This window comes from Eurytemora carolleeae, unplaced genomic scaffold, assembly GCF_000591075.1.
Source record: "Eurytemora carolleeae unplaced genomic scaffold, Eaff_2.0 scaffold1240, whole genome shotgun sequence".
Taxonomy (NCBI): domain Eukaryota; kingdom Metazoa; phylum Arthropoda; class Copepoda; order Calanoida; family Temoridae; genus Eurytemora; species Eurytemora carolleeae.
In genome coordinates, this window is record NW_019397182.1 from 33,219 (window position 1) to 102,767 (window position 69,549).

General features: G+C 32.3%; 4 protein-coding genes across 5 annotated transcripts in view; 1 reads left to right on the forward strand and 3 right to left on the reverse strand.

The window, feature by feature from the left end:
* Positions 1-3,295, reverse strand: part of LOC111712578 (uncharacterized) — a 26,521-nt gene extending 23,226 nt beyond the window's left edge. For both annotated transcript variants that reach the window (XM_023487233.1, XM_023487232.1), the window contains exons 1-3: positions 3,205-3,295; positions 2,510-2,546; positions 459-568 (exon numbers count right to left, since the gene is read on the reverse strand). In XM_023487233.1, the coding sequence (XP_023343001.1) occupies positions 459-568; positions 2,510-2,546; positions 3,205-3,292 (235 nt within the window). In that variant the 5' untranslated portion in view covers positions 3,293-3,295. The remainder of the gene's footprint in view (positions 1-458; positions 569-2,509; positions 2,547-3,204) is intronic.
* A 16,058-nt stretch (positions 3,296-19,353) lies between these two features.
* Positions 19,354-39,160, reverse strand: LOC111712576 (uncharacterized). Its single transcript, XM_023487230.1, has 16 exons — positions 38,914-39,160; positions 36,246-36,305; positions 35,123-35,216; positions 34,049-34,100; positions 33,865-33,933; positions 32,750-32,833; positions 31,251-31,286; positions 29,670-29,738; positions 26,286-26,370; positions 23,965-24,038; positions 23,576-23,629; positions 22,889-22,977; positions 21,459-21,540; positions 20,370-20,402; positions 19,775-19,840; positions 19,354-19,460 (listed from the first exon to the last, which is right to left on the reverse strand). The coding sequence occupies exons 1-16, from the start codon at positions 39,158-39,160 to the stop codon at positions 19,419-19,421; spliced, it is 1,236 nt and encodes a 411-aa protein (XP_023342998.1). The 3' UTR covers positions 19,354-19,418.
* A 1,294-nt stretch (positions 39,161-40,454) lies between these two features.
* LOC111712577 (uncharacterized) lies at positions 40,455-60,120 on the reverse strand. The gene is made up of 15 exons (XM_023487231.1): positions 60,046-60,120; positions 55,482-55,606; positions 52,969-53,020; positions 52,448-52,549; positions 49,374-49,463; positions 48,275-48,395; positions 47,101-47,180; positions 46,892-46,967; positions 45,579-46,185; positions 44,857-44,905; positions 44,261-44,318; positions 42,934-43,010; positions 42,416-42,526; positions 41,047-41,120; positions 40,455-40,658 (listed from the first exon to the last, which is right to left on the reverse strand). The coding sequence occupies exons 1-15, from the start codon at positions 60,118-60,120 to the stop codon at positions 40,523-40,525; spliced, it is 1,833 nt and encodes a 610-aa protein (XP_023342999.1). The 3' UTR covers positions 40,455-40,522.
* A 7,218-nt stretch (positions 60,121-67,338) lies between these two features.
* LOC111712574 (aurora kinase) lies at positions 67,339-68,709 on the forward strand (the record flags this gene model as incomplete). Its single annotated transcript, XM_023487227.1, is given in 1 exon segment — positions 67,339-68,709. A coding segment is annotated over 1 exon segment (215 nt), but the record flags the coding sequence as incomplete, so codon positions are not given.
* Positions 68,710-69,549: the final 840 nt, after the last annotated feature.

Genomic DNA, 69,549 nt, shown 5'->3' on the forward strand with positions numbered 1-69,549 from the left:
TTACCCGCAAAGGATGAGACTGTTTCCTTTTATTCCTGATGCCCTGACAATATAAACTTGTTTCTTTCTTTTCAAAATAATTATATACACCATTTAAAGCTTCCATTCCAGGAAGAAGATTTAATGAATTTGAGATCGTCATATTTCAAGATTAAAGTCGTCTTTAGTGTATCAACCCTTGTGGGCAACCCTATGCATAATTTTATTCCATAATAATTTAGTTTTCTATATTTGTTTAACCCATTTTAATGAAGAGCTATTGAGAAGAAAAAAGAATAACCGGAAAAATATTGGTAACGAAACCAACCAAAAGTTGCAGACATTACAACTTTTTAACTGCATTATTGTATTATAAAGTCTAAACTATATTTTCTTTTATTAACAACTAATGAAAACTGAAACTGAAAATTTAAAGCCTTCAAATTCCAGTAATATTTTACATCTTCACTAGACGGTACCTTGGCTACATCTAGTTCTTAGGTTAATGGGGAACTGAGTTGAGCATTCACATTCTGATATATTTAAGTTGCATTCTCCTCCAGGAATTATAGTACAAGGTCTCTCTTCGCTAGATAAATATATTATTAAAGTTGCATTTTCCTTCAGGAATTTTAGAACAAGGTCTTTCAACACTAGATCGACTAATATAATATTATAATTGCATTTTCCATTCTCCTTGAAACCATCCTGTTCAGTGTACTGTACACAGTACAAACCACAACTGATATGTATAAAAAAATTAACAATATACTGTTCAAGTTTTCAAATATGTTTATTATTGTCCATCTGTAAACAATAAACTGTTCAAGGTTTCAAATATGTTTATTATTGTCCATCTATAAACAATAAACTGTTCAAGTTTTAAGGTTTCAAATCATAGCACTTCACTTTTCAACGAAACCCGTTTTTTGCGATTTCAAATAACTCACGCATTTAAAAACTACGAAAATTTAGTTTGAAATTATAAACAAAATGTCAAGGATGACTTGCAAATTAATAAGGCTTACACAATCAGGTTGCGAAGATATATCGATGCGGATGAAATTGTGGCAAAGACTCAATTCCTTTGAACATTCTTTCTTACAATGTACAAAATGTTCGTAATTAAGAGATATTTTTTTTAAGTTTGTATTTTTACAGTGTCATCTGGTATACTATAAATAGAGAATAAAATTGGAATTCTTTACTTAAAACAAAATAAGTTTGTTTTAAAACTTGTTGACTTGAAACAAGAATGAATGGTTTGTATCAAATATGCAACATCTTATGTCCTGTAGATTTAAGGTGTAGGTTTTAAATGATAAAATTATTTTTTTAAATTGATTTTTTAAAGATAAAACTTTTCTTTGAAAAGTTGCGAAAGTGCATTCCATCTTTTATTTTAGAAAACATTTATTCTTGAGACAAAAACATAACAAATATATCTTCTAGAATCTCATAAAACCAAATATCTCGGAGAGTTATAAACAATAAATACCAAAAATAAACTTTGAATCTTAGAAATGATAATGGAAAATTTTATAAATAACAAACAATCTATTCAGAAATGCTATACAATTTACATAAAGCTGGGACAAATAAAAATTGGTATTAGATCATTCTTTGCTCTGTCTTTAAACTACAAATTGTTTTTATTTCACTTATGTTAGCATTAAAAGTATCATTTAAATAAGGAGAGAAAAGGGAGAGAGAAAAATGTGAATCTACAGACAGGTGGAACAGGGAGAGAGAAAAATGAGAACCTAAAGACAGGTGGAAAAGGGAGAGTAAAAAATGAGAATCTACAAGACAGGTGGAAAAGGGAGAGTAAAAAATGAGAATCTACAGACAGGTGGAAAAGGGAGAGTAAAAAATGAGAATCTACAGACAGGTGGAAAAGAGAGAGAAAAATGAGAACCTACAGACAGGTGGAAAAGGAAGAGAGACAAATGAGAATCTACAAACAGGTGGAAAAGGGAGAGAGAGAAATGAGAATCTACAGACAGGTGGAAAAGGGAGAGAAAAATGAGAATCTACAGACAGGTGGAAAAGGAAGAGAGAAAAATGAGAATCTACAGACAGGTGGAAAAGGGAGAGAGAGAAATGAGAATCTATAGACAGGTGGAAAAGGGAGAGAGAAATGAGAATCTACAGACAGGTGGAAAAGGGAGAGAGAAATGAGAATCTACAGACAGGTGGAAAAGGGAGAGAGAAAAATGAGAATCTACAGACAGGTGGAAAAGGGAGAGACAAAAATGAGAATCTAAAGACAGGTGGAAAAGGAAGAGAGAGAAATGAGAATCTACAGACAGGAGGAAAAGGAAAGTGAAAAATGAGAACCTACAGACAGGTGGAAAAGGGAGAGACAAAAATGAGAATCTAAAGACAGGTGGAAAAGGAAGAGAGAAAAATGAGAATCTACAGACAGGAGGAAAAGGAAAGTGAAAAATGAGAACCTACAGACAGGTGGAAAAGGGAGAGCAAAATGAGAACCTACAAACAAATGGAAATGGGAGAGAGAAAAATGTACCTGCAGGAGGAACCGATTGTTAATTCTGATATGTTTTCTAAATAAAAAAAGTTTTGATTTAATAGAATTTAGAAAATGCCGGGAAATATTTTGCATTATTATATTTTCTGTAAAAAGAGCAGACCTTTAATATTCAAAACTATTATAAATTCTGCAATAGTAAAAAGTAAAAGTTTAAAATATCAAAGTTTTTCACCATTAGTTTGCAAAGATATAGGGATTAGGAAATTAAAGTTTGTGGCAATGACTCAATTTCCATGATTTTATATTTAGAAAAATTTTGGAAATACTTTAGAATTTAATTGTCTTTAAAAACTATCACATGAGTTTGCGTAAAACGAATACTAAGAAATTGTGTATTTGTCACCAACCCTTATATTCTAGTATTTGCAACCCTTGGACCTTTCATCCGTAATCCATATGTTTTAAGTTATTATTCAAATAATTGAAAGCAATTAAATCTTATGAACATTTTGTAAACATTTGAGAACAAAATGTTAGATTTATCTAAAAATGTTATTTGGAATAACTTTGTGAGTTTTTGCCACAAACTCTGATTTTCTAATTCTTAAAACTTTAAAAAACCAATTGGCACAGACTCAATTCAAGTTTGTTATGGGTTCAATTGTGCGTGCATATATGCCAACAATGTCAATAAAATGAAAGCCTGCAAAAAAAAAATGAAAAAAAATTACCGTTTTTAGTGTCCTGAAGTAAGGAACCAGCACTGTTTAAAACTAAAGATACTATCACTGTATGTTTGAGCATTTTTTCTAAAAACATTTGAATAAAGTATGTTTTTAAAAGTCAGCTGTCCGCCTGCAAAGCATATTAATATGTTATTTTGCTGCTTCAGCAGTGCAGTAGGACGAATTATATTTTTCTTTAGAAGGTTTTCATGCAAAGACTTTATTTGACATTTTTATTTTCATATTAATTTTTATTCTCAAAATGATATGAGAATGCAAATGCAAATAAAATGCAATTTCACTTTTCATTTCCCAATCTAAAAAAAACCGGAATTAGTACCTCCATGATCATATTTTCTAATATCCATATTTTTGCAACCTGATGGTGCAAAAATTTTATATGTTTTTTGTTTGAAACTTTGTCTGTTTAATGTAGCAGAATTCATATTTGGAACTATCAAAGGTCTACAATATCATGTTGTAAAGATATAAGAATTTGCAAATTAGATTTTGTGAATATGAAAAATAATACTTCAAGGGGGTTATGTGTACTTGTCTTATTTCATTTTGAAATTTGAAACAAAGAAGAAGATAAAATATAAAATTAATTTCAATTTCATTTTCATTTCAATTAAAAAAATTAATTGGAAATAGCCTAAATTTTTTAGAGAAAATCCGGGAACCTGCAATCGAAATTTTATAGCACACCACTCCTTTATGCCGAGTCCATTAGCGCCTGATCCAATCAGGGTTTCAGTCATGTGTTTGGTGTCTATTCTGAACCAATAGAAATTGTATGGCGGTAACATCTATCTTTCTATCTATCTCATTATCCAATTAGAGATATGAATCCTTCAATCGGCACTATCAGTAAATGGAAATATTTACTTCTAATGAAACTGTGGTGACGAACTATAATGTACAGCTAATTTAACTTTATAGCACAATGATTACTTTTAGCACGTTCATTATGAAATTCACGATGAAGTGAGGAAGAATGATAAAGTAACTACCTCATGCACCTAAGTACTATATCTTTTATAATTGTAAAATTTTACTAAACAATTAAATTTACTTCATTATTGAAGAAAAGTTGGATTGTTCTTTAAACTTGAAAATTTAAAGAATACAGAATATGTATTGAATTTTAAATAATAAATATCTTCTTTCTAAAGAATTGAGTCTTTGCCACAAACTCAAACAGTAGAATTCCTATATTTTTGCAACGTGATGCCTTTGATATTTTACAATTAAAAGATTTACCTTCACAGAATTTATATGTTTGAAATATCTAAGGTCTACGAAAATGAATGGGTTGCAGAGATATAGAGAATAGAACATAAAATTTTGTCCCTGTTGACATTGATAGCTGGTCCTTGTTGAAACATACGAGCTGAGATCGTGCCTATATTGGTTTGGTATTGATAGTTACGAGCTTCAGATTAATATCAATAGCGTAAGAAATCGTGCCCATTGGATTGGCATTGATCGATTGTGAGCTTGTGTCCCTGTTGACATTGACAGCTGGTTCTTGTACGAGCTGAGATTGTGCCTATATTGATTTCGCATTGATAATTACGAGCTTCCGATTGATATTGATTGCTTACGAGATCGTGCCTATTGGTTTGGGATTGATCGATTATGAGCTTGTGTCCGTTTGACATTGATAGCCGAGCTTGTGTCCGTGTTGACATTGATAGTTGAGCTTGTGTCCGTGTGGACATTGATAGCCGAGCTTGTGTTCTTGTTGACATTGATAGCGGAGCTTGTGTCCGTGTTGGCATTGAGAGCTGAGCTTGTGTCCGTGTTGACATTGATAGCTGACGGGTTGTACCTGGGTTTGAGATCCCCTTATGGAATAGGGCATTTACTACAGCGGTTTCCAGTAGTTTTCTTTTAATTTTTATTGTAATTACTTCAACCCTTGTTTAAACCCCCTAGAGAGAGATATCTGCACCAATTCATATCTAACAATTGAGATGAGAGAATTAATTATTCATATTCCCTAGTCATGGATTCAAGAAGTTTTTTTTCTAATTCGTGGGCTTCCTTAAAATTTTCTTAATGTAGATCCAATGCTATTTTGGCCGTAAAATCCAATGGGCCCGATGAAATATTTTGATAAAAACAGATTTGTATTCCCATGCATTTCATTCAACTTATAAAATAAATTTTAGAGGTGGTCGTAACAACGAGGTCAAAATCGCTTCCGGGGAGGTGTGTGCAAATCAAAACTGAAAAGTCTGTGTTTGAAAGTTTCCACCTGATTAAAACTGACAAAGTTGAATGTACCTTTTCACCCTTTTCACAAAAACGTGTAATCATTGGGGGTAAAAAGAAGCTTTAAAAATTTGTTTAAATATGATAAACGTTCTGAGGAAAAGGCTGTAGAAAATATTTACTTGAAATATATTAAGTTGGAACTGTTTTTTACAGAATAAAAGACTGTGGATTTCCAATACTATAAACAAATATCTATTGAAAATATCTGAAAATACTTTTTTTAACAATTTTAGGAAAACATAAATAAAAATATTCTGGTAATTTAGAGACCATAAATCTTTTAACCTTTTAGTGAAACCTGAAACTGTTGTATCATTGTATGTAATGCTTTTTTTCTGGACAAAGGGACTGACCGGCTATGTCAGGTAGTTAAACTGAGTATGCAGTGTTGTGGACAAATTCTTTAGGATTTATTTGGGACATATAAAACGTTTCCACGATGTATAATTACTGCAAACCAATATAAAAGATGAGTTCAATTTTTACAAGATTAATGTTACGACTTTGTGACCTCGTAGCGCCTCTATATCTATTTTATTTATACACAAGTGTGAGATAATCAATTGTAAGATTTCAGTCTTACTTGCAATTTACTTTGGTTTCAGGTGCTAACCTTTTTGTAGCCTTGGCTGTAAAGATTTTAAAGGTGGAAAGCTTGCATGTTTAGCTTTATGTTAATTTACAATCCAAAATGTGCAAAATAATGCATGTTTAGTTTTGTTTCTTTTATAGGAGAAAGGGGGTACAACGGAGTAGGACATTTAGTTGACTATGAGAATAGGGAGGGTGTGGGGGGGGGTCAAATACAGCTGATTTAAGCAAGACTTGGCATTCATTCTTCAGGGAATGGAAGAATAGACAGTTATGTTGTGTGAAGATAGACAGATAGATAGATAGATAGAGAGATAGATAGATAGATAGATACTAGATGGACGAAGGGATAGATTGATGATTTGACAGATTAATGCATAGATATCTAGATATATATGTATATATGCTTTGCTTGTCTGCTGGTTTGTCAGTTTACTCAAGTATCCAATAAACGACAAAACGGCTTAACTGATCTAACACAATTTTTTGTGGCAACTCATATAACCCCGGGGATGGTTGCCTAAAAACGTCGACTTTCACGGTAAAATCTTAAAGGCTAAGATGTTGCGACACTTTAAAGTTGACGCAGTCTGGATAGATTGTATACAAAAAAACTATAATCGCACTAAGGTTAAGCTATACATACCAGAGATGGGTGACAATTTTGAAATTCCACGGGCAACGCAACTGTGCAACCTCGTAACGCCTTTAGTTTCGATTTTACGCATACGTGCAAGAAAAGCCTATTAATCCATGGTTAAATATGATAGAATTCAAAACAGTTCTGTTCTTCTCAATAACTCTTCAACGAGGGAAGGAAGCCCAACCACAACAGTTTCTCATCCGACCCACATTCTCCTCATTTTCTCGTACGAGACACCTCGATATCCTCGTTTTTTCAATACTCTTTTTTAAGAATCTAATCCTCCCAGATAAAACTATTTTTTTTAAGAATCGGGCCACGTTAGGACGTAAATGAAATATCGGATTTTTGTAAATCGAAAAAAAAATTCAAATGAATTAAAGTTGTTAAGTTTAATGTCTTTAAGAATGTTCACCTTTTGTACGCGCATTTTCAGATATTCCTGGTATAGAATGCGCAAATAATTCCGAATTTATAGAACTTCAATCTTTTTTGTTAACTATACTGAAAATCAAAGGAATGCCAAATATTTTGCTATTTATTTTGCATCGCTAAGGTTAGCCATTACAGAGGCGGAAGAGATTTTTACCCAAAAAAGTTTGACATCATTCTCATGGGTTTAAAGATTCCAACATGATGTATTAATCATTGCAATACTTTAGTCTATTCATATTTTGTGCCCTAACGTGGCCAGATTTGTAAAAAAAAAATAGTTTTATCTTCGAGAAATGAAAACTTTTAAACACTTAATAATCGAAGGACGAGGATTCCGAGGTGGCTCGGACGAGAAAATGAGGAGAATATGGCTCGGACAAAAAATGGTTGTGGCTGACCTTCCTCGCCTCCTTCAACTATAGGATTTGATTGTAAAGGAGTTATGATTTAGAAAATATTTTAATCTTACTTGACATTTAGTTTAGTTTAACGTGATGTACATGTAAAACATTAATATTATTATGTAAACCTCTGTTCATGTATGGCTCTTATCCAATTTTTGGAGAACTAGATATTTCTAAAGAATTTGGTTGGGAGAAGAGGGGAAAGAATAGAGGGAAACTATAAGTAAGAGCCAAGAAGGGATTATTTATCTAACTTTCTTCTGTCTGTGTAATATTTAATATTCATTTTATATATAAAGTCTTCCCCCCCCCGCACCCTCTATATTAGACCAAACTTTAGATTTGAAACGAGTTCCTGATTTAGAACGTGTTCCTGATTCCAGATTCCAGACCGTTATTGTCGTTCATTCCACGCTTGTTTATTTTTTATTTATGTTTTATTAATCGTTCCAATATTCGTACTTTTTTCGGAACGATGGCATTTTTCTTGATAATTCTGTTTGTTCCTGTGGAAGAATGATTGTTCCTCAGGAATGACGTCCAGCCCTAGTGCTAGTCTTATGTTGTTCGTGAAATTGAAAGCTTAAAAAATTGTAAGATTGTAAAATTGTAAGAATTTGAAATTGTAAGATTTTAGGATTATAAGATTTTAAGATTATAAGATTTTAAGATTGTAAGATTTTAAATTATGAATCGTTCCAATATTCGTTCTTTTTTAGGAACGATGGCCGGCATTGTTCTTGATAATTCTATTTGTTCCTGTGGAAGAATGAGTGTTCCTCAGGAATGACGTCCAACCCTAGTGCTAGTCTTATGTTGTTCGTGAATGTTGTTTAATGGAATTCTTAATTTTCGTTTTGAAAATAAAATATCATCACAAAGACAAGAACATTTGCGCGCATGTTTTCTCATCCTTCTGATGTTTGAAAATAATTGCAAGATTGTAAGATTGTGAAATTGTAAGATTGTAAGATTTTTAGATTGTAAGATTGTAAAATTGTGAAATTGTAAGATTGTAAGATTGTAAGATTGTAAGATTGTGAAATTGCAAGATTGTAAGATTGTAAGATTGTAAGATTGTAAGATTGTAAGATTNAAAACATGGTATAAGGTGAGGGGAGAAAACATGGTATAAGGTGAGGGGAGAAAACATGGTATAAGGTGAGGGGAGAAAACATGGTATAAGGTGAGGGGAGAAAACATGGTATAAGGTGAGGGGAGAAAACATGGTATAAGGTGAGGGGAGAAAACATGGTATAAGGTGAGGGGAGAAAACATGGTATAAGGTGAGGGGAGAAAACATGGTATAAGGTGAGGGGAGAAAACATGGTATAAGGTGAGGGGAGAAAACATGGTATAAGGTGAGGGGAGAAAACATGGTATAAGGTGAGGGGAGAAAACATGGTATTGTTTATTTCATATCACATAATAACCCGTTTTGGCTGATAAAATAGTAATAAAACTTTCTTTTGTGTAATACAAACGCTAAAATTGTTTTGAACTATAATGTTAGGAACGTGATTGCTGCTTATTTGAAAGCTCACCAACTGAAATGTATGTATGCATGTTTTTAACAGGTAAAATTAGTTTTGAACATTCTTAGTTTTATTCAAACAAATATCAATTAGGTATCAAATAAAAATAAAAATAAACGTTATTTAGAGAACTGTGTGTTATTCAATTGGGTTTTGCTAAATGTACTTTGTTTAGTTCTAGCATGCATACTGCATAGCCTGTGTAGCTAGAAAATGTAATGTGCAGTGTTTTTTTAGTATTTCATATCGGTTGTGTAATATTGCATGATCGTTTATAATAAAATAGTTTTAGGGTTTTTTGATCTCCTAACTTTGGACAAATGTATGTTTGTTCATTCGGACATTAGTTCAATCAATAGAGCATCCTTTAGAAAGAAATAATGTGGATACTTAAATGTGATATTTTCTTCTGTCACATCTCTATCAATGTACACGTCTGAAATATCTCTAATAAACTCTATACATGACATGAGTGTACAGTGTACACTATATGCCCCCCATGCTCCTTTTGAAATGCATGATATAATTGATTTGAACTGAATAATCAATTTTGCTATGAAAAAATGCTAAGTGGTTTTATAATTATTCAGAATTAGAGGTTTTTAAGATTAGAGGACTGGAGGATTTGAGAATTTGAGGAAAAGAGGATTGGAGGATTAGAGGACTGGAGGATTAGAGGATTTGAGGATTAGAGGATTAGAGAATTGGAGGATTTGAGAATTTGAGGAGATGAATATGTTCTTCCTCTTGCCGACGTTTATTCATTCACTATTCATCCATTTCATCTCTCTACACATATTGGGAAAACACATATATCTACAAGAATTATTTTGTAAACTTTCTTATCAACGGATTCTTTTTATCCGAAAGTTATAATATTTGTGGAAAGATGGGGGAAATTACTCTAGAATACGACATTTTCATATTACTCAAACTACTTGGCAAAAAAGTTTGATTTAAAAAAAAATCCAAGTTAAAAAATTAAGATTTCATTGATCGAACTCCGCACTTTAAAAAATGTCTCAACCAACAGTTTCATTTAACAGAATTTGACAAATATTGCTGCTGAGTTGAATTTTTTTTTGGTGCTACTGCTCCAACATATTTTGTTACATTAAAATTTGACATTTCTTAGAGTGCGAGGCCATTTCATATAATTATTAAATCTGTACAAAGCGCGCTTAGCCAGGTCTCCTCGTACTTTGGTGACGTTTAGTTCCTATATGATAGAAAACGGACTCAACCGTCCATCCCGTTGAATATTTCTTAATATTCCTCACGAATTACAATCATAAATGTTCATCGGAACTAAACTTAAATCCGTTAATTTAAAGTTTCTTGAAATGAAGTTTTTTAAAAGAAATACTACAAAATAATTGTTAAAATGATTAAAAGTTTGCATTCTGTTATTTAACCATTGGAATCACTGGAAAAAACTAATTAATGTGTAAAGTTGTTGGGTAATAAATAATTGTTCAATGTTAGTAAAGAAATTAAGAATTTTGGTACAAGATAAGTTTGTCACATTGTTACAAACTTGTCAAAGATGTGAATTTCCCTCTCTATATATACTCTTGTAGTTTCTAATTTGTTTGGGCAAGTATGAAGTTAAGACATGTAGAGATGGACAGCGTGTTTGTAAACGAACAAAATATTTCAAAACGAACGCAATTGGTCGTGAAATATTGTTTAAAACGTTCGTTCAAAAGAAAATTGAAAAAACTATCGTTTTCGTAGTGAACGAACGGTTTTACTGAACTACCGATCTCACTGAAGGAACAAATTTATTGAATAATCATTCAATAAGAAAACGAACTGAATAGATGGAAAATGATGAAAACGAACTACTGAAAAAAACGAACGAAATGGATCGTAAACAAACAATTAATGAAAAACAAAAATAAAGCCGAAAACGCCCATCTCTAGACCTGGGTCATGTCTTCAGCTACTAGAATTAGATCAGGGAATTACAGTTGTCAATTTTGACAAGAACACGCCAATCTAATTATTGAATACAAGTCAAAAGAATGTAAACGACACACTCCATTATATAGAGTGGCATTTCCGATTCACAACTGTACTCGTAAAAGCGTTTTCTGAATTATATATCAATGATTTTTTTTAAAACGGATTATTTTCATTTCTGGTTTCTCTTGTTTCAGAAATAATGGAGAAAATATTAGAATTAAACGGTTTTCAAGTTAGAAAAAACGATATTATCTTCCACACATAGATACATGCGGCCAGGAAAAGTGACCTTTTATTCACTCCTCACTTTATTTTTTTTTGTAGCCATAGTCAGTACATTTTGAAACTATGGAACGCTTGTTTTTCCTTTTAGTTTAAGACGTAATTGGAAAAATTCTCATCGATGTGTGCGTGAGAGCTAAGTCTGGGAAGAATTATTAGCATTGGAGTATTATTTGAGACCCCCATGAACGTCTCGTTGGAGACCCCCAGATTCTCGTTGGAGACCCCCATATTTTCGTTGGAGACCCCCATATTTTCGTTGGAGACCCCCAAATTTTCGTTGACACTACCAGATTTTCATTGGAGACCCCCATATTTTCATCGGTGACCCTTAGATTACATTGAAGACCCCCATATTTTTGTTGGAGGACCCCATAATTTCGTTAGAGACCCCCAGATTCTCGTCGAAGACCCCCGATTCTCGTCGAAGACCCCCTTATTTTAATTGGAGACCCCAGATTTTCGTTGGAGACCCCAATTCCATTTTTCATCAGAGACCCCCTATTTTCATTAGAGACCCCATATTTTCATTAGAGACCCCATATTTTTATTAGAAACCCCATATTTTCATTAGAGACCCCATATTTTCATTAGAGACCCCATATTTTCACTAGAGACCCCATATTTTCATTAGAGACCCCCTATTTTCATTAGAGACCCCATATTTTCATTAGAGACCCCATATTTTATTTAGAGACCCCTATTTTCATTAGAGACCCCATATTTCATTAGAGACCCCATATTTTCATTAGAGACCCCATATTTTATTTAGAGTCCCCATATTTTCATTAGAAACCCCCTATTTTCATTAGAGACCCCATATTTTCATCAGAGACCCCATATTTTCATTAGAGACCCCCTATTTTCATTAGAGACCCCATATTTTATTTAGAGTCCCCATATTTTCATCAGAGACCCCATATTTTCATTAGAGACCCCATATTTTCATCAGAGACCCCATATTTTCATTAGAGACCCCATATTTTCGTTAGAGACCCCAATATTAGATGAAAATCTGGGGGGTTTCAATAAAGTTGTAGGGATCTCCAGCGAAAATATGGGGTCTCCAATAAAATCTGGGAATCTCCAATGAAAATTTGGGGGTCTCCAACGAAAATTTGGGGGTCTCCAGTGAAAATATGGGGGTCTCCAGCGAGGCATCCATGGGGGTCTCCAATATTACGCCAATTACGAAGATTTTTTCCCGGACTCGTTTGAGCTCGCAGTATTTAAATTTCTTTGTCCACATCATTGATCAGATTAAGGTTTCAAGGCTACCATTGTGAATCGCTCATAATCAATGCTTACTCTCTCATGTGGATAACTTTGTAACTGACTGTTTATATAAAACTGAAGGTTTAGTCCAAGTTAAATGAACAACGTAAGTTTTCTTAAGTTTTCGAAGAAAATGAAGATGGAATATGAAGAAGTATAGAAGTATCGACATTGTATCAAACTTTATCCAAAATATTGATAGATGTATCAAACACGATAAACAAAAGATGGAATATGAAGAAGTATAGAAGTATCGATATTGTATCAAACTTTATCCAAATTATTGATAGATGTATCAAACACGTTAAACAAAAGTAAATTGCAAGTCAGATTGAAATCTGATACTTGTTCTGCGCCTTAATAAAACTAGATTTATTATGAAGAGATCTGATAGAAAAGGAGCTTACGATCAGGCCCAACGAAACACTTCACGGTAATAGTTGGTTTATCTCAAGCGCTACGCCATAGTTGCGTAACATCCAAATTTCGTAAAACTATTGAGAAGAACAAAAGTGTTTTGAATATTTGGTTTGGAAGCGGAAAATTTGCTTTTCTCATACTTGTGCGCGGCAGAAAATTTGACCGGTTTGGCCCAAACCCTGGACTATTTAACGTCATAACTTGAGTCTAACATTCGTATTCCTATTCCAAAGCTTTATGGGTCTCTCTGTATAACAATATTTCTGAACTAAGGAACGAAAACTGAGTCTTTTGTAATCGTAATCCCATACTTGAGGGCTTAAAGATCTTTAGGGTGTCCCACGAAACATGACAGCTGTTGAATAGTTTTGGAAGTCTTCTTCCATAAACTGTATTAAGCATTGAAGACACTCTGCAGCATATTTTGTTAAAAAAAAATATTTTACTTAAATATGTTTTAATTTGATATCAATTTTACTATATATTGCATTTGCATTTTGGTATCAAGCCACTTAACAAATTATGGAAGAAGACATTTTAATTTATTCATCAACTGACATGTTTCTTGGGACACCCTGTAGCTAAAAACTCTGTACGAAACAATCTTTTATTAATAAAAAAACATTTAATTGAATAAACCATTAATGTTTAATCTCCCCATAGTATAGTATAGTATTTATAGTATTAAGTTGGAAAATGATTAAAGTAATTTTTCAAAATAAATTATAAACGATCTTTTTTGAATTTTATGAACAATAAATTAGAAATTATAGATCGCCTTTCCTGTGAAGTAAGCAGTCCCTTGAATAAATCTATTATTAGAAACCAGAATGTATATTTAGACCTAACAATGTTATTAAATATTTACGACTAGTTGGGCCTGGGAAACTTGACTCCTCTCTACTATAAGAGAATAGAATAGAATAGAATAGAATAACTATTAGAAGAGAAAATAAAGTTACGTTTCTTTCTAATGCATCATTCTACTACTTTAACATTCTACTATTTTACCACTCTACTACTTTACCACTCTACTACTTTACCATTTTACTACTTTAACATTCTACTACTTTAACATTCTACTACTTTACCACTCTACTACTTTACCACTCTACTACTTTACCACTCTACTACTTTACCACTTTATTACTTTACCAATCTACTACTTTACCACTCTACTACTTTACCACTTTATTACTTTACCACTCTACTACTTTACCACTCTCCTACTTTACCACTCTACAACTTTACCACTCTACTACTTTACCATTCTACTAATTTACCACTCTACTACTTTACCACTTTATTACTTTACCACTCTCCTACTTACCACTCTACTACTTTACCATTCTACTATTTTACCACTCTATACTACTTTATAAATGTCGTCTTAACAATTTTTCAATGGGTTTTATACTATTTTACGTGAATCTCAGTATTTGCGAAAATAAATTAATAGCCCAGAGTCTAAAACCAAAGAATGCGCGAATTTTAAGTTCGAGGTTAAAAGTTCTGTAAAATAATGAGAAGCTATTTAATATATTTAACTTTCTCAATTTTAAATTTGAATTTCCCGGGAAAATCTGAACCAATCAGAGAAAAGAATTTTTACGTAATTATTGGTAATCAGCTGATTTTTAAATTTTAGATTATTTACGTGCAAACATTAATTAATCTAAAACGTGAAATTTATTAAATCAAGGTTTTTACTTTTTAATATATTGTAATTAGTTGAATGCCGCTTACCGCTAAATGATGATAGGCAAATAGGGATTGCGGGATTTCAAGATTTAACCCTGTGTTTAAATTTTAACTCGTCGGTTTCGGCGAGTTAAATATTTAACCACAAGGTTAAATATTTGACCTCACGGTTAAAGTTCATGTTTAAATTAAGTCAGAAGTCGCATTTAACAATGAACTTAAAATTTAAGTCAAAAATTTTTGTTCTTTAGTTTTAGACTCAGAATATGCGGGAACAGTTTTAAAGAGCTCTACATAATCATTTTATTATAAAACTAAATATCGCCTACCACCGCACTTTAACTTTATACTACTTTAACAATCTACTACAGAGCGTCCTATATCATAATAGATTTTCTCCAATATTTAACGCCAAAATACGCACAAAATACTCGAAAAATCTAGCATTTTATGCAAAAAAAAAATTTCTATTAGCCTTATTAAATTTTTCAAAATGATTCATTCTTCTTAAATTTTCTGTTTTGTCCCCCAAATCGTAATTTAAAGACCCATTGACGTGGTCTAATTTGATGTGGAACACCCTGTACTTTAACATTCTATCACTTTAACATTCTATCACTTTAACATTCTATCACTGTAACATTCTTTTACTTACACATTCTACTGCTTTAACATTCTACTACTTTAACAATCTACTGCTTTAACATTCTTCTACTTTAACAATCTACTTCTTTAACATTCTTCTACTTTAACAATCTGCTACTTTAAAATTCGACTACTTAACCATTCTACTACTCTAACAATCTACTGCGGTAGTAGACGATTATATCATTATGATGAAGACGACTTTCTATTTCAATTTTGATTTATATAAAGCTTTTAAACAGCATGGATAAACAAAAACATGAAACAGAGGGAAGCTGTCAATCAAAAAAACTGCTTTTTTATTACTATTGAACTTTTAAATCGAAGGAAAGCTTGTTAACAATGAAAATTAAAAGTCGTCTTTATTATATTGATATAATCGCCTACCACCATACTTTAACGTTCTACTACTTTAACATTCTACTCGTATAACATTCTACTACTTTAACATTCTATTCCTTTAACATTCTACTACTTTAACATTCTACTCCTTTAACATTCTACTCCTCTACCACTCTACTTCTTTAATCTGCTTTCACACGACTCATCTACTTCTACACTGCTCGACTTGGCCACACTATGAATCTTCTACTCCTTTTATCTTCATACCACACGACTCCTCTACTCAGCTACTACTACAGTGTTCTGTAACCACACCAATCCTCTACTCATCTACTATTACACTTCTCCTTTCTTATCTTCTACACTACTTATCTACTCCTCTACTACTACACTTCTCCTTTCTACTCTTCTACACTACTTATCTACTCCTCTACAACAATGCACTTCTCCTTTCTCCTCTTCTACACGAATTATCTGCTTCTCTACTACTAGACATCTCCTTTCTCTTCTTCTACATGAATTATCTGCTTCTCTACTACTAGACTTCTCCTTTATCTTCTTCTACACGAATTATCTGCTTCTCTTCTACTAGACTTCTCCTTTCTCTTCTTCTACATGAATTATCTACTTCTCTACTACTAGACTTCTCCTTTCTCTTCTTCTACATGAATTATCTACTTCTCTACTACTACACTTCTCCTTTCTTCTCTTCTACACTACTTAGCTATGCTAGTATACTACTCTACACCCTCCTTTTCTTTTCTACCAAGCTACTCCTTTATTTTTCTACCAAGCTACTCCTTTACTCCTCTACCACGCTGATTCATTACTGCTAGATAGAGATACTCCTTTAATTACTACTATACTAATACTTTACTACTACTCTTCTTCTCTTTACCATTACTCTACATTTGACTAACCAGTGCGAGATAAATTTGATTTCCTCTATTTGAATTGAATCCCGATTTTTCTATAATTCAACAATCAACATTTTCTGCTTTCAGAGTTGTGAAATTTTTTACCTTTTATTTAGAACGCCTACTACAAAGTATAAGAAAAAGAAAGAAGCAAAAAATGTATTTTTATTGTTTAATGGGACAAATTGTGATCAAAAGTCACGATTTGCTGATAACTGGACCGAACAGTTAAATCCACGTGACTTGTCCTCTCATCAACATTTTAAATCAAATTCTTTCCAAAAGTTAAAGTTGAAAGATGAGAACAGAATCCTTACTCAGCAGTCGTTTCCTGCATATCTAGATATTTCCAGATATTTTTAAATATAGACTATTTATATTTTTTCACAATCCCCCCCCCGCAGCTTATCATGTTTCATTTTACAAATTTTGAACAAATTGAAAATTTAAAAAACATGTTTTTTTTCTTGCAACTTAAAAGTAAAATACTTCTAACGGCCAAAAAAAAAACTCAAAATTCTTAAATTATTTATGTTTTTACTACACATAGGGTTTCTTTATTCCAGAAATCCATTTATGAGGAAAATTGTTCAGTTTGTATAGAAGAAGGCCTTAGAGAATAGGAGTATTAATGAATGTTCATAACCCAATTTTTCAAGGCCAGCTCATTGAAAATTAAGACCTATATAGTTTCGGTTCTAAAGAGGGTTAAAAAAATGCCAAAAAAGGGGGTCAAAAATTATAAAGATTATTTTTTTTGTTTTAAACAAATATCAAGATGTCACCAACCTGTACCCTACCCTATGCAAAAAAAACTTTTTTTACAAAAAAAAAATTTTAAGAGCCATGTTATACTTAGGGTGCCCACGGCCCGGTTCCCTAAAAAATGTTATCCAATTTTATTCAGCAGTTTGGCCAGCTATAGCTTACAAATAAATATGAAAGAAGATTTTTATTATATAGATGTTACCAAAATATTTGTATTGAGAAATTTTTTATTGCAATATTTGCTCAAAATTAATCACAATATATTTCTTGCATACATGTTATACAATACATACACAAATTATACAGTGTTCATAACTAAAAATGACGTTTTCTACGGTTACTAAACAAAATATTAGAAGTGTAGGAGGACTAAACTAAAACTATTGTGAACCAATGAGGATTTATAATGCAGTACAGTTTATTGTTCCCAAGTAAGAATATGTTTGTAGCCTGACAATCTAACCCAAGCCTAGCACTAATGGTTTTTGAACTCTTGGTATGTTTGCAGCCTGATGATCCAACTGGCTAGGCCCCAAAGGACATTGAATCTTTCTAGTTTATCTGCATACGGTACAGTTAGCAAGGGCAGAGCTAAGGGGGAATCGATGTCGGTGAAAGGAGTTTTTACACCATCTTGTGCCCCAGACCAAGCCAGTTCTCATCAAGTATCGAAACAGAAGTGTATGGTAGAAATATATTCGACGCAGGCGAATGTCATGTTATTTAGATCCAATTTTTAATCGATCCAACACTAACCGTTTGTATCGTTAAAACGTAGATATAGTTTTGTGTGCAAATATGTTTTGTTCTTTCACTCAATCTTGACCTTTTACTTTCAGTCCTTTTTCAAGTTTTTACTATACAATAAATGGATTTGAATTGGTTCTACTAGAAGCCTGGAACTTTAGCTTAGATTGACATGCTACATTGAGATTTAAAAACTAGAATCTCATTGGTCTAATCCAAATCCTCAATCCTGATTTGTTAGATTTTAAAATGTCCAAACCTCTCATTTAAAGAGCTCTCAAATAACGATGAATAAGACACTAACAATGTAAACGATTCGAGGGACTGTAAGCGTAATTTTAAGTGACCTTCCATTTAAAGGGGGACATCCCCGATTCACATTGGTACCCTTGAAATATTTAACTGATCAGAGGACAGAGAACTTAATGTATATGTCTCTTAAATGTTTTGTAAAAAGCCCTAAATTGGAGTGTAAGCTAGCGTACTGTGTGAACTCAACTTCAGAATTATTCTTGGAAAATCTAGAATATATTGATATGTCCAACGTCGTTTTCTGAAATTTAAATGTAAAAATTTATATTCTGTCAATTCAATTAATATTCTTTTGCAAGCACAGTGTTCAACAATTGTAAAATCGTTTCTTTACAGTCTGTTGTCCTTGATGATCAGTCAAACGTTAAAGGGTGCCGTTGTGAATTGTATGGAGGGTCACTTGAAATTATTCTTAAAGGTCCTTTAAATGGAGTTTTCGCGAAAAATGAAAGGGGATAGGCTAACGTCGAATCGAATTCGATGGTGTTCGCTACTAATCTTACTTCTATCTGTGGTATCTATGATGAAAAAAGTGTTAAATCGAAGTACGTACACGACACATACAATTTCACAAGTTGCAATATTTCACTCTGATCGGAAATAATTAAATTGAATTTAAAATTAATTATTCAACCTTTATATTTCAATTCTAAATGATCAGTTTTAATTTTAATTGAATTATTTACGATTTGAGTGAAATATTGCAACTTCGTGAATTTGTATGGGTCCTACGTTTTTCGGTCTGAGTCGTGTTTAACCCTTTTCTCCTTATAGACGGAACATATATGATTAAGATTAGTAGCGATTACCATAGAATTCGATTCGACTCTAGCCTATACCCCCTTTCCTTTTTCTCTAACACTCCATTTAAGGTTCAAGCTATTGGAAAGAATGATGTTGGTTCTTTATTTCAAACCAAAAATCCCAACTTTTTAGACTGGATTTCTGCATTTTATACTTTCTTAGGCAAAGGCCTTCCCAGCACTCTCCAACCCTATCGTCATTTTCTTACTTCGAATAGTGTAATTAACTTGAAAAAGTTTTCTTTATTTGGATTTATTTCTACACTAAGATATGTATTTTTTTCAAATCACTGCAAGCTTTACAGAAGCAAAAGATCAAATCAAGGGGACATTACTGGCGCGTAAATTCAAATTTAAATTTATCCAGTTACATATTAGAAATTAAAACCTTTTTTCATTCTCATTCGCTCTTTATTAAGAGAAGTTATGATTGTAAACATATAAGATTTTAATCTTTGATACAATTTACTTTATTTTGAGGTGAAATTAAGTAAGATAAAATTTCCTTGTCTTGAGGATGGAAGAGAGCCGCGAGTTGACCCAGGTAGGAGGGTGCTGCTCTAGCTAGAACCTATTCAGGGGGCGTATACAGGAATGTGCCCAGGGGGTGCTGGCTCTGCATCTAATAAACCCTGACCCCCCCCCATTCTTCATAAACTTCACTAATCCAGAAGGGGGGGGGCTGAGCCCCCATTAGCCCCCTGAATTCGCCTCCGAACCTCTTGTTTTTAACTTCACCAGTCATAAACATTAGTATCCTTAAATGTCCGAAAAATACCACTTAATATAATGAAAAATGTAAAATCGACAATTATATATCTTAAATATTATAACCCATAGATCTGAAATGTTATATGTAAGAAAATTATGTAATTAAGTAAAACTTTCATAAAGAAGTAAGTTAAGCATGTAAAAATTTAAGAATTTTGGGGAAAAAATAGTTTGAGGAAGGCTGAAATCATGTACACGTGTTCTGAAAAGTTTACTCCACAGTATTTTTGTGAATATAATGGCGTTTAAAAATATAATTAATTATTTCTTCTACAAATGATTTGCGTCACAAAAACATATTAAAAATCTGAATTATAAAATGACTTTACCTCACCAGCTAATCCACATCGTTCTACAATACCCTAAATATAAATAATGAATTCAGGGGGGGGGGAGAGAAGTGAATCCGGGAAGGGGGGAATAAATTTTTTTTAAATGGTTTAAATTTGAAGGGGTATAAATGGGTAGGAAGTCGTCTAAAAATTAGAAATGAACAACGGAAAATAATAGAATAATAAAATACCGTGCAGTTCAGTCAATAGCAGGAGAAGCTGAAAAGCCTCTCTTATAATATAATTAAGGCAATGCAAATTTTATAAGTAAAAATAATTAAAAAATGAATTCTTGTGATAAAAAAAAAATAACGCAAAACATGTTACTCGTCAAAAGCATAAATTTGCTAATCGTTACATCTAGTATGTTTGAACCATTATAGATTATTTAAATTCATAGTTTGAAATATCGAAATTCCACGCCATTGGGTTGCAAAGATGCAATTATTAGAAAATCAGAGTTTGTGGCAAAGACTCAAGTACTTTATAGTTTGAGGAGAGAAATCAGTTTCTTTAATTCAAATTGTTCGCCATTATATTTGAGATACAATTATGCTGAATATTTTTATAAAAAAACTATTATTAGAGAAACATTATGTGTATAACTCTGAGGCAGAGTATCTGTGATGTTAATGTATTATTCTTAATCTCAATCCCAATAATTTATGCATGGCCTCACCCCATTAACCAATTTCAAGGGTCGGGATATTACGGTTTATAGTTTATTCTATTTTTTAGTTCTTATTTTCACATTATGATGTGGGCCTTCATGCTCACATTAACGGAACTACTTGAAATCTAAGTTAAGCTCAGCAGGGTCCGTGCCAGAACTGCAGGGGTTGGATCAAGGGAACTACTTGAAATCCAAGCTAATGTGTTTCTAAAACCATGCTGGTTTACACTAAATAATTGTCCAACAGGAAGATTGAACTGGGCTGTCGATGTAATTTCACGTGACCCCCCATGGTTAAAAAGTGTCAACCCCGCATTACAAAGGTACCTTTATACAAGCCACAATGACAGGCCATATTGATAATTGAGGGTTCCTTGAAAATACGTTGACATTTTCTTTAAGTTTACACTGACCTGAAGAATAGAAAGAGAAAGAAGAGCAGGAGTATACAATATATCTGGAGCTCTATCTACTAGTTCAGCTCTATGTATTGTTCTAAAATAAAAATTAAATCATAGCTAAAAACTTTAGAATTGCGGATAACAATGCTTTATTTCCCCTTTTGTTAATCTGCAGATAAATATAATCTTTAATTTGATATCCATGAAATTCAACCAATCAGAGTGTCGCTTGAAGAAACTGTACAGCAAATCAGAGAAACAATCAATGAGAGAACTCCAAGGAGTAGGAAAAAGAAGGGAGATACAACTGACGCGGCCCGCCCTACAATATAATTATACATGCTTTGCAGACGGTTCTTGTATATGCGGTAATTGTACATCAGACAAATATTTCTTATACAAATGGAGTACTTGTAATTACGCTGTTAATACCTAACTCTAATCTAACATGAAGAAATATATTAAGCTGATATAGAAACTCTGATTTGATTGGAGCAAGAGATCTTTCTATGAAATGTCCATAGATAAATAAATAAACATAGATAGCTTATGTACGCAAAATCACCAAGAATTGTACAGTTCGTGAACTCATGCTTCTAGGGGTCAAAATATACTTCAATGATAAGCAGGGTGGTTTGGTGTTTTAATGGATTTAATAATAGAGTGTAAGATAACTCCGGGAATGGAACTATTTTAACAACAATATTTCACTGAGCAATATATCATATTGACGAGAACTGAAGAAGGACATGAGAAGGACTAAACTAACTTAATTTCTTTTCTACAGAATTCATGTACACCACAAGTACTCAATGACATAACAACAGCCAATGTTCACAACCGACCTAGTTAATCTATATAATAGGAATATCTTTAAAANTGCTCAATAGTATCATCAAATGCTTCCTTTACCTGACCCAGTGCTCAATAGTATCATCAAATGCTTCCTGTACCTGACCCAGTCTCAATAGCATCATCAAATGCTTCATGTACCTGACCCAGTCTCAATAGCATCATCAAATGCTTCCTGTACCTGACCCAGTGCTCAATAGTATAATCAAATGCTTCCTATACCTGACCCAGTGCTCAATAGTATCATCAAATACTTCCTTTACCTGACCCAGTCTCAATAGCATCATCAAATGCTTCATGTACCTGACCCAGTGCTCAATAGTATCATCAAATGCTTCCTATACCTGACCCAGTGCTCAATAGTATCATCAAATACTTCCTTTACCTGACCCAGTGCTCAATAGTATAATCAAATGCTTCCTGTACCTGACCCAGTGCTCAATAGTATCATCAAATGCTTCCTGTACCTGACCCAGTGCTCAATAGTATCATCAAATGCTTCCTGTACCTGACCCAGTGCTCAATAGTATCATCAAATGCTTCATGTACCTGATCCAGTGCTCAATAGTATCATTAAATGCTTCCTGTACCTGACCCAGTGCTCAATAGTATCATCAAATGCTTCCGCCTTCCTGAAGTTTGGTTTTCTCAACTCCTTGTCTACTCTTGATATATCGTGCTGAAACAAACATTAAACATGAAAAACTCGAGTAAGAAGTGCTTTTATCTGTCATAGTTATATGCAAAGTGAGCTTTAAAAAATTCAGTACGGTTCTAGGGGCGTACTAAGGCTTAGCCTATAGGGGGGGGGGTGAACTTTTGGCGTGTGTAAGCGTTCCTAAATTTTCGGGGTTTTTGGGTTCATCGCCATAGCGGTCGTTGTGCAGTGCAGTGCACCCCCCTAAAGGAGCAGTATCAAAAAAAATCTATTTTTATATTATAATTAATAAGTAAATTAAAATCTAAACGAAATTCTATATATCCCTGATAACACAAAAAGGCTGACCACATTTTTGAAATGTCAGAAAAGGAATATTAATGATTACTTGCAAAATAAGGTTTACAAATGGAAGACAAAAATGATTTCAAATGTCAAAGTCCTTAAATCGTAACTCCACATTAGACTAAGCTAGTGGTAGGTCAAATAGGTGAACGATAGGCCAGGTACAAGTCTTGCCGCGCCATCAAATTTGCTACTTGTTAAAATAAAGAAAGTTGCGGCATGGAAAAATGCTTTTGGGAAAGCACCTAACAATAACATCGTTAAAAACACTTACTTTAATATTTCCTGGAGGTTTGAATTCAGGAAAGTCTCCATGAGGCAAATGCTCCTATTTATTAATACAATTAATGAAGGGATTTCTAAAGGAATTGAGCATTTGCCACAAATGCAAATTTTCTAAAACCTACATCATTGTAACCTGATCGTGTAAACCAGTGATATTTGATCAAACAGAATTCATAGGTTGAAATATCAAAATGATGGATATAGGGATTAGACAATCAGAACTTGTTTCAACTCCTTTGTCTCAAAGATTTAGATTTTGGAAATTTGGAAAATTTGGAATATCTATTTGGAAATTCACAAAGAAATCGGAAGGTCTCCGATTTGTTTTCAGTTTAATGATGTATAAAGGAAAATATTATGGAATGGGACAAAATAAACCTGACTAAGATCTCCAGGAACTATAATTACAATCTTCTCTGTCATATCATCAAGAATATCAGCTATATCTTCACCTAAATAAAGTATGTTAAAAAAAACGTCATGCTATGATTATCTACTAACCATGATCTTAATGTCTCTTCAATTGAAGCTACACTTTCATACAGTGATAACAAGAAAACAATGGAAAAGAAAGACGCTATTACAGCTTTACTTAAGTGTATTTTATGTGGTTACAAAGCAAATAGTTTTACATAGACATTTTTTAAATCACTAATTTACTGAAATAAGTCAATCTACAATTGCTGTGTCTCATGCTCAATTCACTTTGTAAAGTTATAACCTTATTCTTAAAGTCGTCTTCTTATTTAAGAGTTTTCTGGTTATCTCTGTATAGTGTAGTGTATACTGACCAGAGGTGTTGCAACAAGTCTGTTTTCTGGTTATCTCTGTATAGTGTAGTGTATACTGACCAGAGGTGTTGCAACAAGTCTGTTTTCTGGTTATCTCTGTATAGTGTAGTGTATACTGACCAGAGGTGTTGCAACAAGTCTGTTTTCTGGTTATCTCTGTATAGTGAAGTGTATACTGACCAGAGGTGTTGCAACAAGTCTGGGACATTTTTAATGTAAAGCAAAAATGGCGGTAAGGTTTTCTGATCTTATTCATTTGCAATTAATCTGATTAGTGATTGATCGAAGACCTATTAATTCTGCTGAATAAAGTGGGCAAAGTTAAAAAAAAGGTTGGCAGTTAGACAATCAGAGATGGAATTTAAAGAATTTGAGCCGCGGTTTAAATCCGCCAAAACCCGGTTTAAATTAAGCGCCGGCTTAAATCTTGAAACATTTGATACAATTTTAAGTGGAACTAACCATATTTAAACCGCGGCTTAAATTTAAACCGCCGCTCAAATTCTTTAAATTCGGCCACAGGTTGCTCAGATAAAGGGATCAAAGGCACGTGGATAGTTTCCTTAGGAAATTCTTTTCAAACCCAGGGAAATTAGTTCTAAAACTAACACTTGGCCCATTTTAACACTGAGTGTTAAAAATGGGCCAGAACTGCAGATCTGCAAATTGTTATCTTTTCAAAAGTATATATCTTAAAATCCAAGTCGATTAGAACAAAATTACATCATTTATAAAAAATGGCTAAAACTATGTATTGAAACAATAAATGTCAATTTTAAACTAATAATAAGTTGAGAGAATTAGTTTTTGATGATTCTTGATTTCATTTTACGAACATATCCCTATTTTGAAACAATTACCGGATTTCAGCTCATGTCGCGTTTTCGGAACATATCCTGGTTTTGGGACATATACTCGAATTCGTATCAATGTCAATTTTCAAGCATTTACGCACTTACGTAACAAAACAAGATTTTTTGAAATGGTAAAATAGAAACAAAATAGAAAACCAAAAATATTGTTATTTAATAATTTAGAAATCATCGAGAAATCAAATTTTGATATTATTTTGTTCTTACAATATATAGACTTAACTAGAAATCCGGGAAATGGTTTATTTAAATGGGGGAAATTAAATCAACTTTATTCTCTCATTTTACAAATGAAATAGGAAAATTAAGATTTTAGAAATAATTTTTACTTTCAGTGATTTATTTTTGTTATGAAAGTGAGTTTTGTTCTGAATTGAGGATTATACTCAAAAACGGGGAAATGGGTTTTGTCTGTCGCGTTTTCGAGACATGATTCAAATTCAGGATATGTTCGAACTGACATTGTCTTGAAAGCGGTCAAGGGTTTTCATACAAAAGAACTCCTTTTATAATTTTGATTCCGGGAATTAATGTTAAATTGGGAATTGTTGTCCTTATGCTTAATAAAATGTGGGTTATAGTTTTAATTATCGACTTTTACTCTAGATACAGGCCGGGATCCTAAAAACCCAGTCTTTCAATTTGTGCCCATTTCTAACATTCAGTGTTAGATATGGACCAAGTGTTTAAGTTCTTTTCTAACTGCAGTTACGTGAATACTGTAGACTGTTTAAGTTCTTTTCTAACTGTAGTTACGTGAATACTGTAGACTGTTTAAGTTCTTTTCTAACTGTAGTTACGTGAATACTGTACACTGTTTAAGTTCTTTTCTAATTGTAGTTACGTGAATACTGTACACTGTTTAAGTTCTTTTCTAACTGCAGTTACGTGAATACCGTAGACTGTTTAAGGAATAATTTGTTGGAATTTCTTATTTGGTCAAATTTACCAACTTTCAAATATTTTGAAATGTTTTTCTTGAAAATATTGCAAATTTTGTTGTTCTAATCTTCTTGGAACTGTTATTTTATTTTACCGATGGAAACACAATAGTCAAGAAAGTCAGGCGTCTCTTCATTAGGAGCTTCTCTTGGGCCGGGGGGACTGATTATCAGCATATCCTGAATTGATATATATTTATATTTATTAAGATTGTTCCCGATTTTGAGGAGGGTTGTAGCAAATATATCGTCTTCCACAGAAAGAGGAAATGCGGGAACAAGAAAATTTAAATCTGCAATCCAGAATAATTAACCATGTATATATGTGCTCCATATGTACACAAATATATATATATATCAATATAATCTCGACCTAGAAGGGTCTAATTTATTTGGTGAATTGTTACTTTTTGAGTTTAATAGTCAAAAAGACTTTAATGTGGACTGTACAGCTTGCTCTAAAGTCGGCCCGGTATTTGAAATGATCCAGAGTTTATAGTACAATATGTCTAACCCTATATTCTGAGCTGCTAAAGGTTTTATATTTTTATTACTTTCTTTTCCAGCTCTATGTCGGAATTTGAAGAAAAAAATGTAAAGGGTAACCAACCCTATACCTTCTTCATTGTATCGAGAGTAAAAAATAAACGTTTTTACAATTTTTATTCCGCTTCTATTTTTATTTTCATTCTTTGCATGTTGCTTTTTAATATATTTATTTATTTTGTTCAAGAAATCGAAAATGTTTTGTCATTCATTTCTCTGTGAATATTTTTCCTAAATTACTTTGCTCTTGAAATTTGAATAATTCAGATCATATTCAAAAGTCAGCGAACACTCATAAATTTCTAAAAATTTAATTATTTCATCATACGAGCAACTTATAGAAATACCACCGTTCTCCTTACTTTTGATCATAAACCTTTATTCATTTTAACAAAAAAGAAATTGGGACTTCAACAAAATTGTACCCAGCCTAGTATTATCAAATGCTTCATGTACCTGACCCAGTGCTCAATAGTATCATCAAATGCAAAAGATCAAATCAAGGGGACATTACTGGCGCGTAAATTCAAATTTAAATTTATCCAGTTACATATTAGAAATTAAAACCTTTTTTCATTCTTATTAGCTCTTTATTAAGAGAAGTTATGATTGTAAGCATATAAGATTTTAATCTTCGGTACAATAAAAAAACCTGGAAAAACAAATTTTGGAAAAATGTCACTGGAAATAAAGTCCTGTGTATTGGATTCCTGGGACTTTTTTGGCGGTTACCTTTGCAGTACACTAACCAAAATATAGTAGAATTTAGCGGGACACAAGGTTATAATTCAAGGAAAGTTATTTCAGAGGTGAACGCAAGGTTATAATACAAGGAAAGTTATTTCAGAGGTGTACGCATCTTTTGTACTGCAGTGTACTGTCTCTGGGCGGTAATGTAAACACTAGACGGATGTCAGAGCCTGACATGGGATCCATCTTTCACATGAAAAAAATCAATCAAATATACTAGATTTCAGCTAGTTTGGGCTTTAAATGAATTAATTATTTGTCACAAACTCCTATTCTTTAATCCTATATCTTTGCAACCCAATGTTACAGACCTTAAATACTTAAAACTATGATTTCTGTTATATCAAAATCTAAGTTTGAAATATCAAATATTGGGATTAGAAAATTTGAGTTTGTGGCAAAGCCTCAATTCATTTTCAAAAATATAAGTTTCATATCAGGTTTGGAATTAAATAAACGAAATGGTTCGTTGTAGAAACAAGTTTCCGTTATCTTCAAATTGTGTAGTTTTCCGTTCGTTTCGAATTAAAAATTTAAATTTTTTCCTTTCCTTGTCCTTGTTGGCCTTTCCTTTAACTTGTGGATTCGTCTTTTTAAACTTTTAAAGTTAAAAATCAAACGCCGACAAAAAAAACATTTAAAAGAATGACGACAAAATGTAGGGTTTTTTATGAAAAATTTTGATGAAAAGTCGCAGCCCGCAGGTTGCAGTGATAAGGACCGAACTGATAAATGCACCTTGATAACGGAACACGGAACTAATAAATGCACTTGATACGGAACTGATAAATGTACGTGATAACAAAACAAGGAACTGATAAATGTACTTGATATCGAAACAAGGAACTGATAAATGCACGTGATAACGAAACAAGGAACTGATAAATGCACGTGATAACAAAACAAGGAACTGATAAATGCACGTGATAACAAAACAAGGAACTGATAAATGAACGTGATAACAAAACAAGGAACTGATAAATGTACGTGATAACAAAACAAGGAACTGATAAACGCACTTGATAATGGAACAAGGAACTGATAAATGCACGTGATAACGAAACAAGGAACTGATAATTGCACTTGATAACGGAACACGGAACTAATAAATGTACGTGATAACGAAACAAGGAACTGATAAATGTACGTGACAACAAAGCAAGGAACTGATAAATGAACGTGATAACAAAACAAGGAACTGATAAATGTACGTGATAACAAAACAAGGAACTGATAAACGCACTTGATAACGGAACAAGGAACTGATAAATGCACGTGATAACAAAACAAGGAACTGCTAAATGCACGTGATAACAAAACAAGGAACTGATAAATACACGTGATAACGAAACAAGGAACTGCTAAATACACGTGATAAAGAAACAAGGAACTGATAAATACACATGATAACGAAACAAGGAACTGATAAATGCACGTGATAACAAAACAAGGAACTGATAAATGCACGTGATAACAAAACAAGGAACTGATAAATGCACGTGATAACAAAACAAGGAACTGCTAAATGCACGTGATAAAAAAAACAAGGAACTGATAAATGCACGTGATAACAAAACAAGGAACTGATAAATGCACGTGATAACGAAACAAGGAACTGATAAATGCACGTGATAACGAAACAAGGAACTCATAAATGCACATGATAACAAAACAAGGAACTGATAAATGCACGTGATAACAAAACAAGGAACTGCTAAATGCATGTGATAACAAAACAAGGAATTGCTAAATGGACGTGATAACGAAACAAGGAACTGATAAACATGCACGTGATAACAAAACAAGGAACTGCTAAATGCACGTGATAACAAAACAAGGAACTGATAAATACACGTGATAACGAAACAAGGAACTGATAAATGCACTTGATAACGGAACACGGAACTGATAAATGCACTTGATAACGGAACACGGAACTTCAACAAAGTGCATGTTATGGTGTAGGATTTGTTTACTAATATTATATTAAGTTCTATCTTTTAAAGTAAACTAATTGCGTAAGATACTTTATACATTTAAATATTTAAAATATATATCCCAACAAAAAGTATGGGAGCAAATAGAAAAAAATATACATATAAGGGGTTAAAATTGGTTGTAAAGTTTAAAATTCTCTGGACTATTAACCATGCAGGGACCTCTAATTTACCGTGGGAAAGTACCTGGTGAATAGTCCTGGATCTGGTACCACTAGTCCCCCTTGTCTCCCCTAGGAACCAGAGACTAGTCGTCTTAAATATACATTTTAGATAGAAAAAAATGAGTCTTTGCCGCCCAATGTTGTAGACCTTAGATATTTCAAACTATGAATTCTGTTAGATCAAATAATTAAAGTTTGAAATATCAAAGGTTTGCACTTTCATAAAAAAACGAGAATATACCGTCGTTTTTCTGACTGTTTATTTCTGTAAGTTTCTCATATAAACAAGAAAGTCATTTGTGCAGAGAAACCGCAAATGAAAATAAACAATTTAAAGAAAAAACATTGATATCTAATTTATACTTAATCAGTCAAAGCTTTTAAAAGTACCATGTAAATCAGGCAATGCCACCTTTCCATGGAGATTGGAGGGTCACTTGAAATTACGTTTACAATCACTTTAACGGAGGTAATTTAGATTTAGAATAAATTTTGCTTACTTAGAATTTAAAATCTTTTATTCTTAAAATATTTGAGGAAAATGTTCCATCTTTGCAAGGTAATCTTAAAAATCAGTTCCTCTGATTATTTCCTGGTTAACATTGATCTTATTTGGAACCACATTAATTTTAGCATAAAAATCAAATAAGTGACTAAATATTAAAATTTCATTTAAAAGTTTTTTTGATGAAAAAGATGGTTTCAGATGTCGGAGTTAATGAATAAGGAAAAGTTCCGAATAAATTCTATCTAGACACAGCTGATTAAATGTATCTCGCCTTTCTGCATATAAAGACAACTATTTTTATATCATAACATATAAGTAGCACTGCGAACTGACAGTAAGACTTAGACATTACTGGTACGAACTTGTGACCTGGTAGTTCCTCTAGTTTGGATTTCTCGTTCAAGTATGAGAAATCCATGTTTATTTCATTTTTTATAAGAAGTTCAAAACATTTTTGTTCTTTTCAATAGATCTTAAATAAGAGAAGTTATGATTGAAAGCATATAAGATTTGATAAGTACGTGTCGTATGTGCAATTCACTTTATTTTAACGTGATAAGATGTATTCAGATATATTTATTGATACTCTCTAAATGGTGTTAGGTGTTTTCCCACAGGCGTTTTCCAAGGGCGACTTCCCAAGTGACAATGTCCCCAATGGCAGCTTCCCAAATGTGCCATTTCAAAACTGATAACGGAGGGCCGAGCACAGCGGCTAGGATGGCGAAAGAGACCTGGTTGCGGGTAGAACAGGGAAGGGGACTGAGCGCTGAGGGTAGAACAGGGAAGGGGACCGAGTGCTGTGGGTAGAACAGGGTAGGGGACCGAGCGCTGTGGGTATAACAGGGAAGGGGACTGAGCGCTGCGGGTAGAACAGGGTAGGGGACCGAGCGCTGTGGGTAGAACAGGTTAGGGGGCTGAGCGCTGCGGGTAGAACAGGATAGGGGACCGAGCGCTGTAGATAGGACAGACTTTGGAAGCAGCCGCTTGGGAATTAGCACATTCGGGAAGTTGCCAAGTTGAAAAATATACCCTTGGGAAGTTTACGCTTGGGAAAATGCTTTTGGGAAAGTATCTACCCTGCAATGATATTACCTCAGCCCATCCTAAAGTGGTTCCGCAGTCTCCTGGCTGTAACATGTTTTCCACATTATACATCCAATATATTTAATTGATATTTTTCATTTAACCACTCACCACCCAATATACACATTATATAATTATACCACAGATTGCACAGATTATAACAAAATGAAAATAAATCGGTTATTTTTGCTGCAAAAGTTGGATGGCTGCCTTATACGATAAAAAATCACTTATTTGGTAGTCATCCTACTTTTGCGGCCAATTAAGCTATTTTTTGTTTAAAATAAGCGATTTAATAATTTCGTGATAATACTAACAATTTCAGATTAAACCCTCATTGTCAGTATTACACAATCCCATGTTTGATGTCCAAATATGACAAATGACTCATCATTGGAAAACTCTAATGCTCCACTTTTAGAATCCACATAAAATTGCAAATTTGTAAAGTTGAATGTTTTTTTTTGCGAAATCCAGTAAAATGTTTGCGAAAAAAATTGTCCAAAAAATAATAAAATATACATTTTGAAAAGACCTCGAACATGCCATTTCAAATATCAAAAAAAAAATTGCAAAATTTTAAATAACCTGATCGGTAATTAAGAAAAACTAAAAATGTGCAAATTTCATTTGACGGGTTGTATGCAAAAATTTGCTAAAATTTCTTTGAAAAACTAGTGCAATCCGTTTTCTTATATCATAGGCTTTCCAAAAATCTAAAAGTTATCAAAATTTGACAACTGATAGGGGGTCAAAACACTGATTTAGTTTGTTACAGGAAAAAGTAATCATTCAGGCAGTGTGCCTGAGGAATCAGGAAGTTTGTATAGAAGCCCGGTTTTAGACCTAAAGGGAGGGCTATGGATGTTTAGGAAAAGTCAGAAAATTTCAACAGCCTCAGACCAATACTTTTTGAGTTATGTAAACAAAACTACAGAGGGGAGTTTCCCACCTTGTTTTAAGACCTTTCTGTTTAATCTGTGTATGTTATGGAAAACATATATTCTACCATTCTACCAATTTACTCATTGCAAGAAAGCCAGACTTCCTACAATACATGCAACTCACCCCTTTCAAGGAAAATTCTGTAATAATTATCTTTCTTGTTCAATATTTTTTGTTATTGGATCTAATCCCATCCTTTCCTTCTTTTCCATCTCCTTCATTTATTCTTTAAAGTAATTTAGTCTTTGCCACATTTTAGTTTGTGGCAAAGACTCGATTTCTTTAAAAGACGAATCATTCCGTCAATTTCAGATCCCGGTTTTTAGTTCTTGTATGAGTATCCTTTTATCCCCATTCCTCTTCTTTCTTCCACATTCTTTTATTTTCAAATTGTCTGTCCATATATTTATTATATTATTATAAAATTGTCTGTCCATATATTTATTATATTATTATAAAATTAAAATTGTTATCAATTGAATGACTTCATCCCGGGATTTACAACACAAAAGATTTGGTGGTAATATATCTTTATTGATTTCTCAAATCTTTTTTTTAATTACCTCGATAAGACAAACTTTCTTCCCTTTATTTTCCAGCATTTCATGGAGTTCCTTTGTCTCCTCAATACCTATATTTCCGCTCACCTACGCAGCAGTTATATCAGTTATATCAGTTATATCAGTTATATCAGTTATATCAGTTATATCAGTTATATCAGTTATATCAGTTATATCAGTTATATCAGTTAGGTTTGGACACGTTCACACTTTTTCAACCCGATCGTAAACGGTTAGTTGAAATCGTTCGTTCTTTAGCTAAGAACTAAAGGTTCCGAATTCTTTAACGTTAATTTCCATTCTTTCTCACAGTTTCCGTTATTTAACTATCTCAATTTCATTAACCGCCTTAATGGAAGATGACTTAACACTGTTAATGGTGCCACCATTTCATTTCCACATTGCTAAGAGTGGTCAATACACTAAAACCCCGTTTTTTAAGCAAGCTATATCTTTTGGTATAAAAAATTATGAAAGACCAAAAATGTGAGTTTGGATATTTTAGAGCTACAGGGATGAAAACCTCACAAAAATTATTTCAGGTTTAAATTAACGAGCTATGTGAAAAGCACGTTTTTAGAATAATTTCAAAACCAGGATATGTTCCGAAAAGGCTACATTTGCTGAAATCCGGTAATTGTTTCAAAATAGGGATATGTTCGAAAATGAAGTTAAGAATCATCAAAAACTAATTCTCACACCTTATTATTAGTTTAAAATTGACATTTATTGCTTCAATATATATTTTTAGCCATTTTTTATGAATATATGGTGTAGTTTTGTTCTTGGATTCAAAGTTATATACTCTTGAAAAAAGATAATTTTGCAGATTTGGCCCATTTTTAACACTCAGTGTTAGATATGGGCCAAGTGTTAGTTTTGGAACAAATATCCCCTGAAATTAGGATTGCTAAAAGTGGTCAATACACTAAAACTCCGTTTTCTAAGCTAACTAGTAGCTTTATCTTTTGGTATAAAAAATTATGAAAGACCAAAAATGTGAGTTTGGATTTTTTAGAGCTACAGGGATATTATTTTAGGTTTAAATCAACTAGCTAAGTTTTTAAAATAATTCCCATGTTTATGGGACCACACTGTACATATTTACCAAACCCTACCTTGAACTGCTGCCAATGAGCATGGAGACATGATGATCCAACAGCTGTAGAACCCAGATGTAGAGCAATCTGGAGCCAAATTTAATGAATTCGAACTACGTCGCTGGAATACCTACCGTTGGTTCAAATTTGAGCCGATAGTATGTCGTTCAGCGACGTAGCTCAAATTTATTAAATGTGGTCCCTGGTCAGGTATTCGGGGAGATCGATGAGATATTAGAACCAGCAGGTCAGGACTAAATATTATATATATATATGTGTGTCCACTGTCCATATTTTAAAACTTATAAGTTGTTAATCCCTGGATCAATTGAAGTTATCTGTATCTATTGTCGTCTGAAGGATTAAATCCCATAGTGGCCCACAGTGGATATCAAGATCAGGTAATGTAGATATTCTTATATATTATGGGATATCAGAAATATCCTGTAGGACTAAATATCCGTATATTCTGAAAAAATATACCAGATCCAGCCTGATATTCTTCTTAGATAAGGAATTGAGTCTTTGCCGCAAACCCAAATTTTCTTATAGATAGATATTTGCAACATAATGGTGTAGACCTAGCTTTGATATTTCAAAATCATAATATTTTAACAGAATTCTATAGTTTAAAATATCTTATAAACTTTGAAGTGTCGCAATGCCCTAAGCTTAGATTTTACCGCTCTAACTCACTTATACTTTTCTGTAGCCCTTTCCATGTACATTTTAGCACTGTAAAGCATTTTTTGTGAGCTTAAAATTTTTAGAAGTAATTGGCAAAATTCTCAACGATTTTTGCTTGAGAGCGTGAGACCGTTAAATTACAAAGGGTTAAGACATTGATTGGTAAAGATATAGAGATTAGACAGACAAAGACTCAATTCCTTTGCAAAGGTTTTCTGATCTTTTGTTCCCGATATCTTGGCAACCTGATGTCGTAAACCTTTGTCCTTTATTTTTTTAACTATGAAATATGTTCAATCAAATAGTCAAAGAGTGAAATATCAAAGTTACACACGATCAGGTTGCAAAGATATAGAGATAACAAATTTAAGTGTGTAGCAAGAACTCAGTTTTTTTTCTAATAGCTCTTTCTAAAATTAAGTACCTTCCAATCGTATCTGAAAGAGTGATATAGTTTCTTAAAATTAAATAATTTTGCTTAATTTTGATGATACAATAAATTATGAGTAATGTTATGCTAAAATAGGGTTTTCATATAAATAAAAACATTTTCAAAATTGTATAAGAGTAATCAATCTGAGTATCTTACTTGAGTTCAGTGACATGATCTCCTAGATATTTAGCAGCTATATGAAGATTGTCAGCTGAATCTGGGATCCGGGGATCATCCAGGTCTAGTATTCCTATACACATGTACAGTAGGTCATTTAGCTCGGGTACATGAGGTACCTTTAGTTAGACATGTAATGTACAGTAGGTCATTTAGCTCGGGTACATGAGGTATCTTTATTTAGACATGTAATGTACAGTTGGTATTTTGCTCGGGTACATGAGATATCTTTATTTAGAAATGTAATGTACAGTAGGTATTTTGCTCGGGTACAATGAGATATCTTTAGTTAGACATATACAGAGATTTAAAAACTTCGGCTTGAGCCGTTATTCCTTAAATCCCGACTTTAAGACCCGATCTTCGACCCAACTCTGGCGACAGCTTGGGTCACGTGATTGACAGCTGCAAGATCTTCGGCTCGACTTAATCAAAAATAAGACCAACCTTGGTTGGTTTTAGTGGAGAATAAGGCTCAATATTGAGTCGTGTTCTCATCAAAACCCGTAATGCGCCAATTCTTACCATAAAAATCCGCCAAAGAGAATATTAAACCGATTTTTTAAACTCTGATCTATAGAAAATAAGATGAAGCTTGAATCCGAAAGCTCAAGCCGTATATAAGGCCCAACGACAGCTTAGACCGTATTTTCTCGAATTTTTTCACGGGCTCTGATATGACAAAAACTAAATGCATTAACTTCATTATAATTGTTTTTAAAACCTATTCCTACCTGATTCCGCGTTAACGCAAGTACACCTTTACTCTTTATCTATAAAATCGTATAAAGAAAGAAAGAGAAGCTGTCAATTAACAGCTTCTTTTCATTTTACTTGTAAACTTTTCATTTGAAACAAAAGGCTTTTAGAAATCAAAACTTAAAAAGGAAAAGTCGTCTTCATTGCGTCGAAATAAACGTATACCACTTTGTAGTAAAGTTAAGATTAGTCATAAACAAACGAAAAAAAAAAGTCTAAACTGAAAATGTTTTGAACTATAGGTCCGATATTGCAGTAGGTCGGAAAGTTAAGGTCAGAAGTTCAGTAAGGGGAATGTTGCGTATAAACGATGTAACATTACCGTCCAAAGGCATGTTTTTACCTGGATAAGAAGGTACTATACAACAAGCTAGAACTACCATGTTCAACCAATTTAAGTAAACTGAAAAAGAAATCGCAAATTCTTGAATTCGTTACAATTCAACCCTCGTAACCGCAAAAACTAAATTTTTAGCCATAAACTTTAGAACATGGTGTTAATGAAAAAGAAATTGGATTAAAAGTTATTTAATTTCAATGAAATTAGTAGTGAATATTACCCCTGTATTCGTGAATTACCTAGATTTTAATTATGATTGTTTGGGGTGCATGGGTTGGGGGATTTTATGGGAGGGGGGGGGGTGTAAAGATAAAGGGTTGAAGGGTGGAGGGGAAGGTGGGGGGGTTAAAACTCTGCAACACAATTAGTCAAAACTGCTTTCTTCCAGAGAAAAACCTTGACCTAATTTACGCTTTTACGCTGCAGCGGTAATGTTTTTTTACATGATAAAGAGCAAATAAAGATCATTTTTTCCTAATTTTAATATTTATTTAATTGCTTTGTATTTACATTTTTCAAGATAAACTAAAGCCATTTAAACTGCTAATCGAATGTTACAGTTTTGTAGAAAAAAAAGCACATATTGTTATTTTAATGTTAAATATAGTAAGGCGAAAAATCAATTTATTTTTGAAAAATATTACCATGGTTATATTTAATGATTTGGATATGTAGCTCATATTATTTTAAAACAATAGTGTACATGTTGGTTTTCAATAATAATGTTTTAAATAGAGATGGGCATCGGATTCAGAAAAAAATGAATGATGGATGAACGAAAGGGATCGTTCAGAGAAATGAAGAAAATTATCGTTTATCAAAAAAATAAAAACAAACGAATTTTCTGAAAAATTCTGAACAAATAATAGTTTTTTTAATGAACGGACGATTTTTTCGAACACACTTTTTTAAAAACAATACTTTTTTTACTAGACTAACAAATTTATGGAAATCAATTGTTTTTTTCTGAACGAACGATTTTATTGAATGAACGATTTCTCTAAACAAATAATTTCTTTGGACGAACGATTTCTCTGAACGAACTATTTTACTGAACATCGTTTAGTGGGAAAACTACCGAAATAGATGAAAAATTAACGATAATTTTGAAAAACGAACTAAATGGGCCGTTCATGAACGATGAACGAACAAAATGAAGAAAAGAATTGAGTCTTTGGCACAAACTCAAATTTCTAATATCTTTCCAACCTTTGAGATTTCAAACCTTGATTTGATTTAACAGTTGATTTATTTGATATCTAATGGCTTACACATTGGGTTGCAAAGATATTAACTCTCGTCTATGACACTTTCAACATGAATTTTGAGACTTTTCATGAAAACAAATTTAAATTATTTTTTTGTAAAATTTTTGTGTAAACAAAATCTAAAATACAGTGAAAATCAGAAAAGTGTGGAATAGGAAGACAACATTAAAGGAATACGGAAGTGCATTTGATGCTGTTACAAAACAAATAGCTTTACTAGTAAGTTATTAAATAACTTATTAAGTGAAATGGGTGTGTTTACATTATACAACTGCTCTGCCTCATGTTCATTACACTATTGTGATATATTCAGTCTACTTCCTATTCCAGAGTTTTATGGTTATCACTGTAGCCCATAACTTTGTGACTAAAACTGAAGATCTAAAAACTATATTTTTGATTTATGATATTTGTTAAAACAAGAAATTATATTTTTACATTTTTTACCTTTTTTTTTTGGCATTTTATTGGTCTATTTTTTCAATGAGTTGGATTTAAAAAATTTGGCTATGAACATGCATTTCAACCATATACCTATTCTCTAAGGCCTTTTTCTATGAGATGGGGATTATATGCCCCCCCCCCCGGCTAAACATTGTTTCAGACCCCCCCAGGCTGTATAAAATTAAATTTAGAAAACTAGAGTTTGAGACAAAGACTAAATATATTTAAATGTTTTAGTACAAACTGTTCTAAAGTTAAATTGTTCTTTAGAAATAAATAAAATCCCAATTTATTATAATTCTCATAATAAAATGATTTCGCAAATTTAGTTTATTTTCCAAGATTAATTTTATAAACTAATTATCATTATATATCTGAATATTATCATGCAAGAATAATCTGATAGTCTGTAATTTTGTAATTAAGGCCACTACTTATTATATTAATTAGTTTTGATACCAGAAATTATAAATTTAGAGATTTCAAATAAAAATTCTAAATAGAAAAGAAAAATTCGATAAATTTTACGTACTTTTTAAAAATAAAATGTAATCATTGTTTGGGGTTTTTTATGTTGTATACAGAACAAAAAGCATAAAAAGTGTCAAATTTGAGATCAATAGTTTAGGGATATTTAGCTGGGCCTAACTTAGTGTAAATTATAAATATATTGAAATTGTTTTCATATTGTAATTATTTTTAATACCTAAATATTTATTTTAGTAAAGCTTATCGTTTGCATACATACTAATTTATAGTTAGATTTCCTTACATTCATCATTACAATAGCATTTAACATACATTATTACAATCAATTGTAAATATCTAATATGATGTGGAATAATTCTATTTGAGTGTTAAAAATTGTTTGCACTCCGCGGCCAAAAATACGTTTAATTCTTCAATTTTTTTATGTTGTTCATTTCTCTGCTCCCTTTCCCTTTGCGCAGATGACTGACCAGTTCTCTTGGAACTGGATACAGATTTTTTCTGGGACATTAGTATAGACTGGGGAGTTTCCTGGGATTTCACCAGGGAAGTTGGAGTATCTTGGGAACTCACGGCGAAAATGGGAGTCTTCTGGGTTCTCACAATGGAAGTGGTAGTACTCTCTTGGGACCTTACAACGTAAGTGGGAGTCTCTTGGATCACGGAAGTGGGCGTCACTTGGGACATTACCACAGAACTGGGAGTCATCTGGGACATCACCACGGAACTGGGAGTCAAGGTTGCGACTGATTTGAATGCCGGGTCAAGACTGAGTTGAATGCCGGGTCAAGACTGTTGAATGCCGGGTCAAGACTTAAGAATGCCGGGTTAAGCCTGTATGCCGGGTCAAGACTGAAATATTGTAGTTATAATGCATTTGGTATACACTATTTCTAACACGGCAGCTTGATTTATAACCACATGTTCTTCACTGCAAAGTAGACAAAAGAGAAGTTTAAGTTTATGGTACGGCTTTGTGACCTCGTAGCTCCATTAGTTTTGATTTTATACACAAGAATGATCAGATTACATATCATAAATTCACAAGACTTTATTTCTTCTCGATGCTCTATATTAAGAGGAGTTAATTTTCAATCTTACGTGCAGTCATACTTGCTTATATTATACATTCCGAGAATGTATTCTGGAAACTTTGGGCTTAGGACTAAAAACCTTATGCATCTGAGACAATATATGCCTACGATCTACAAATCGCAGTATTTTTAATTAATCACTAGTATTCGGCCATTTTAGAGTTTTTCAAGAAAAAAAAATAATTCGTCGTGTTGAACATTGGTTTTCCTTGTGCATGTTGTTAATTTCCTAAAATAATAATTAGTAATTTTAAATAAAAAAAGCAAAACAAAAACAATTAAATACTTGTATAATTGTTCAATAAAATGAAAAACTGTGATATTTGATAAAGGTTTGAGAGATATTATCTTTATATCCTCTAATCCCTCCTTAGGAGCTTAGCACTAAAAACCTTATGCATCTGAGACAATATATGCCTACGATCTACACATCTCAGTTTTTTTAATTAATCACTAGAATTCGGCCATCCTAGAGTTTTTCAAGAAGAAAAAATAATCCGTCGTGTTGAATATTTGTTTTCCTTGTGCATGTTGTTAATTTCCTAAATAAATAACAAACAAAAAATAATAATTGGTAATTTAAAATTCAAATAAAAAACAAATGCAAAACAAAAACAATTAAATACTTGTATAATTGTTCAATAAAACGAAAAACTGTGATATTTGATAAAGGTTTGAGAGATATTATCTTTATATCCTCTAATCCCTCCTTTAATTCTAAATAGTTTTAAATGTCCCCCAGTGGGGGAATCTTAATTAGTTTAATTTCCTTTTCAAATGAACAGTAAGTCTCTATCTCTCTCTTTTCACAGACAAACATACACACACAGAAATTGAACAATATCTAATGTATTTTCGAATAGAAATAATAAATTTACAGGATATTCTAACAATTTTTACCCCCCCCCCCCCCAATATTTTTAATGGTTTTAACCGTGTCAATGTATGTATAATAAAGTTTAAAATAAATTTTTTTTTCAATTATTTATCTCCAGAGTCCATGATACTCCTGACTTGAAAGAGAAAAAAGAAAATGTTGTGAATCATTGTCCAGAGTAAATGCATCAAACGAAGTATCATCAAGAACATCGACTGTAGCCTTGCGTGAATCATGTCCAGGTCTAATAGTATCAATATTTAGTTTTTCAAATCATAATCTTGATCAATTTATTTTCAATTTTAAAAACAGGGTGTCCCAAAAATGACCCATAATTTTTTTATTCTTTATATAAAGGGTGCCCCAAAAATGACCCTACCATAAGTTTCTTAGTCATGGAGGACAAAATTTTCATGAACTTTTGGCGATCAAATATATTTGTTTTCAACTTTGAAAGTTTTATTATTTTTTTTCTGGACAGAACAAATCTTTTATACGAAACCTTATTTAAGGTAAATGCCTAAAATAAAATTAACCTTGTGTGCTTTGCTGATCAGTAAAACCTTGGCAAAAAAATAAAACAAAAAAATAAAAAACAATTATTCTAACACTATCAATATCAATATTATTTCCTGTAAGATTTTCTCCGGCGTGAGCTATGTATGCCTTTAAAGAGATCACTCATACTGTTTCCTCGTTCAACCTTCTTCTCCAGGAAGAATACCAGATGAAACCACTTCAAGAGTTGATCAGAAAGGGAACCTGTGTATACATTGGGTGCATATGCAGAATCAGAAAGAAGGAGAAAGAAGGAGAAAGAAGGAAAAAGAAGAAAAAAGATGGAGAAAGAAGGAAAAAGAAGAAAAAAGATGGAGAAAGAAGGAAAAAGAAGAAAAAAGATGGAGAAAGAAGGAAATAGAAGAAAAAAGATGGAGAAAAAAGGAAAAATAAGGAAAAAGAAGGAGAAAGAAGGACAAAGAAGGAGAAAGAAGAAGAGAGAAGAAGAAAGAAGGAGAAAGAAAGAGAAAGAAGGAAAAACAAGGAGAAAGAAGGAGAATGTAGGAGATTAAGAAGGAGAAAGAAGGAGCAAGAAGGAGCAAGTAGGAAAAACAAGATAAAAGAGTGAAAAAGAAGAAAGAAAAAGCTGAAAAGGGAAGATAAAAAAAACCGCTATAGTTCGTTATTTATACATGTTAAATTATTGTATCCTGAACTATTAGAGGAGGGGAGGGAGGGCCACCACAACAATTTCTCGCCCGAGCCACATTCTCCTCATTTTCTCGTCCGAACCACCTCGAAATCCTCGTCCTTTCAATATTATTTTTTTAAAGTGTCTAATCCTTCCAGATAAAACTATTTTTTAAGAATCAAGCCATGTTAGGGCATAAATGAAAAATCAAATTTTTGTAAATCGAAAAAAAAAGTTTCAGTTGAATTAAAGATTTCAAGTTTAATGTCTTTAAAAATGTTCACATTTTTTACCCGCATTTTCAGATACTCCCGGTGTAGAATGCCGCAAATAATTTCAAGTTTATAGAACTTCAATCTTTTTTGTTAACTATAGTGATTACCATAGAATTTTTCCGGCTGGTTCCACGGGGAAAATTATAGGCAGAGGTATGCCGAATATTTTGCTGTTTATTTTATATCATGAAGGTTAGCCATTACGGAGGCAGAAGAGATTTAAGTTTTACCTAAATAAAGTGTGACATCATTCTCATGGGTTTAAAGATTCCAACATGATATAATCATTGCAATACTTTAGTCCATCCATATTTTATGCCCTAACGTGGCCAGATTTTTAAAAATCTTCAAGAATTGGAAACTTTTTAACACAAAGTAATTGAAGGACGAGGATTTCGAGGTGGCTCGGCCGAGAAAATGAAGAGAATGTGGCTCGGGCGAGAAATTTTTGTGGCTGGCCTTCCTCCCCTCATTAAAGTACACTTTTTCGATCAATTCCCGTCGATCAAGTTGTTTTGATTATAGTGGTATTCTTTCCTCTGTTGATTTACTTGAACTATCAGCTGTTTTCTTTTCATGATTTTCTACTGCGGGGCTAGAAATACCAGGTTTATGATTTTCTACTGCAGGGCTAGAAATACCAGGTTCCTGTAATAATTCACACTATGCACTTTATCGCTTATTTGGCCGCACAAGTTAGATGGCTGCCATATCAGAGATTTTTTTGTTGACATAATTGCGACTCTTTTTTATTTCAGAATTTAGAGTGTAGGACACACAATTCTTCAATATATGATACTGGAAACAAACAAAATTAATTGAACAATTAGAAAATATTTCTTTTAAATGATGTATTTTCAAATTTTGAATTTCAATTTTTAATTCTACCAAGGTTTCACACAGCGGAGACGCTTAAACATTAATAAAACACAGCCAAGTATATCTATTATCAGCGTCTCTTTGTTTACTTGTAAACTGTTGTTTTGATAGTATTTGTTTTTGATAAAAAGTCGTCTTCATTGTAGTCTGGGGTCTTTTTAATTTAAATTTCTTACCGTTACTGCATCCTTTCCAGGAATTACTACATTTTGTGAAGCACTCTGCTCTGCTGGTATTTTCTCAACATTTTTACCTTAAAGATATGGTTTAAATAGAACATGCAATGGATATGGTCATAGGGGTGGGCAATTGCCAGATTCGTTTTTCAGAAACTTTTAATGTTTTTAGACTATTAAAAGGTTATACGACAATGTGAGAGGGTTCCAACATTTTAAAACTTTATTCTGAAGTAGTTTCCTTTTCCAAACATGCAAATTTGTTACCCTAGGAGAAAGGCAAAAACGATCGCTTTAAAACGATAGTTTTTGGTTTTCAAACGATAGTTTTGATTCGTTTTCGCCTTATATTTTAACCAAGGATAACAAATTTGCATGTTTGATAAAAGCAAACTACTACAGAATACAATTTTAAATCGTTGGACCCTTCCCAGATTGTCGTAAAACCTTTAAAAGTAAAAAAATATTGAAAGTTTTTGTAAAACTAATCTATCAATTGCCTATCGCTAGATATGGAACGTTTTTAATTGTTTTACACGTCAGTTACACAGTTAGAAGTAGACTAAAAGTCGTCTTTCTAAAATTTCAGATTTTCTCATGATCCCATCATATTTTCTAATAGTTCTTATCAACCTTATTTTATGAAAAAAAAACTGCGTTTCGATCTTTTTAATAAAACATTTTTAATTCACAGAGATTTTAAACAAAATCAATCTAAGATTAATCTGAGTTGAAAAACGCAGTTTAATTAAAGACGATAACATTAAAATAACCGGAGAAGCTCAATTTAATAAATTGGAAAGGTCGCTGAACCTCCTACCACCGGTTCAAACCTTGGACCATCGATTCAAACCTTCTTTAATCTTTAGCTTTGAATCAGTGAGTCTAACTTGCACCGCCGGTGTCATGTATTGAGAGGCAACCATATGTTTTTAATCATTTCAACACAATTTTAGACATCAAAACCATTTTTAAACATTTAGAATTATTATTTTACACAAATAAATGCTCATTTGTTCTTACAATGTGCTATTGAAGGGGAAAACAAAAAAATGGGGTTTCCTTGTAAAAGTCGTCTCCCTTTCAAATTATTAAATAACCATTATTTTTTTCACGACAAAGACAATTTTTAAAGTGTTTGCCCAATCAAACAAAATACTTTTATAGATACCGGCAAGGGTCAACACATTAGTTTTGATGTCATTGGCTCTGCACGAAGGAAAGGGTAGGATAGTAGGTAGTTCAACGACCTAGCTCAAATTCATTAAATTTGGTCCCTGGAATATTTCTACTTTTAAAAAAAAAAAAAAATATTAAATATTTATACCTTGTTTAATATCTGCCAAATTATAACTCAGGGACTCCGAGTCTAACCGAGATTCAGCCTTAAACATTAATCAGGTATTTACTGTCAATTTTAACACTGAAAAGGAATTTAAATAACAATTGAAACAAAAATATAAAAAAATGTATTGATTTGGTGCTTTCTAAAAAAATACATTGAAATATAAAATTTGAAATATATTTTCAATTTATCATATTTTTGGATATGAACCATTAATTTCAATTTTGATGTTTTTAAAGCCAAGGTAAACATACAGGGTGTCCCACGAAACATGACAGTTGATAAATAGGTCTGAATGACGTCTTCCATACCCTGTATTAGATATTAAAGGTTTGAAGTTTATTTCGATTAAAAAATCTTTTGCTCAAATATATTCTACTTTGAAGTTAATTTTACTATAATATGACTCCTATATAATATTTTTAATATTGTCTTTGGTATTAAACAACTTTACAAATTAAGGAAGAAGACATTCTAAACTATTTACCAACTGTCATGTTTCGTGGGACACCCTGTATCTAATGATCTAATGATATAAACAAAATAAATATTTACATAAATTGAAACTATTTTCTTACTTTGGGAGGATATTTCAAGTATTCGGGAACTGTTGAACTCTTTTTATAACTAAGCAAATAAATCAATTTTTAAATTGTAATTATATTTTCCCAAAAAAATTATTATTTATTTTCTGGAAGTCACAGAAAATAAAATTTTTATTTATCTGCGTTAAAATAGGATGTTTATTTTCTTGACATTTCTCCTCGGGAACTTAACAACAATACAAATTATAATACAGTGCTTGAGAACATTTCTCCTCGGGAACTTAACAACAATACAAATTATAATACAGTGCTTGAGAACATTTCTCCAATTATTTTTTTTTATTTTAAAAACTCCAAAAGTCACGAAAAAAATCCTGGCTGAAGTTTATTATTTCCAGTGTTAGTAGTATTAATAGATATATAAATAGATATTTTTATTTTCGAGACGACAAAACTTTCTTATTTTTTTGGGATGTATTTATTTACTAAATGCGAAAAAAATTACTTCCTTTGCTTAATAACTTCAGTTGGTCTCAGGGGTTATTGACCAAGATTATGCTATAAAAAGAGCGGAAAGCATTTTTTGTTCATTTAGACAAATAGACCAACGAAAAGAAAAGATAAAAATTAACTTTATCACCCGACAGCGGAAAATATTTGGTGAGAAATTTGAAATTTGAATCGCAGGGTGATAAAGTGGACACTGGTAATTTTAGAATTATTTTATTCACATTTAAAATAAAATTATCTATTACCTTGGATAGTTGTGTTTTCTTACTGGAACATAAACAGGTTCCTTGACCTTGTCAACCTTGCTATCATGATGATCTGCATAAACACCACCACCCTTACCCCCACCATCATCATGATCATATTCACCACCATGATCGGCGTGGCCATAACCCTCGCCATGATCGTCATGGCTATATCCACTACTATGATAATCATGGCCATATCCACCACCATCCTGGTGATCTACATAAACTCCACCGCCCTTACCCCCACTATGATCATCATGACTATATCCACCACTGTGATTATCTTGAACATAAACAGGTTCCTTGACAATATCAACCTTTCTATTATGATGATCTACATAAACTCCACCACCCTTACCCCCACCATGATCATCATGGCCATATCCACCACCATGATCGGCATGGCCATATCCACCACCATGATCGTCATGGCCATATCCACCACTGTGATCATCATGGCCATATCCACCACTGTGATCATCATGGCCATATCCACCACTGTGATCATCATGGCCATATCCACCACCACCATGACCATAACCTCCATGACCATATTCTTCTTCATGTTTGATTTCCTTCACATACTCGCAAGTATTTCTAGGAACTAAAGAACACTAAGCTAAACAATGTTTTATAGAAAATTGGAATCAAAAATTGTTTTTCCAAAAACATTATCCCCCCCCCCAGTTAAAAATGTTAAAAATGGAAAATACCCTGAAAGGGACTGTAGACTGTTTATGACGACCCTTCATTGATAGATTGACGTGTACGATTCACAATAGTGCCCTTTAAAGCTGTGACTGATCTAGGATGTCGAATATTAATATTTACTTTCTAGAAGTCGCAGAAAATAAACATTTTATATCTAGGTGCTCGTATGTAGCTCAGCTGTGTAAAGTTTACGGCAATTCGAACACTATTTAGTAGATTTTTCAAACTTTAATAATTTATTTTAGTTAAGGGATGTGGCCACAAGCTCACGCATATGAATAAAACGATTTATCAATAAATCTATTTCCAGTTTATTATAAAGGTCTTTCTATTATTTTGTCTTGCTCAAGATCGATTAAAAGTCATGTACCCAAACGTTTTGTGTTGCGCCATTGTCTTAAAACTTGACCATGGGTAACCCTATTTAATAGATAAAAACAGTATTAGATAAAATAGTATTCTCAGGCCTCAATGATCAGTCGAAGATTTCAAGGGTATTGCCATCTTTTCATGGAGTCCCTTTAAAATGGAATTAAGAATGTTTAGATACGCTAACCCCATATCAGAACTCAAGTCTCTTTATATTTAGCTATAGTTTCCTTTTTTGTGAACTATTCTGGGCTTTTTTACAGGAACTGTACTGCAATGTTTTCGCGGTACTTCAAAACAGGTTTCCTATACATAAACAGTTTTAATTTTAATTTAAATATCTTACTTAGAGTCACAATTGTATGATTGTTAATTTTTTTAGTTCTAGCAACGGAACAAAAATTGACATTTTTTATAATAATTTTGGTTGAGAAAATACCTTTGGAACTGCAACAGGTATTTCTGTTGGAACATTTTCACAAGTTTGCTTCGGAACATGAAAACATTTCTCCTCGGGAACTTAACAACAATACAAATTATAATACAGTGCTTGAGAACATTTCTCCTCGGGAACTTAACAACAATACAAATTATAATACAGTGCTTGAGAACATTTCTCCTCGGGAACTTAACAACAATACAAATTATAATACAGTGCTTGAGAACATTTCTACTCGGGAACTTAACAGCAACAATACAAATATAATACAGTACATGAAAACATTTCTCCTCGGGAACTTAACAGCAACAATACAAATTATAATACAGTACATGAAAACATTTCTCCTCGGGAACTTAACAACAATACAAATTATAATACAGTACATGAGAATATTTCTCCTCGGGAACTTAACAGCAACAATACAAATTATAATACAGTACATGAAAAAATTTCTCCTCTGGAACTTAACAACAACAATACAAATTATAATACAGTACATGAAAACATTTCTCCTGGGGAACTTAACAACAACAATACAAATTATAATACAATGAAACCCAGAAAACCAGCAAAAAGACTTTCAGACTTAACATGAGACAATTGTGCAGTGTAAACAGACCCATTTCACTCAATGCGTGATTTAATTCGTCTTCCTATTAAACATTTCTCTGCTTATCACTGTAATAATAAATAACAATGTAAGAAGCTGAATAAACAGTTAAACAATAACTATTATTCAACTGTTAACAATGATACCAATGACAATACACATGTACAAAACAGTACTTAACAACAATAACAATAATAATTATAATAATGATAATATTAATAATAAGACTATAAGACACTGAGTAAACATTTGACAATAACGATTTTGTAAATGTTAGCAAAAATAACAATATGAACATTATTCAAATACAATTTGTTGTAAAAATTAGAGAATAACTGCATAAACGAAAATTATTTCATAAAGAAATTGAACCTTTGCCACCAATTTGGATATTCTATCTTTGCAACGCAAAGACCTTAGATAATTCAAATTATAGATTTTGAAAGATTAAGTTTAAACTATCAAAGCAGTATACAATCAGGTTGCAAAGATAAAGCATTAGAAAATATGAATATAGGGCAAAGAGTGACAAGACTCAATTCCTTTTCAATGGTTTCTGACCTTGTTGGGGAACTTCGTGACATCTTTGTTTATGAATCTTTTCACATTTTTTCTCAGGTTTAGAGGAATGAATATCTTTGGGCACATTCTCACAGTACTTTTGAGGAATACTTTTACATTCCTAAAAAATAAAATGTACGATGCATTTGACTGTATAGTTGAAAATGAGAACTTTTGTAAACTCATTTTGAGTGTGGCAATTAAGAAAATCGAATAGACTTTTTGTCTGAAAAATATATTTATAACCTTTACAACATGCCATGGTTTTACTCCTTTTCGGAAACAAAAAGTAACTTTTGTAATCTATTTTATCCTTAGTCTCCGCTGACGTAATTTTGGGGGAGAACCCCTTTTCTTTTCAGGTTCCACCAGGATCGAATTTAAAATTGAGTTTTCCAAACCGACCTCATATAAACGTTGCTTTATCTGTGTAGTGTGTGCTTTAAAAACTTATTTTTTCGAAACTCAACCTTTAAAAATCTGAAATTCTTAATTTTCAAAAAGGTATAAATTGTAGGAAACGGAAATTTTTTTTTAAAAGTTCACGCACAACCGGGATTTGTGATTCACCTTGAAAAGATTCCAAAGTACATTAATATTACAAAAGTTTACAAATACTATGCTACGCAAAGTACGCATAGGGATGGGCAATAGCCATATTTATTTTATAGAAACTTTTAGGTTCCAATATTTTAAAACTTTAGAAGTTTGCTTTCATTAAACATGCAAATTTGTTACCGTAGAAGAAAATATAAGGCAAAACAACCGTTTTGGGGTTTTTAAAACGATAGTTTTGGTTCGTTTTTGCCTTATGTTTTCACCTAGGATAACAAATTTGCATGTTTGATAAAAGCAAACTTCTACAGAATACAATTTTAAATTCTGATTTTCTACTCCTTATATCTTTGCAATCAAACTTTGAATTCTGTTTGATCAAATAATCTATGCTTGTAATATATGCAAATATATTGGGATTAGAAAATTTGAGATTGCGGAAAAGACTTAATTTCTTAAGGCCCAATCGCCCAGTTCATCCGTTTTGACAGACAAACAAGCAAAGTATATATATATATATATATTGTTTGTACATTATTTTTACCTTCTTTTTATGATATCCGTAACCCACATACTCACAGCTCTCTTTGTAATCTGTCTTACACTTTTTCTCATATACAGTTTTCGATATTGACTAAAAAAACGTCCATTTGTTTAAACTAAAAAATCCAAATGTTTAATTTATGTTATCTTTGTGTATTTCTTTATCTCTAAATCTTTATAATTATGATAATAATATTGCCATAATTTTGTCTGGGTAGTAGAGGAAAATTGCAAACGAAATTTCACGATATAAAAACAAAAAAGTTTGCATGTTTTTCTAGGAAAAGAATGCGAAATTTTTGTGAAACAAAAGAATTTTACAGTTACAATTACTTACAAGAGAAATGTACAGTTAAATATATGAAGGATGGGATAGAGGAATGTATTGTACAGAGTTAAATATATTAGGGATGGTATAGAGAAATGTATTGTACAGAGTTAAATATATGAAGGATGATATAGAGCAATGTATTGTACACAGAGTTAAATATATGAAGGATGGTATAGAGAAATGTATTGTACAGAGTTAAATATATGAAGTATGGTATAGAGAAATGTATTGTACAGAGTTAAATATATGATGTATGGTATAGAGAAATGTATTGTACAGAGTTAAATATATGAAGGATGGTAAAGATAGAGAAATATATTGTACAGAGTTAAATATATGAAGGATGGTATAGAGAAATGTACTGTATAGAGTTAAATATATGCAGGATGGTAAAGATAGAGAAATGTATTGTACAGAGTTAAATATATGAAGAATGGTATAGATAAATGTATTGTATATGAAGTATGGTACAGAGAAATGTATTGTACAGAGTTAAATACATGAAGGATGGTATAGAGAAATGTATTGTATATGAAGGATGGTATAGAGAAATGTATTGTACAGAGTTAAATACATGAAGGGTGGTATAGAGAAATGTATTGTACGGAGGTAAATATATGAAGGATGGTACAAAGTAATGTATAGTACAGAGGTAAATATATGAAGGATGGTATAGAGGAATGTATAGTACAGAGTTAAATATATGAAGGATTGTATATATAAATGTATTATACAGTTAGATATATGAAGGATGGTATAGAGAAATGTATTATAGTACAGAGTTAAATATATGAAGGATTGTATATATAAATGTATTATACAGTTAGATATATGAAGGATGGTATAGAGAAATGTATTATAAAGTTAGATATATGAAGGATGGTATAGAGAAATGTATTATACAGTTAGATATATGAAGGATGGTATAGAGAAATGTATTATACAGTTAGATATATGAAGGATTGTATAGAAAAATGTATTATACAGTGAGATATATGGTAATTGACAAAACTGATTCTTTTGGAAGGATGGTATAGAGAAATGTACAAAGGAAAATCTAATTACAAACCTGTAGGGGTTTCTTTTATAGAATTTGTAGAATGCTAAGACACTTATTTTGGTTTCTTACATCAAGTACTTGCAAAGGGGGGGAGGGAAGTATGAAGGGGGGGGGTTTAAATTTTCAACACCAAATCTTAGGGAACAAGCTTTAAACCTATAAGGATTAAGTCAAGCATAGGTTTAATTTTAATGCATTCTTTACCACTTGCAATTGGAGAGTTTTATATTAGGATCTTCACCAGCACAGAATTAGCAAGAATTCTGAGAATGTATATATTCAAGGTACTGTAGGGAGTTCCACGTAACATGGCAATAGCAAGAAGACTTAAAAGTCGTCTTTGATCCTTAAAATAATTTACAGCATTTATTAGGAAATCAAATTTTAGAATTAAAAGTCTAGAATAAAGTCACAAAATACCCCTAGTCTTAGCATTTCCAAAATGTGGTCTGCTTTTGTTGTGCTCTCAACATTACCGAAGATATGTTTAATTTTGCGACGATTTCGACGATTTTGGTTTTATTTTAAAAAATTGAAATCTTGGAACAAAATTTCAATATCTTCAGTAATATTAACAGCACAAAAAACAGACCTCATTCTGGAAATCCCATGCGAATTTGGTTGGTTATATTTCAAGAATCCTACATGTGAAAGAAGGTTGACGACTGATAGTCTCAACTAAAAGTAAAGATCAAAGACTACTTAAATCCTGGGGTAATTCCCTACAACCATGGGGTACATCCCCCCCCTTAGAATCCTGGGGTTGATCACCCCCCCCCCCTAGAATCCTGGAGGTAATTACCCCTTAATAGCAGGAATTGCTCACGTACTGCCCGTACAACTCCCCAGTAGCTCCCCTCCAAAAAAATCATTCCCTATTGATTAGTCTGCTTTTACCACCTTATAAAAAACATGTGTAAAGACGACTATTTTCATGAATTAGAAGTTTTTGCGGCATTTCGCTGTAAGCCATCTACCCAACTTCCTCAGTCGTACTACATGAAAGGAGACATGACGACAAGAAGTATAGCATCTTTTTCCTCTTATAGTAAAATTATTATAATATTATAATATAAAACAAGGTGAAAGCCTTTATTTGATAGAGTTTGTTATTGTCAGAAATGGGTGGAAAATTTAAGTCAAACCCAACACTTAAACCAATAATTTGATATACATCATTTGGTGGGTTTATATTTTTCTAGGGGAAAGGGGGGGGAAATTTTCTATGCGCGCAAATTTCAAATTTTACCCCCCCCCCCATCCCACCCCCTAGAAAATCCCTATATACGCCCCTGCGGTCATGTTTCTTGGGACACCCTGTATATGAAAAGTACACTGTATACTGTATAATATCTTTGTGTGTTAATACATCATTATAATTATAAAAGCGATTTTGAGCGATATCACCCATATTTTGTTCAGAATAGTAGAATACGTGATTGATTTTATTACATAAGAAGACATGAGTACAGTGATAACAGAAATAATGGAATAGAAAGACGACATTAAAGTCTGTATGGACTGCACACATCTATGTTTTATGCCTTGAACTTTTCAAGTGATTACTTGATTCTAAAAGTCGTCTTCCTATTCCAGAGTTTTCTGTTTATCACTGTAGTTTGTAGCAAATTGTGAAGTCAATAATGTATCTCTACTCAAATAAATTTTAAAAAAGTTGTCTCACCTTATGTATAGTTTTGCACTCTAGTTCCTGTACAACTGTACAGTATTTCCTGTATCCGGTCTTGTAAACTGTTTTACACTTGGATTCATACGAAGGATGGCACTGGTGAAAAACATTTAAAATAAGATTGTTTTTAAAATTATAATTGTTATTGCAAATATCAATAGATACTTCGCTATTTAAATAAATTTTCTTATAACGGTCGGCGATTATATCAATACAATGAAGACGACTTTCTATTAAAATTTCGATTTCTACCAGGTTATAAACAGTTTGATGCAAATAAAAAATGAAAACAAAGAAGCTGTCAATTAACAGATTCAGTTAACGTTTAGTTGTTATAAATTAAAACTTAAATATAATAGTAGTCGTTATATTGCATTGATACAAACGACGACAATTGTACTATACAACTATTATCATTATTATTAGTTTTAATTTAAAAATATTCTATTAATTTTATTATTCTTACTATATAGTATAAAGTATACTATTATTTCCATTAATATTAAAATTGTTACTTGTGTTTCAACTTTCTTCTCATATGTTGTGCTCAGTATGGTTTTGCATTGTCTGAATAAGTTAAATGTAAATATAGTAGATCTAAATAGTAGATGTAAATAGTAGATGTAAATAGTAGATGTAAATAGTAGATGTAAATAGCATTATAGAAAAATATTAAGGTATTATCCCAAAGGCATTTTCACAAGAGCGACTTCCCAAATGTGCAATTTTCCAAGGGGTAACTTCCCAAAGATTAGGTGAGGCCTTCTGACTTCTTAGGCGCCGCAAGCTACAACGGTGGCCGAACGCTATGGCTTGGACTGACTTGGGAAGTTGCCACTTGTTGGAAAAAAATACCCTTTGGAAGTTGCCGCTTTGGAAAATGCCTTTTGGAAAGTACCCAATATCTAAGCAAAAGATGCATTAATTAAACAAACAATTGAATGTTTAATTGAACCCGATTAATTCATACAAATAAGATTGGAATTATTTATGCTTTCGAGCATAAATCCTTTTCTTAAAGGGAGTGTTCGCGAAAAATGAAAGGGGGTATTGGCTTAATGCGATAAAAAAGCGCTTTTTATCGCTACTAATTTTACTTCTATCTGTTGCGTCTATAAAGAGAAAATTGTTGAAGACGTCTCATACCGAATAACATGACGTCCATACAAATTGAGAAAATTGCAACATACGACTTAGACCGTAAAAAATCAATTTAATTTCAAACAAATCATTCAGATATTACAACCTATAGTCATCGATTATCTTTCGCCACATTTATATATAGTTGATTTTTCATAATATGTTTTAATTGTTATGATCTGAGAGTTACTTATAAAAACATTTATTCCTGTTTCGAGGATTTTTGGTAATTAAGACGACATTTTCATATTTTCCAGGAAAGTTCGAAAACAATAAATATTATTTTAAAAAACAAAATCAAAACTAGTATGAAATATCAGATATATACAAATGTAGCGAAAGATAATCGATGACTATAGGTTGTAATATCTGAATGATTTGTTTGATATTAATTTGATTTTGTTACGGTCTAAGTCGTATGTTCCAACTTCCTCAATTTGTTTGGGCGCTACGCTCTTCGGTATGAGACGTCTTTATCAATTTTCTCCTTATAGACGCAACAGATAGAAGTAAGATTAGTAGCGATCAAAAGCGCTTTTTTATCCCATTAAGCCTATACCCCCTTTCATTTTTCGTGAACACTCCCTTTAAAGAGGTAAATATAAATTTCTCTGATATAACCGGATAAACTTGTTTTTTTTCATACATGTGCGGAAAATCGATCCTAGAGAAGCTACGAGGTCAAAAAGTCGAATTAATAGTGTTGCATGAATATCAACGTCTCCTTTTGTCAAGTTTGCAGTGACATACATTCTAGTACAATAGATGGTAACGTAGAATTTGTACACTCTCAGTTCAGCTGTATTCTTAAGAATTTGTACACTCTCAGTTTAACTGTATTCTTAAGAATTTGTACACTCACAGTTCGGCTGTATTCTTAAGAATTTGTACACTCTCAGTTCAGCTGTATTCTTAAGAATTTGTACACTCTCAGTTCAGCTGTATTCTTAAGAATTTGTACACTCTCAGTTCGGCTGTATTCTTAAGAATTTGTACACTCTCAGTTCAACTGTATTCTTAAGAATTTGTACACTCTCAGTTCAGCTGTATTCTTACGTCACAAGTGTCAACAGCTTTATTTGTCCGACTAAATGATTAAAAATAGTGATAACTAAGTGCTTTGAAATAATGAGCTTTCGTGTTTTTTTATTTTGTGTTTTTTACAGTTTTTGATTTAATCTTTGAAAACATGTCAACTAATGGTAGAACATGTTATCTTCTTTGTTATAGTTGACACTTGTGACGTCGTGTTTAATAGGTCGATTTCTATGTTGCCACCTATTGTACGTACTTAATCAAGAATGTAATGCAAGGAAATTTAATTGCAGTTGCGTATACTCTGGGTACATATTGAAACCAGTTCTCTCTGGGCGGAATTTGTAAAGATGCATCAGTGTTCGTTTAGTATCCGAGGAGGTTAAAAGCATTAAATTTTGATAATTTTGATAAATCACATAATAGTTTCCTGTGACCAGACTATTTCATTGGTTATTTATGTGAAAGATGGATCCCATGTCTGGCTCTGACATCCGTCTTGTGTTTACATTACCGCCCAGCGACAGTACACTGAAGTACAAAAGAAGCATACACCTCTGAGCCCAAAACTTAAGTCAGAGTATCGTAATGAAAACCAGTTTTAAAACCCGGGTTTCGCGAATGGGGTTAGGCAGTTTTGTGAATATCAATATTCTTGTAATGAATATTATGTTTTTCAAGTTGTTTATATTCTCCATTTTTTTCGAATCTCTTAAATCAAAATCTACACAAATCCTAAGACCCCAGAACAGAAACTCGGAAGTTTCGTTCAACGATACTCTTTTAAATTTCGGGCTCTGAAATAACTTTCTTTGCATTAAATCCTTGTACTTAATAATCTATTTGTACATACCGATCTCCGATTGTAGAACATCGTTTCTCGTACACTGTATCGTAGACAGTACTGTACACCGTCTCATATTTTGTTGTACACTTTGGCCCGTAATCTGCATGTACATGTGAGCTCGTGAGAAAAATCTAAAATGTTTTCTAATTATAGATGTACCCTGTACAGAGTTATCCACAAAGAATGAAACTATATAAGACGACCTGAAGCTATTAAAATATGACAATCCTTAGGTTTGATTTTCTTACTGGGGTGTCATGCAGTACATTAGACATAGGACCCTGAACTTAAAATTTGTCTGCGTTTTTCGTAAAGTTAATAGTCGTCAAAGGAGTATAGAAAAGCATTATAAGTCTTTAAAACTTGGTAAAATTTAGCCTTCTTTGTATCAAAGAAATTGTCGAAGATACTAAAGATTTATACATCCTTGGTAGTATTTTATAATTTAAATTTTAGACAAATTTCTCAATATCTCAGTCTATTCTTAAGGTACAAAAATGGAAGACCACTTTTTGAAAATCCCAAAACAAGTAACATTTGATACTGCAGATGTCTTGAGAGGCAATGTCATGTTTACACGATATCAGTTACAGTATCTCGGTTTTTTTACTCCAGGGCCCACCATTTACTTATAATCCACTCCGTTTTGGACCCTGAACTTACCTTCTAGCATTTTTCTAATAAACTAGTTTGTACTAGAAGGGAATCTTGTATATAAGAAAACATACAGTATAAACTTCGTACAAACGTCGCTGAAAAGTGAAGACTCATTTTTGGGATTCCTGTTTCTAACAATTTTACAATACTTCTTTGATTTAACAGTCCCTTAAAATCCCTTACAGGGTGTCCCACGTAAAATGACTTGAAAGTCGTCTTTGGTCTTAGAATTTATTTGTGACATTCAGTCGTCAACCTTGAAACAATAACCACAAAATTCTCCTATTCCTGGCATTTCCAAAATGTAATCTGCCTTTTTTGTGCAGTCAATATTACCTGAGATAAGAATTTCGTTCAAATTTTAATTTCGTTAAATAAAATCAAAATTGTCGAAATCTGAACGAAACTCTTCATCTCTCGGGTAATATTAAAAGCTCAAAAAAGCCGACCACATTTTGGAAATGCAAGAACTATAGAGATGGAGAAAGGTTAGAGTATAGAATGCTGATAGGCAATGGGTACCAAGGTTATAATGCAAGGAAAGTTAATTGCAGTTGCGTGCATATTGAAGCCAGTTCTCTCTGGACGGAATTTGTAAACAAGAATAGATCTCAGAGGTGTACGCATCTTTTGTACTGCAGTGCACTGTTTCTGGGCGGTAATGTAAAGACGGATGTCACAGCCTGGCATGGGATCCATCTTCACATAAAAAAATCAATGAAATATATTGGTCATAGGAAACTATTATGTGAATTATCAAAATTTTCAAAATTCAATGCTTTTATCCTCCTCGGATACTAAACGAACACTGATACATCTATTCTTGTTTACAAATTCTGCCCAGAGAGAACTGGTTTTAATATGAACGCAGAGTTTACGCAACTAATTAACTTTCCTTGCATTATTATATCCTTGCCTTTAAGACAGATTCCCTTTGGTCCCTGATCTCTGTCCATTTTGCAAAGACGACGGATGGTATTTTGTAATTAACTCTAAAATATTACTCCTAAAATTAGGTTGACAATGCAGAAAATCATATCAAAAATCAAAGACGACGTTCAAATCGTCTTGCTTCTGCCATGTTTTGTTGGACATACTGTATTTGAACCTCACTTAACTACTGAACACCAACTCTGCACATATCATTGCATGTCTAGCAATAATGAAATCCGGGGGGGGGGGATGTCTTCCTCTGCAACCCCTAGTGTAAAAGAATGTTCCCCTTTTCGTTGAATGTGGTTAGATTGGTTGAACATAAGAAGAGATGTATGGGACAGGAATAAATTGACCAAGAACCATAAAGAAGAAACTAATTGAACACATAAACTAGAGGACCAGTTTAGAACCAAGGATTTTATAAAGAAAAAACAGGTTTTTGGTGCAATATTTAGGTCGTACAATCTTTTTGTATTTTTCATATTTAAAGGGAACGTTCACTTATTTTGGGTAATTTCATTGTAAACGAATTAGCCTAATAGCTATATCATTGGTATTATTCTTACTTTTCAAAGACATCTATAACCGGAGAAAAAGCCGATTTATTGCTTAAAATTCCCACAGAAAGGTATGATACCTTTGCATAATGCATAGACACTATTAGAATGTTTTTTTTCAGTAAGAACAGCCCAATAAAATCTAGAATTATCATATTCAATGACATCTCATATCATGTGTCAGCCATTATATAATAAAATTTAAAAACTTTTGATTTTAGAATTACCAAGAATTTAATGATTTTCGTGTTCAAACATGATTTAACAAATTAGCATGTTTATACAAAGACGACTTTCTGTCTCAAACAAACCGGTTCCTGGATTCCATCTCTTCAATAAATCACGTGCAATATTTAGGTCGTTCAATCTTTTTGTTATTTGGGTAATTTTATGTTAAACTAATTAGCCTATTAGCCATGTCATTGGTAGGTAATTTACTAGAGAACTATTTTTGGACATTTGTCTTTAAAAGTAATACTAATACCAAAGAATAGAGAATAGGCTATTTAGTTTACCCTCAAATTACCCAAATAAGGAACGGTCCCTTTAATAGAAACAAAATTTCAGCAATATTTTACTTCTTTCTTTTTAGTCCAAGTATATATACAATCGCTTATACAGGACTTCATGTCAAATTGTTATCATTTGCGTTACTTTAAAAAATTCCTAGAATAAATCTATTATTTATAGAAGGTGTAAAAAAGTAGTTTGCCTCCCTAGTCCCTAGGGAGGATAAGTAATATATTCATCCTCCTCTGATATTCAAGTTGCTTAACAACTGTCAGGAAGATTAAAGGGACTGTAGGTGTAATGTCAAGTGACCATCCTTGCAAAGATAGCAATGTCCGATTTACAACGGTACCCTTGAAACCTTAATTTGATCAAAAAGTGGAGGATAACGTCGTTTTGCCGACTCGAAAAGTGTTTATTTCTGTAAATTTTCTCATAATTTCTTATAATCAAGAAATGCGCAAGTCAATTTTCCAGCGAAACCATTACTGAAATAAACAGTTTAATCTAATAAAAACATGGATATCTAAGTCATACCTGTTTAGTCAAGGATATTAACGTTTTTGAATCGGCCTTTGTCATGTCTTTTCATAGAGGGTCACTTGAACATTACGCTTACAGTTATTTTGTTAAACTGAACATTAAAGTTTTATACCCACCATTAATAATCTGCGTAAAATAACCATTCTCATTAGAAGTTAGTGGAACACTATGATAAAATTCTTGCAAATTAATTAATAAATTATATATATGACACTAATGAACCTGCAAGGTCAAGCTGATCAGATTCGACAAGTAATCTTCAATAAAGGTTTCTCATGGTTATAAATCAAGAGAAAAAAGAAGATGTTGGAAATGGGGGGGGGGCGGTGGTTGGACTTGGAATTAAAACATAAAAGAGGGGGGGATAGGAGTAAATTTAGGTAGAGCAAAAGGGAAATTTATATTATAAAAATTAATGGGGGGGGGGGGTTGTATTTTAAGGATTTAAAACCCTGAGAAAATATGCAAAAACGAATCATTAAGAGATCCTTCGTTTTATATGATGAATTTTTTTGCAAAGTTTGATTAAAGCAAACTTAAAGAATATAGTTTTGTAATGTTGGAACGTTAATAGACTTCAAACATCTTAAAATATTTTTTAAAAACCTGATCTCACAATATAACTTATCGAGCACGCCATAGAGCAGTTTTATTGCAGAAAGAATATAAAATAGAGAAAATTACATTTTATTTCCTACGAAGCTGTCATGTAGAAATTACTGTAAACTTGTTGTAAAGGAACTGAGTTTTCGCAGAAACTCTGAATATTCAACTCCAATATTTTTGTAACCCATTGGCGTAGACCTTTGATATTACAAATTATAGATTATTTTAGATCAAATAGATTGAATTTAAAATTAAAAGGTTTACACTGCAGGGTGCAAAGATAATGGGATAAGAAAGTTTAAGTGTGTGACAAAAACTCAGTTCCTTTGTGGGGTCTTCCATCTCTCCTTTTTCTTTTTCCCTTCTCTTTCTTAAAAAAAAAACAATCTTATGATAAAAGAATATTTTCTTCCTAAACTGGGTTTCAAACTATTTAACAATATAAACATAAACATAAATGCTATCTTCATCTCTCCTACGTCATTATCGATCTGGTTCTCTACATTTTCTTCTGCAGTAGGTTCATCTAAATGCTTAGCTCTGGATAAGGCATCTGCATTGATATTTTCAGATCCCTTTTTATGTATCACAATGAATTCAAACTGAGCTGTTTCTGCATACCAATGCTGAATTAAAGATAGTTTCGTCTGATTTGAGATTCATAATATATTTCAAACTTTAAGTGTCTAAAAAGGGGGGCTGGTACTTTAAAATATACTCCCACTTGTCATACACTTCACTAGCTAATGCCAAAAATTCACCTTTGTAGCTGGGGTAATTCTTTTCATACGGGTTGCATTTTCTTCCCCAGCACCCAATAAAGCGTTCCACTCCATCTTGTTTCTCAGAGGGTACTCCAGCAATATTCAATGCAGACCAATCCGTGGTAAGTATAAAGGCTTCTCTGACTCGAAATTTGGATAAGCTTGGATTTTCCCTTCTTCAAACTCAGCTTTTAGCTCTTTCAAGTCTTTTTCCATGTCATCAGACTGCACTTGAAACGTTCCACCTTCTTCATCTTCTGGTACCTGGGGATGAAACCACGATAATATCCTGTATATCTCAGAAATGAGGACATCTCTTTACATCTCAATCACAATTCAGGCCTGCATGCAAAAAAATCAGAGAGAAATCTATAGTAATAAAGTCAGTGGCCTTTTGAAGGGGGAAAAGGTGGGACAAGGGGGGGGAAATGGAATAAGGAGAGGTGGAAATTCATTACATAGTCCAGGATTGGGTTTCCCGACCTAATATTAATGACTTTAGACACCCCACATGTCACAAAGCTTTTGAAAAAATGCTTGAAAAATGCGGGAAAAATGAGGGGGAAAATTATTTTTTCCCCACTCTAGTGTTTGATTCAAAAACTAGATCACAATTCAGGTCTGCATGCAAAAAATCAGAGAGAAATCTCTAGTAATAAAGTCGGAAGGCTTCTTTGGCCTTTTGGAGGGGGAAAATGCGGGAACGGGGGGGNTAAGGAGAGGGGGAAATGGATTATACAGTCCAGAATTGAGTTTCCCGACCCAATGTTTATGACTTTGGACACCCCACATGGACCTAACGCAAAGTTTTTGGAAAAAAATTACTGGAAAATGCGGGAAAAATCTAGAAAGAAAAAAAATAGATCACAATTCAGGTCTGCATGCAAAAAAAAACAGAGCGAAATCTCTTTGGCCTTTAGGAGAGGGAAAATGCGGGAACCTTCTCATATTGTCGTAAACCCTTTTAAAAGTCTAAAAACATTAAAAGTTTCTGTAAAACGAATCTGGCTATTGCCCATTCCTAAATATATCATAAAAATATGTCTACATCAAAAAAAAAGTTTAATATTAATTTTTGTTTACTTTAATGAGAACTTTTAAGCAGTGATTATTTATTGCTTTATCATTTTAAGAAGGTTTGAAGAAAATGTTGACAAATTTGGACATTAAATATCCAAGCATACAAAAATATGAACGTAAAACCATTAAACAAAAATATGAGGGTAAAACCGGCCCGTAGCCAGGGGGGGGGGTGCAAGGGTGCAGGTGCACCCCCTTTCTAAAGGGGGGTGCAATGACGAATTTGCCCCCCCCCCCCAGTCCTAGATAAAAGAAATTGTTTTCATAAGTTTCTAAAATCTAGTTATAAATTATATAGCCCGAGTAAGAATTGATTTCCAACCAAATTATAATCTATTTGTACGTTACTCATTAAAAGTGTGACGGAGTTTTTGTGTACTCTTTCAACTCATCCCCTGAGTCATGTCTCTCCTGTGACCTATCGCAGGCTAACAGTTGATCAGTACACTCTGTTGATTAAATATAACACAACATCAAAATTTACTCATAGTCATTTAATAGTTGTTTAAGTCTAATAAAAACAGTATGATTTATTATCGGAAATGAAATGGTAATCTCCTGTACACTTTCAGACTTTAAGCCCCCCCCCCCCCTTGACTTGTGTGCTATGTTTTATGAGTCTGTTTTTTAGGCATTTCCGTGGTGAGGCATTTCCAAAGCACCCCCTTGACCCTTGAAAAGCTTTTTTTTAAATGAATAAGAAATATAGATCATACCATTTTCATATTGCAAAGTCAAAGTAATAAATGATTACTTGACTCTGTTAGTTAAGCAGTACTCCCTTAAAAGCTAAAATACACTTGCTAAAAAGGTTAAAAATATCAAGGTAAAACCATCAATCAAAAATATCAAGGTAAAACCATTAAACAAAATATCCATGTAAAACCATCAAACAAAAATATCAAGGTAAAACCATCAAACAAAAATATCAAGGTAAAACCATTAAAAAAAATATCAAGGTAAAACCATCAATCAAAAATATCAAGGTAAAACCATCAAACAAAAATATCCATGTAAAACCATCAAACAAAAATATCAAGGTAAAACCATCAAACAAAAATATCAAGGTAAAACCATTAAAAAAAATATCAAGGTAAAACCATCAAACAAAATTATCAAGGTAAAACCATCAAACAAAAATATCAAGGTAAAACCATCAATCAAAAATATCAAGGTAAACCCATCGTAAACCCATCAAACGAAAAAACTTAAACAATTTCAAATGCACCTGCTTGATAATTTTCAACAAAAACATTTGGTTTACAGTGATACCAGAAAACTCTGAAATAGAAAGACGACTTTTAGAATCAAGTTATAAGTTTAAAAAGTCCAATGACCATGATATGCAGCACTTGTGTAGTGTAAACAGGCTTATTTCACTAAATCTAACTGATTAAAGAATTATCTAGTAAATCTGTTTGTTTTGTATCAACATCAAAGACATTTAAGTAATGCTAAAATGTCGTCTTCCTATTCAATTGTTTTCTGGTTTTCCCAGTAGATGATAGATACAGTTTATAATTTCTGAAAATGAAAAGGATATTATGAAATTTTTTTAATATTCAAGTTATGCATTTTATTTGGGCTTCAAGTTCTGTTCCTTTAATGTGCTTAATGCTCTTCTTTATGTTTGTTTTACAATTTTTGAATGAGACCATGGGATTGGGTCCATTTTTTTCTTAACGTGACTGTCGTCTTTATTTGACCCTCCATTTCTAGAGTTTCCCTATATTTTGAGGGTAATTTTACGTGAACAGGCTCTTTTAGGAAACTACAGGGTGTCCCAAAAAACATGGTAATTCAGTGACGAATTGGACATCGTCTTTGTTATGAATTAACATTGTAATACATAATTTCAAAAGCCATAATATTATTATGTCTGCTAGTGTTTATTTTATGAAAAGGGTAAAAGACTGTAAAGATGTGTCTATAATGTCTCCACAAAATGAACAGTGAAGAAGGACAAGTTTACTCTGTTTGTATACTGCAAGTTTCTTGTTTTACTAAGTACAACCCTATGCAGTATGGGACACCCTGTATATATCAATAGGAAGTGCATGCTTACTGGAAGAAACTGGGGGGAATCACTAGCAGGAATAAACCAGATATATACCAAATATAATTTTCAAATTTCAGCTAAATTATTTTCTTTTTTACTTAGAATTAACATATGGATGTCCCGCAAACCATGAGAGTTGACTCAAAGAGCGTTTTTAATCTTTGATTTCTCATAAAGCATGATCAATATCGAAATTGAACCAACCTCTCATCGGATGTATTTAGATTTTTGCAAAACAAGAATATAAGAGAATATATAATAGAATTATAAGAATATAAAGACACTAATTGATGTTTTTTTTTCAGTATGTTGTGAATCAAAATAAATTTCGAATATAAAATTAAACTGTAGTATCTAATCGTTAATTGTAAATGTCATTATTTTTAGATTTTTTTTGCTTTTCAACTTTCTATTTCTAAAATAACACTATTTTTTGCATTAAAAATTGGGTATTGCCTGTGTAAAAAGCTGAATTGAACGCGGCATGACAAATGAAAAGTTGTGCACATACGGGAACAAAATCTACAAAATCTACGAATCAAAATACAATTAATGATTAATTGATTGTCGTAGAGACGTCGTCTTTGTATACACATTTTACATGTTTTAATACGAAAAACGTAAATTTCTTGCTAACTCAAATATCAAAAGTTTTGATATTTTAGTACATAATAACGAACACATAATGACATTAAAATATAATAAATTTAAATGTTATTGGGCTGTTGTTCAGCCGTTTTGACGTTTATTGGATACAAATAAACAGACACCCAAGCAAAGTATATACAGATTATTTTTGATAAAGTAAAAATCAAATTTTCTATATGTAAAAGCGTTTATTAGATCTAGGCAAATATACATTTTTTAAAAGTACCTTCATTCTGATCAAACCAGAATTTTTGGAGAGAAGACTGCGTTCTTACTTCTTTTGTATGATAATCCATGTATTTTGAAATTGTAAATGCAAATTTGCAGTTGTAAAGTTTTGAAGATGTACTGGACGATTTTCACTCTTTTTTAGGTGGATTTTTATCTATCTGTTGACGTAATGAAAAAACAACATTTTTGAAAAACACCCTGTAGACTAAATCTTCTCTTTCTGACACTCTGTCATCATTTCAATATTGATAACATAAACAACACCGAAGAAAGACTCGTATAGATAGAAAGAATAAATCAACTTTTATAAACTACCTTGGTAGTTCCGTTTTCTTTTCTTTTTGTCGTTAACGAACCGATCATAGTCGGGTGTTAAAATAGTGATAACTGTCAATTCCTTCTTACTTCATTAGTTACATTTATAAATCAAAAATAATAATCAACATGAGACAAAGAAGGTAATAAAATGAAAGATAAAAAGCTTAAAATTATTAATCTCTGTTCTTTCTGAGTAATCTTCATCGTTTAGAGAATACGTTAAGTAATTACAACTAAAATAAATTTTATTAGCTTTTATTAAGATTCAAAGTAAAAAATTAACTATAATTTTTAAATCTCTTTATCTTAGCAATTTAATGATTTAAACTTTAGATTTGTAATATAAAAGGTCTATATCGAAATAAGGTTACAAAATTAAGTAATTTGAAAATTAGAGTAAGCAGAGAGAAATCGGCTATGTATCGGATTCATCCAAGGGTGTTTATTTATATGTTAAACAGAAATATTTTTTTAGAATACAAAAATAAATAAACATGCAGGACCCGTATTTACATTTAATGCAGGGTGTAAACATTGTTTTCAAGGGTATCAATTACCTGGTTCTAGTGTGTATTTGGTACTATGACACAGGGTGTATTAATTACTAGGAATTAACCAGGGTGTATTGAATACTAGGGATTAACCAGGGTGTATTGAATACTAGGGATTAACCAGGGTGTATTGAATACTAGGGATTAACNCTTGGTATCAGAATCTAGACACTAGACTGCTTGGTATCAGAATCTAGACACTAGAATGCATGGTATCAGAATCTAGACACTAGAATGCATGGTATCAGAATCTAGAAACTAGACTGCATAGTATCAGAATATGGATAAGATGTATATAAAACTAAAGACTGAAAGACATGGTGTCCTTTATTCAGTAATTAACTTATTTTTATTTCAGAGCACATGAAATTGAGAAAATTTAGCGAAGATCGGATAATCTTCGAAAATTTAACTTTTCCTTTAAGATAATTCTTATATGAGGACACCAGTAGTTAATGAATCAACCTTGACATGTTTATAATTAATTTGAGAGATAAGTTGTCAAAAGTAAATATTGTAAATAATCACCTCTATCCGACTCAGCTACTCCCCAGCCTCCCCCCCCCCCACATTATTCTACCTTATTTATTGTTGTATATTCTATATCCTCATTTATTGTTATATTTATTCTATAACCTTATTTATTGTTGTATATTCTATATCCTTATTTATTGTTGTATATTCTATAACTTCATTTATTGTTGTATAGTCTATTACCTCATTTATTGTTGTATATTCTATAACCTCATTTTTTGTTGTATATTTTATATCCTCATTTATTGTTGTATATTCTATATCCTCATTTATTGTTAAATATTATATGTCCTCATTTATTGTTATATGTATTCTATAACATCATTTATTGTTGTATATTCTATATCCTCATGTATTGTTATATTCTATATCCTCATTTATTGTTGTATATTCTATATCCTCATTTATTGTTGTATATTCTATATCCTCATTTATTGTTGTATATTCTTTATCCTCATTTATTGTTATATTTATTCTACAACATCATTTATTGTTGTATATTCTATATCCACATTTATTGTTATATTTATTCTACAACATCATTTATTGTTGTATATTCTATAACCGCATTTATTGTTGTAAATTTTATATCCTCATTTATTGTTGTATATTCTATATATATCCTCTTTTATTGTTGTATATTCTATATCCTCATTTATTGTTACACAAGAAATGCGCAAGTCACTTTTGCTAAGAACCCGTAAATGAAAAAAGACATCTTTTGACAAAAAAAAACAATAACTAATTCATTCTTTATCAGACAACTCTTTTAAGGGCACCGTTGTGAATCAGGCAAGGCGATCTTAGCTTAGAGATTGACTTTAAATTACACTTACAGCCCATTTATAAAAACCATGATTCTCTAAATGCATACACTACTCACCACAGTGCCTCTCTTAAACCTTTGAGAGGTTTCTTTCCAAAGAATCAAGAAATTTAAATAAATTTTTGGTTCCATAAGCCAAGTTTCATTGTACACTTCCTCATTCTTTTTACTGTGCGTTTAAGTTTTATAAAAGGATAACCAGAAAACTGTAGAATATGAAGACGACATTAAAGTAAATTACAAAATCACTTTTTAAGTGAAATGGGTCTGTTTACACTGCACAATGCTTTGTCTCATGCTCATTTGATTTTTTTAAAAGTTATAACTTGATTTTAAGAGTCGTCTTATTATTTCAGAATTTTTAGTTTACAAAATAATGCCCTGTGAATCAAAAACGATTTCAGAGCCATTACTGAATTCCGATATTTTTTGAGACAGACTTTATACAGTGCATTATTCCTTGCTGATACCAAGCCTTGCAAGTTGCAAACAATGCATGTAATGATCCTACCTCCGTGAGTTTATAGAGTTTCTGTATTTATGAAGTCCTAGATTTATTACGGCCTGAATTCATGCATGATTATCTTGCATTATTTTATAAATGTATAAGATTCATGAATAATTTCAAATTCGTCACTTAAAGTCTATGTTAATGGACACACTCTTTAGAAGGGAAAAATTCCGCGAAATTATTAGATCTAATGTGCATCAAATCTTCCAAAATAAAATCTCCCGGATATTTTGTATTAACTCTGTTAATTATAAACACATTTTTATCAAATTCTTGAATATACAATAACTATTTTACAAGAGATATCTGTTTTGTTCAGTGTACCAAATTTGTTTTAAGTTACTACCTTTAATTTTGATCGACGGGTAAGTTATAACTTTAAAAAGTCAAATGAGCATAAGACACAGGCACAGCAACATGTATGGTGTAAACAGACCCATTTCACTTAATCAGGGATTTAATAATTTACTAGTAAAGCCATTAAATACACTTCAGTATTTCTTTAATGTCGTCTTCCTATTCTACAGTTTTCGTTTAGTTGAATGGGTTGACTTTTATTGTGAAAATTTAAGGCAAAGCTGAGTTTCCAAGAAAAGCTATTTTTTGAATAAGAAAGCCCTTAATGCCTCTACAACAGTTCTTTATTTTTAAATATTGAATGTTTCGTTGATTTAAGTGTTTACACAAGATGATTCATAAATATTTAGAAAAAATTTCTCTGTCGGTTGCTTAAAGAGACAGTGAGCGAAATTGCATGCTAAGATTGCAATTTCCGATTTAGAACCGTGCCCTTAAAAGCTTTGACTGAACAAGTATAGATTAGATATCAATGTTAAAATTTTTTAACTGATAATTTTTAAATGTGGTTTCTACACAGGAGTGACTTTCTACTATACTCCTGGGAATTATCAGAATTAAACACGTTAAGACCTAGAAAACCAAAAAACTTGCACATTTCTGATCAGATAAAGTTTTGAAGGATACCATTGTGAATCCGGCATTGCCATCTGTGCATGGAATGTCTCTAGAAATTACGCTTACAGTCCCTCTTAACTCCGTTCAACATAATCATTGATGAATAGTAATCTGATCTCTGCTCTCTCATTATCTTTCTATCCTTACTTTCATCTTTCTCTTAATCTCCCTATTTAGAGCTCTATACAGCTCTATCCATCTATTCTATACCTCCAGTATAACTATAAGCTACAGTTAAGCAACAGTCCTGAAACACTGCATAGCTAGCTGCCTGTATAATGTATTGTGTGAACTGTAGTGTACTCAGGTCTATGCCCTGTGGTTGAAGTAAATAGTAAATGAATTAGTTTTGGTTCAAACATTTCCTTTAGTCACTCATAGTCATGTATTGGGGCTGGCATGACGTAAATCAAAATTTTAAACTCGAAAAAATGTGAACGTAATTTATTTCTTCTTATCTTTTATCAGTTGTATTGTTACTTCTCATTATTTGATACTGAATGTAAATCCATATACAAACAAAACATGGCCATGTGGAAAACACTGATTACATAAATTGGAGCTGAGAAATCATTTCAACTTATCAGTATAAAGCTGAGCTTCCTCTGCATCAGTTGGTGTAACTGAGAAGCCAATATCAACCTATTGTAGTGATAAGATAAAATAAACTGTATTTATAAGTTATTAGACGATTAGTAAATATCCTGGTCAAAATGAATCTGTCCAAGTTCACCAGAGAAATATTACCGTTTAATCAGGCCTATGATGAGTTTCACATGAGTCAGGCACTTCGGCTTGGAGTGGGAGGCTTCGGCAAGGTTTATCTGATTACATCTAAAAAAGGCGGGGAAAAATGGGCCGCTAAATACCAAAAACAACCAAGTGAAAAGCTTAAACACATGGTTCGACAGGAAGCTATGAAAATCAGGTAACATTTGGGGCACTTCATTTTTATCGAATGTACTTTGAATTTTATTATTTACACACATAAATGCTAAAATTCGCATAATGAAAAGACTAGGCAACAGCTTTTGTGTAAAAAACCGTGCGCCTTGAACGCTCTAGTTGGTTTGAAAAAAAGTCACAAAATTTAGAAGCGCAATCCTCGCCAAAAACTTACTTTCTCAAGAAATTTGTTGTTATGTATGTGTATAAAGTTTTGGGTCTGTTTGCATAATTAAAGTAAAAAACAGATTGCAATAGTTAGAATACTATTTTTTCGCCTGGTCGATCATGGGTTTCTTAACAACATAAAATTTCACTCTGTGAGTCTGCGGACTGTAGTACAAAAAAACTATGTAAAATAAAATCGGACAATTTGTAATTAAAAATATTTGACATTTTTCATCCTATCCTTTAAAATGATAAAACAAATTTAAATAAAAAATGAATTTCAAACCATATTATTAATTTCCATCCATTTTTCCTTTTCTAATTAATAACTGAATTCTAATGTTGTTCGCTTGAGTTCTAAACCAAGACGTCATATCTTTTACTTTATTATCTTTGCTTTCATGTGTTGACTCATGCCTTGTGTCGTGCATGGAGAGCCTACCCTCATATGTGTTTTAATCATTTTAACACAATTTTAATTTTAATTGAAAATTATAAATTTACATAAATAAATGTGCATTAAGGGGGAAACCGCAAATAATTGTTTTTTCAGTGCAAAATACTTTTATAGATATCGGTAAGTGTCAAAACAATGATTTTGGTGTCAAAATTTGTGTAGAAATTTGGCAAACACTGAGTGGAATGGTTCTCCGTG

Excerpts from the sequence above, each read along its gene's own strand:
- LOC111712576 (XM_023487230.1), bottom strand. The coding sequence starts at position 39,160 with ATGTCCCAGATGACTCCCAGTTCTGTGGTAATGTCCCAAGTGACGCCC. Across the intron at positions 20,403-21,458 it reads TTTCTCTTTCTATTCTTCAG|GGTATTGTAGAACGATGTGG; the intron begins GTCAGTGTAAAC and ends ATTTATATTTAG. Across the intron at positions 19,461-19,774 it reads TCTTCCATCCTCAAGACAAG|GGTTGGAGAGTGCTGGGAAG; the intron begins GAAATTTTATCT and ends AAATGACGATAG.
- LOC111712577 (XM_023487231.1), bottom strand. The coding sequence starts at position 60,120 with ATGGAGTGGAACGCTTTATTGGGTGCTGGGGAAGAAAATGCAACCCGT. Across the intron at positions 53,021-55,481 it reads TGTTCTACAATCGGAGATCG|ACAATGCAAAACCATACTGA; the intron begins GTATGTACAAAT and ends TAACTTATTCAG. Across the intron at positions 44,906-45,578 it reads AGAAAACACAACTATCCAAG|TTATAAAAAGAGTTCAACAG; the intron begins GTAATAGATAAT and ends TTATTTGCTTAG.